The sequence below is a fragment of the Quercus suber genome, unplaced genomic scaffold (assembly GCF_002906115.3).
Source record: "Quercus suber isolate HL8 unplaced genomic scaffold, Cork oak 2.0 scaffold_11, whole genome shotgun sequence".
NCBI classification, from domain to species: Eukaryota; Viridiplantae; Streptophyta; class Magnoliopsida; order Fagales; family Fagaceae; genus Quercus; species Quercus suber.
This window is the reverse complement of record NW_027069477.1, coordinates 52,387-124,475: the sequence shown is the minus strand read 5'-3', so window position 1 is coordinate 124,475 and position 72,089 is coordinate 52,387. Positions and strand designations below refer to the sequence as shown.

General features: G+C 32.7%; 4 protein-coding genes and 1 pseudogene across 5 annotated transcripts in view; 1 reads left to right on the top strand and 4 right to left on the bottom strand.

The window, feature by feature from the left end:
• Positions 1-24,476: 24,476 nt before the first annotated feature.
• On the bottom strand, positions 24,477-28,444 carry LOC111994168 (oligopeptide transporter 1). Its single transcript, XM_065778473.1, is given in 10 exon segments — positions 24,477-25,251; positions 25,339-25,367; positions 25,370-25,459; positions 25,462-25,519; positions 25,650-25,837; positions 25,840-25,916; positions 26,020-26,592; positions 26,707-26,804; positions 27,050-27,492; positions 28,231-28,444. Coding segments are annotated over 10 exon segments (2,250 nt in total). The 5' UTR covers positions 28,307-28,444; the 3' UTR covers positions 24,477-24,633.
• Positions 28,445-29,336: 892 nt separating this feature from the next.
• LOC136069950 (oligopeptide transporter 1-like) lies at positions 29,337-33,756 on the bottom strand (annotated as a pseudogene).
• A 1,058-nt stretch (positions 33,757-34,814) lies between these two features.
• LOC111994217 (oligopeptide transporter 1) lies at positions 34,815-39,833 on the bottom strand. The gene is given in 8 exon segments (XM_024026095.2): positions 34,815-35,657; positions 35,747-35,929; positions 36,081-36,348; positions 36,451-37,023; positions 37,144-37,241; positions 38,538-38,743; positions 38,746-38,979; positions 39,621-39,833. Coding segments are annotated over 8 exon segments (2,259 nt in total). The 5' UTR covers positions 39,697-39,833; the 3' UTR covers positions 34,815-35,036.
• Positions 39,834-47,470: 7,637 nt separating this feature from the next.
• Positions 47,471-51,866, bottom strand: LOC111994198 (oligopeptide transporter 1). The gene is made up of 7 exons (XM_024026074.2): positions 51,389-51,866; positions 50,203-50,645; positions 49,775-49,872; positions 49,091-49,663; positions 48,721-48,988; positions 48,380-48,562; positions 47,471-48,299 (listed from the first exon to the last, which is right to left on the bottom strand). The coding sequence occupies exons 1-7, from the start codon at positions 51,426-51,428 to the stop codon at positions 47,679-47,681; spliced, it is 2,226 nt and encodes a 741-aa protein (XP_023881842.1). The 5' UTR covers positions 51,429-51,866; the 3' UTR covers positions 47,471-47,678.
• Positions 51,867-67,708: 15,842 nt separating this feature from the next.
• LOC111993841 (26S rRNA (cytosine-C(5))-methyltransferase NOP2B) overlaps positions 67,709-72,089 on the top strand; it is a 7,841-nt gene continuing 3,460 nt past the window's right edge. For both annotated transcript variants that reach the window (XM_024025670.2, XM_024025664.2), the window contains exons 1-10: positions 67,709-67,841; positions 68,776-69,195; positions 69,290-69,468; positions 69,579-69,642; positions 69,743-69,876; positions 70,002-70,085; positions 70,179-70,253; positions 70,344-70,415; positions 70,491-70,564; positions 71,097-71,149. In XM_024025670.2, the coding sequence (XP_023881438.2) occupies positions 68,781-69,195; positions 69,290-69,468; positions 69,579-69,642; positions 69,743-69,876; positions 70,002-70,085; positions 70,179-70,253; positions 70,344-70,415; positions 70,491-70,564; positions 71,097-71,149 (1,150 nt within the window). In that variant the 5' untranslated portion in view covers positions 67,709-67,841; positions 68,776-68,780. The remainder of the gene's footprint in view (positions 67,842-68,775; positions 69,196-69,289; positions 69,469-69,578; positions 69,643-69,742; positions 69,877-70,001; positions 70,086-70,178; positions 70,254-70,343; positions 70,416-70,490; positions 70,565-71,096; positions 71,150-72,089) is intronic.

The following is a 72,089-nucleotide window of genomic DNA, read 5'->3' as shown; positions in this document are numbered from 1 at the left end:
CTGTGACCACTCATTTGTGCAGAAATCACTAAATCATTGATGGCTAAATCGGGCAAATCATAAGCTAAACGCTTGATGAGAACAATTCGTCCTTCAAGAGAACCCTTGTACCAATAAGTTCCCAGACGCTGAGCAGGATAATTGTTGGTTGCTTGGCGGAGTTGTTGAGGGGAGAAGGTACGGATGGGAATAGGCTTGAGATTGCGAACAAAAGAACCCTTAATGAAAACAATTCGTCCTTCAAGAGAACCCTCGTACCAAACAGAGGACTCCATTACCAGCTTTTCAGAAGAAAAGTTGTTGGTTGCTTGGCGGAGTTGTTGAGGGGAGAAGGTACGGATGGGAATAGGCTTGGCATTGCAAGAGGCAATCAGCTTCTCAAGTAACAGGCTTCCATTCTCATAAAACGCTCTCTCTCTTTGCTTTCTTTCCTCTATTCTTTTAATAAAGAAATGATATGGCATGAACCAACTCCAGCGCATAATAGCTTGAAGGTGGAACGTCCTTCCTTTGCTCTCTTTTGTTTGTGCTCTACTTCTCTGCTAGCGAGGGATTGGAGGGTCAGCTGAATGACATGACAATGAAGGCATTTTTATTGTAAATTCATTTTAGGAGATTTCATCGAAAGTAAATTGCAAGTGCAGCTGAATTCCACTATTTGCTTTTTTTTTTTTTTTTGGAATTTCAAAAGTAAAGTGCAGCTTTTGCTTTTCACATTAGCCGTTCAATGCATTGCCGATTGTTGACTTGGGAGAGCGCCACCTGTTTCTATGAGATTTCAGATTTTCCTTCTTTTTTTTTTTCTTTTTTTTTCTTTTTTTGGGTTGAAAATACCTTTTTTTGCCTCTATTTTGGTCATGTTTTTAATTTGGTTCTCAATTTTTTTAATAATTTTATTATGGTTCTTATATTTTTAAACTTTACAATATTTTGAACCGGACAGCATTTCACTTAAAAAAAAAAAGTAATTTTAAACTAGTAGTAATTCTTTTATTATTTAGGCATTTTTTGTAAGTGAGATGATAATAAAGACCAAAATGACAACAAATTTAAAAAATATATAGACGAAAATGAAGTTAGAAAAACCTAAAAGACTAAATTTTAAATATGATCAAAATATTGAAATCAAAAAGGTATTGCCCTCACATTTTTTTTTTTTTTTGGTTTTTGTCTCAAATCCCATATATATATATATATATAAACATTTGTTGAATTAATACATTGCAAATTCCATAGTCTTCTGTTACATCAAATGAGTGTTTAACTTTTATTGCAAAGTATTAAATAGTAAAGTTTCTAAGCCATAGTCTCAATTACAACTCTCAATCATGTTGGACTTGGATGATACCTATCAACAACATATCTTTATGAGATGCAGAAAAAATTTGGAGTGTACACAACATTTAGTGTGGATGGGAAGAAATTTCATCTTATTCCAATTGGTTAGGTTAGTAAAGGACCTATTCCAATTTAATGATTTTGGAATTTTGTATACAAGTAATAATCAAGGAAACTTCCACCTAAAATAAGTCGGACCTTTGACAAGAGAGAAAATTGATGTCTAGACAAATCAAGCTAAGGCCAACCAAAATGGACCATATTCTTAATTTCTTATCTCTATTTGTTTCATGTACAAGACTTACAATCAATGCTTGGCGTATAAAAGTTGAACATTTTATCTAAAGTCCATCCTCTGAATGCTTGAGAAAAAAATTCATTTAAACCAACACAATATATAAATTATAAAGGAATCAAAGAAAAAATGTCAAAAATAATGAAAATTTAATCTATGCTTAAATTATTATAAGGATGAACACAATAGCAATATCCTTTAAAAAAAAAAAAAGATAAAAAATCTATTCTTATTTTGTACGTATGATAAAGTTCTATCACAAAGTTTTTTGAGACTCATGTTGATTAGTGATTAGGAGTTATAAAGGAATAATCATCAATATATATATATAAGCAGAGATCTCATGTGGCAGTGCATGAGGTCTTGCCAAATGATGCTCTAATTTTGCATTTAGGATTTTTTTACTGTTATCCAAAAGTTTACATTAACTTATTTTACTGTTATCTCATTAATTGCCTAAGCTTATATCACACATTTCTCTCTTTTTCATATCTTTTAGCATACCCACCATTTTAATATTTAAAAAGCAAAAAAATAATAATTAAGGACTAATAGTAATAACTAACCAGATAAGGCATAGAGAGACACAAAAATGTTGTGGATTGTTAAATAAAACGCATTATTTCACTACAAAATCCAATTGCATTGTTTTACTATAAAAGACCTGAGACTGACAAAACATTTAAAAGAGAGAGAAAGAGAAATCTAAGGGGCCGTTGCCTTCATCATATTGGCCTCTCATCACCATCAAAACGCCGAAACCCCTACGGGTATTTTTTTTTTCTTTTTAAATTAGGGGATTAAATATGATTTAGGTTTGGGTAATTTGGTTGGATAATTTTTTTTTTTTGGTATATAAGTAGAGAGAATATTTGGTACATAATGTAAAACCATATTCTATCATGATTTTAAATCGTCTATAAGACACGTGCATACACACTTGCCCACACCATGTTTTAATATCGCACTATCAATGAGTGGAAGACAATGAGAGAGTTTTTTTTTTTTTTTGGTTGAGAATACTAAGTATTTTTAACACACACACACGGGGAGAAAGGAGAAGGTTTTGTTTTAAAAAAACTTTCAGTGGTGTATATCCAAAATGGCCTAACTCTTGGATACACAGCACAGGCTTTAAACTTCTTTTAGTCACACTCATTTTCCAATGTAGGATTAACCCACTATTTTTTCTTTTGAGAATACTAAGTATTTTTAACACACACAAACACACACACGATGAGAGGAGAGAATGTTTTTTTAAAAAAAACTTACAATGATGTATATCCAAAAGGGCATACTTTTATTTCATAGTATTTAATATGTGCACACAACACAAATTATTTGATTTTCATGGTCATGTTAATCTTTTGCATTTATTTTTGGTTTTATGATTTTTTTTTTTTTAAATCTTACCTTGAGAAGGCTTTAAATATGTAGTGAAACAACAATTATAAATTGCACACATACATAACCATTATAATTATTCAGTTCAAGAAATGAGTAAAAAAAAAAAAAATTGGAGGAATATTGTAGAATAAAAGTTGTTACAAAATGTCTCTCTCTCAAAGACCTCATGCGAAAGTGCATGAGGTCCTACCAAGTGGCACTCAAATTTTGCATTTAGCCTTTTTTTACTTCTTCATTAAGCTTTTTTTTTTTTTTTTTTTTTATTGTTACCCAAAAGTTCACATTATCTTAAACTCAAATTTTGCATTTAGCCTTTTTTTACTTCTTCATTAAGCTTTTTTTTTTTTTTTTTTTTTATTGTTACCCAAAAGTTCACATTATCTTATTTTACTATTATCTCATTAATATCTCATTAATTGTCTAAGCTTACACCACACCTTCCACTATTCTTCATGTCTTTTAGTATACCCACTATTTTAATATATATATATATACATATTTTTTTTTAAAGTAAGGACTAATAGTAATAACTAACAAGATAAGGGAGCGTAACAAGTCTTACTGAACAGGGGAGGGGTCCTTGGCTCTCTGCCTCTTAAGCAGTAGAAGTGTCTGTCCCTTCCAGTAAGGGTGTGAGGTTCCCTAGGGTAACAAGTCTTACCTATAGGGCTAGTGGGTTGTTTTTTTTTTTGGGGTCTGGGAAACACTAGAGGAAAGATGGAGAATTTGACGAAACATTGGCGCAATTTATCTCTCAATGATAGGGAAGGAGGAAAACTGGCTGTGAATATAAGATGAGAAGAAAAAGAGTAAAAATAAAATATATAGAAATAAGCACCAAATTATCCAAGTCATGTTATGTAATAGAAAAACATTGAATTCTTATTTTATTTATTTATTTTTTATAATGCAATAGGATAACATTTAACAATCAAAGAAAAGAAAAAATGTAACAACTTAAAAACACAAAACTAAATCACATCAACCCAAAATAACATAAAAATTCATCATCCTAAAGTAGAGATTCAAGGAAAAAAAAAACCATGAAAAATTGAAAAAAAAAAATTTGAGAGAGAGAGAGAGAGATAACATTTTTTTTTGTTGGGAAAAAGTATGAATAGAATGGGAGAGATAACGGCAAATTTATAGTAAGAAGATGGGAATAAGAATAGCTAAAATAAAAGAGTGACATTAAGATAGAAAGTAGTGGGGAAATAAAAAGGTAAAAGGGAGGAGGAAATGTTAAAGATAGAAAGTAGTGAGGAAATGAAAAGGTAAAAGAGATGAGGAAATGTTAAAGAAAGTGAAACAAAAAGTTGGGAAAGTAATAATAAGAAGAAGAGTTAAAATATGAGAGAGGGTACGAAATAGGTGGATGATGTGGCACAATGAGAGAATAGCAACAATAAATGATATACTTTAGCTTTTAGATATACTAGTTGCAGACCCACGTGATACGTGGGAATAAATAATTATTTTGTATTATAATATAATGTATAATTTTTTCTCTAAACTTTGTTGAGGATAATTTGCTTTCCCCAAAAATGAAACAATTTCTATTTGGTTCAATTAGGTCTACTTCGATCCAATAAGGTCCACTTGGTCAATTTCGGTCCCCTTCAGTCAATTTTAGACTAATTGAGGTTTAAATTGATCCACTACAAGAAAATAGTCTACTGGCGAGGATAAAAATACCCTCGCAAAAATTCAAATTTCGTTGCAAAAGGGTATTAGCGAGGGCATATGGCCCTCGAAAGCCGTCGTATTTGCTCTCGTTCCTAAAAGAGATTTTGCGACCATACCTTCGTAAATAAATAATTTACGAGGGCAATCCATCGTCGGTACTGAACAAATTCGCCTTCACAAATATATTACCAAACGACAAGAAAAGTCGACGACTTATCTTTAGCGAGAAAAAATAGTTGTCATTAACAACTATTTGTGAGGACCTTTATGCCCTCGCAATTAGTTATTTGCAAATTCCAAATTAACAACATACATTTTAGTGACAAATAATGGCATCACTAAAATTTATTTGTGAGGGCTTTTAACCCCTCGCAACTTATCTTTAGCGAGAGAAAACAATCGTCATTAATAACTATTTGTGAAGACTTTTATACCCTCGCAATTAGTTATTTGCAAATTTCAAATTAACGACGCACTATTCTATTAATTGCGAGGGACTTTGTCATCACTATAAAGTTATTTATGACCAAATTTTTATATAATCAGTAGTAATATTTTATATAATTTTTGAAATATTTTATTATTTATTTATTTATAATTTATTTTATATCATTTTTGTTTAACTATCATGTGACAATAGTACAATAATTACTAAAAATTGATCCATCGAGAAATAAAAATTCATATAAGTTCAAACTTTAAAATATAAAATATACAAAGAAATCATGAAATTAAACCTTGTTTTAAACTTAAACAACTAGAATTATGACAAAATCTATATTAGTTTTCCTCTAAGTCCCTCCAAGTTGTTTTCAACCTCTGTGTCATTGTTTGAGTTCTCCTCTTCATCTCTGCTAGTACCATCCTAAAATACTAGCTCCAGGAACAAAGTTACCACCAACTGTTGATCAGGTGTGAGAGCCATGGCCATCATAGTCCCGTGCGGTGAAAAAGGAGGATTTGAGAGTGCCAGCATAGAAGGCATAACCTTTGTTAAAGTACCTTGCTCCAATTAGCTTCCTGCATGGCACAAAAATTCACAGCATAATGAATAAAGGTTATTTTCATTGGTTTGTTGGGCTTAACTACATTAGCTCGATAAAAGTACAAATGTATTTAGAAAAATTAAAGTTTTAAAATGATGTACATAAGCCAAATAAGCTCAATAAGCCTATTTTTTTTTTTTTTTTTGATAATTTGATAGTTAGAGGCAAGAGGGCGCCAATCAATTAAGCTTTTACTCAAGATTTAATTCAAAGCATAGTTGGCTTCAGCTTTGCTAACTGACTACATTTGGACATTACCACACATGGGCCACCTCATTCAAGGTTTTCAAGCCATAATCCTGGGGTTTTAAAGAACAAGCAAAATTCCGCTTGAGGTTATTATTAGGACTGTCCATAGGTCGGTTCGGGTCGGTTTTGACCTCAACCCAGACTTGACCTGCTCAAGTCAGGTGGAACGAAAACAGACCCGCAATCAACCGCTGACCACCACTGGTCGAGTCGACTGAGCTCAGGGAAGCGAACAGTTGGGTCAGTCAAGTCTGATGATGAGCGATGGCGAGTGGAGGAGAAGATCTCTCTTTGTCAATCTAAGTTAAAGGCCGACCGGATCTAACGGATTATTGCCGAATTTGAGTAGATCGGAGCCCAATCTAACCAAGAATAGTCGAATTTATGTAGATCTAACCCAATGCCGTTGGATTTGAGCAAATCTGAGCGAAAGATGAGAGTAGATCTTGGCTGGATTTGAGTGAATCTGAGTAAATAACACCGAATCTGAGCGAAGGAAGACCAAGGGTTGTTGGATTGGAGATGAGGAACACCAAAACGTCACTGGATCTCGAACGATCTCGTCGGATTTGGTCCAAAATTTGTTATATTTCGCTGGAGAGGATGATTGTTTTAGTTTGGGTCGGGTGTCACGGGTTTTGAAATGTAAAGCAACCAACCCACATGGGGTCGAGTTAGAGAGTTCGGTCCCGCGTCCGACTGCCGGAGACTTGATCGGGTGGTGGCAGGTTGAGCACTGGTAGGTGGTCGGGTGGGTTGATAGCCCTAGTTATTATCATCATTTTTTTTTTTTAAGATCCAACAGTGATCCAAACTTAAAGTGGAAGGAGCCCAAAATAAGAGAAGGGCTAAACACCAACTGTAGCAAATGCAACCTAAACATCGGAAATGCTACTGAAAGAATCTTTCACAACAAAAGCAAATCTTAAAGGCCTAGTTGAAAATTTATTGTCAAAATACATAACCTTTTATAAATTCAGTCTCCAAAGATAACCTTGTGTGCCAAGTATAAAAAGCTCTCAAATATTCCACTCATTGGGGATTTCACTTCTCAAACTGAGACACATGACAATGTGGGTCCAGCCAATCCCTGGTAGAGCCCTTTGCCACCATCCACAAGTTCTCTAAGACTCTCTAACTTATTCTCTTGACCTATCCCACTGGTCCTCTCATCTGCTTCCTTCAATTTTTGCTTGAACCGCTGCTTACGACCAGCAGAATTTGGCTTTTGCTGCTTTGACTGTGAAGGAGGTGCTCCATGTGGACCTAGGTAGATATTCTCTTCTTTTTTGCCTGCAAAAGTGAAGAAAACACAGATTTTAAAATACAGACTTAAATACATAATCTATAGACAATATTTTTTTTCCTTTTCTTTGGTAATGAATAGTGTAGGATTACCTTTGGAGACGGAGGTTTTGAGGCTTCTACTTTTGAAACATCAGTTTTTCTCCGTTCTAAGTCTCCTATTTTCAATCTTCGAATCACGAATCCATCAGTGTTTGATGCATATAAAGGCCATAGATTAATGTTAGCACAATAAGAGACACCTTAAAAAATTTAGAGATGTTAAAGCTGATGACATCCACACAGACCCATTTTTTTTTTTTTAATTGATCAATCACAAAAATAGGTCACTGAAAAGTGAAAGAACATATTCATCATGATCACAATTACCATCACATCTACTCACTATTACACTAACATATAAGGTTAAACTACCAAATCAATCTGTGAATACAAACTACAAGGGATATTATAACAAGATGAAAACACTCTCTGTTGGGAATATTACACAAAGTAATAATGGAAGAACAAGATTAACAGAAAAGACAAAAGGAAAGTAGATAACTTTGAGGCATTATATCGTTTTCCTTAGACAATATTTGCCCCCCACACTTTTATTGCTAAAGGATTATCGCAAATTTGTCTCTAGGATACAACCAAGATGTTGGGTTCTACAGATAGCAATTCTGGAGAATGATCACAAGATTTCTTGTGTTTCTCTCCAACTTTTGATTTTGTGAAATTAGTTTTTTGAAGAGAACATAAGTCTTTATTTATACCCATAGGGTTATGTTTCATGAAAAAGCACATATGAAGAGTTAGTTATTTCATGAAACCTCATTATGTTTCATGAAAAGACACGTATGGAGAGTTAGTTACTTTTTCATAAAACGGTTAACAAAGATTGAAACCTTGTTATGTTTCATGAAAAGACATATGTGGAGAGTTAGTTACTTTTTCATAAAGAGGTTAACAAAGATTGAAACCTCTTCAATCTTTCTCAATAGTCACCAGAAAATTCTAGAAAATTCCAGAAAATTCATATTTCAAATTTTCACTTAAAAAATTTTAGAACTTGAATTTTCACTTTATGAAACTATATTCTCCAAACTCAACCATCATTATTACAACCTATCTTTGTATATACCTATATATACAACAATCCCCCACTAGGTTGTAATAATATATGTCTCACTTGATTGATATCCTATCATGCATAATGGAAGGTATCTTTCAACTTAAACCTCCCTTTAGTGTAATTGCTCAAGAAATCAACAGAGTTAATGGTGGCTTGGTGCTTAAACCAAAACTCTTATGTGTTGAAATCGGAAATAACACACACATGAGAACATCCACAACACATCTAGAAATCCACTATTGTTAGCACTATTATGGCCTTGTGCTCTTCCCGGTTTTGTGAATATGTACAAGAGAAAACCCTTTTACTCTTGCTAGAAGCGACACCACTCTTATGTTCACAAATGTGAAGTTCCTTCTTATGTCCCTGTTACACAAACATTTATTCTTTATGAACTTCATTAATAGTGTAAAACTCATCCTCAATTACATTGTAACAGTCTGCACTAATCCATCCTGAATGAGACACAAAATTAGTGCTCTTACTAACCACGTATCAATAGCTTGTTGTTACCCTTTAAACCTCTTTAGATTAAATCAATTTGAGGTTGGGTTCCCACTATTGGTGATTCTTTTAAAAGAAGGGTTTTAGTCCCATTCCAATGGATGTTACCCCAACCATATCTCGAGACACTGCTTTGGTTAAAGGGTCTGCCAAATTATTATTTGACTTTACATAGACAATTGAAATGGTACCAAATTCGATTAATTGTCTTATGTAATCATGTATTAGACCTATACGTCTAGACTTACCATTATACATTTTAGGCGTAAATACACTTTTGGTCCCTACATTTTGGGTTGATTCTTGATTTGGCCCCTAAATTGATTTTGCTCCTAGGTCAATCCCTGATTTTAGAAAATCGATTCTATTTTGGTCCTTGCCGTCAACCTAGTAACAAAAAAATCAGACGTGGCAGACGGAGTACACGATTGGCATGTTATATGCTGACATGGCTAATAAAATAATAATAAAAAAGCCACATCAGCATGCCACGTCAACATCTAATTTTTTTAAAAAAAAAAATTATCAATTCTAACAAAATTAAAAATATAAAAATACATAGATTCATATTTGAAAATGAATACACAAAAATATAAACCCAAGTCACAAGAACTCAAGAACACAAAAAATATCTAGGCATTTAACATCTTTCCCAGAAATTTTTTTTCAAACCAAACATTGTTAAATTCACATCTAAAAAGACGATGCCTAAGATTTTCATCACAACATTTTCTTTCCATCCAAAACCAAAATTTTTTTATGAAACAAACGTACACACACAAATGCAGTCGATTCGGCTCACAATAACAACAAACCCAATCAACCTCATAAATTTTCCTTGAACAATCATCAACATCTTCCCCAAAAAATCAAGATTTTCTTTCAAACCAAACACTAAAATAACTCACATTTAACAAACAAACATAAACACAAACCCAGCCACCACTTCCACCGATCAAACCCATAAATTTTCACCAAAACCTAGAAATTCAAACTGAAACCTAGAAATTTTCTTTCCACCCAAACCCAAAAATTTTCTTATGAAACAAACGTAAACACAAAACCAATGAACGACCAACCCCCACGGAAACACAGAAAAATCCAACCACCACCTCCACTGATCAAACAATCAAACCCATCACCACACCACTTATCAAACAATTAAGAGAGAGAGTCGGATTTAGAGAGAGAGAAAGTCAGAGATTAAGAGAAAAACTACCCATCACCAGCGATTGAAGTCGAACCCATGAAACTCGCTGGAAGACTGGTCCGATCCCAAACGAGTTGCCTCATTTCGACTCAGTCTCCAAGCCCGTTGGCTTCAATGTTGTTTATGAGCCTGGGAAGGAGAGTCTTAATGTTGGACTGCCACTACTCCTTCATCTCCTCATCATGGGATGACTCTACCACCACTAGTAAGAGAGGAAAATAGAGAGAGAGAGAGAGAGAGAGAGAGATCTGAACTTGCTTTTGAAGAGAGAGAGAGAGAGCTTGAGAGAGTTATGAATCATTTGTGAGTCTAGATTTTGTTTTGGGTTTGTGAGGGGTTTTCAAATGTTTTTTTTTTTTTAACTTTAATTTTGTCTAAAAATTGATATCCAAGAAAGTTCAAGAATATTTGAGAAAGTTGCTATAAATTTTTTTCTCAATCTTTAAAATTGAAAAATAAATTATTTTTTGTTTTTTTTTTTGAATTAAATTAACATTGAAAAATAAAAATTATTTTTAATTTTTTAATTTAGAAAATACTGACGTGGCTTTTTTAAAAAAAAAATCAGATGCTGACATGGCATGCTAATGTGGCTTTTTATTATTATTTTATTAGCCACGTCAGCATATAACACGCCAACAGTGCACTCCGTCTCCCACATCTGATTTTTCTGTTACTGGGTTGACGGCGGGAACCAAAATAGAATCAATTTTCTAAAATCAAGGACTGATTTAAGAACAAAATCAATTTAGGGACCAAATCGAGAATCAGCCCAAAATGTATGGACCAAAAGTGTATTTACGCCTACATTTTACTAAATGCTCTGCCTAAGGTGGCTTCACTATCGCAGTACATCGAAATGACTGGTATTGGTTGTGACCAAAACTCTATGTCTAAAAACATATTTCTTAGCCATTCCGCTTCCTTGCCTGTTGCTGCCAAGGCTATAAATTCTAACTCCATGATGGAGTGAGAAATACACGTTTGTTTCTTTGATGCCGAAGAGATGGCACCCCCACCAAGAGTGAATATCCAACCAGACGTGGATTTGTTATCACTCACACTAGTAATCCAACTAGCATCTAAATAACCTTCAATACAGCTGGAAAGTCAAAATAAAAGAGTCCTAAACTTATGGTTTTCTTTAAATAACCAAGAACTCTACCAATTGCTTTCTATTGATCCACACTTGGATTACTTGTAAATCTAGAAAGTTTGCTCATTGAAAATGATATGTTTGGTCTTGTACAATGCATAGCATACATCATGCTACCAATAGCACTAGCATGCTCAAGCTGTGCTATTGCTCTTCCAATGTTTTCACCCAACTTTATGCTCCAATCAAAAGGTGTATTTGCTTCCTTTATATTAAGATGTTCAAATCTTTGAAGCACTTTCTCAACAAAATGAGATTGACATAGTGCAAAACCCTCACTATGTCTTTTAATTTTGATTCCCAATATAGTATCTACTTCATTTAAATTTTTCATTTGAAACATAGAAGAAAGATACTTTTTGGTTTCACATACACTTTTCATATTCGTGCCAAATATGAGCATATCATCTACATAAAGGCATACAATAACTCCATATTCTTTTGTAAATTTGGAATACATACATTTGTTGGAACTATTATGCACAAAGCCATTTGACAAAATTACTGAGTCAAACTTCTCATGCCATTGTTTTGGAGCTTGTTTCAAGCTATACAAAGACTTGACTAACTTACAAAATTTCTTTTCATTTCTAGGAAGTACAAAACCCTTAAGTTGTTCCATGTAAACTTTCTCATCAAGATCAATATTTAGGAAAGTTGTCTTAACATCCATTTGATGTACAATCAACTTATATATGGATGCAAGTGCTAACAACACACGAATAGACATGATCCTAGCCACTGGTGCATAGGTATCAAAATAGTCTACTCCTTCCCTTTGTTTAAAAGCTTTTGCCACTAACCTTGCTTTAAAGGTTTGTATTGATCCATTAGTATTATACTTTCTTCTAAATACCCATTTACAACTAATTGGTTTTGAACCAGTAGGTAGATCCACTAGGACCCAAGTATTATTAGATAATATTGAGTCTTTCTCATCATTTACAGCTTCTTTCCAAAAAGACAAATCTCTAGAAGTCATAGCTTCCTCAAATGTTTTAGGATCATCCTCTGTGTAAAACACTATGGGAATTTTATTTAGCACCATTTGTCTATTACCTTCAATTAGGTACAATTGAGCTTGATAAGAAATGAAATCTGGACCAAAGTTCTTTACTTTTCTTATCATTTGACTCTTTCTTTGTTCACTTGGTAAAGCACTTTCAATCCTTTTAGTACCACTCAAAATAGTATTAGGATTAAAGTCACCTTGATGTGTTTGAGTAGGTATCAAAACATCCATGGAATCTTTACTGAATTTATCCTCAATAAATTCAACATCTCTTGATTCCACCACTCTATTAGAGTTTAAGTTTAATAATCTATATGCCTTTGAATTTTCAGCATAACCTACAAACACACTTTTTTATAGCTCTTGGTCCTAACTTTGTTCTTTTTGGATCAACCACTCTATAAAAGGCTAAACACCTCCACACTTTGATATAATCAAGGTTTGGTTTCCTTTCATTCCATAACTCATATGGAGATACTTTTATCTTCTTGGAAGGTACTCTATTGTGCACATGACATGCTGTAAGCAATGCCTCTCCCCATAAAATAAATGGAAGCTCTGCACTTAAGATCATGACATTTACTATGTCTACAAGAGTCCTATTTTTCCTTTTAGCCAAACCATTTTGTTGGGATGTATAAGGGGCTGAATTTTGGTGTATTATACCATGTTCCTCACAAAACGTAGAAAATTCATTAGGAAAATATTTACCACCTCTATCACTTCGTAAGATTTTTATTTTTCTATCCTTTTGATTTTCTACTTCAGTTTTATGACGTTTGAACATGTCAAATGATTCATATTTATTCTCATTAAATACACATATGTAAATCTAGAGAAACCATCAATGAATGTAATGAAGTATCTTTTACCTCCTCTAGTTAATACACCATTCAATTCACATACATCAGAATGTATAAGTTCAAGCACAATAGAATTTCTATCTAACTTAGATAAAGGTTTCTTTGTCATCTTTGCTTGAATACAAATCTCACGTTTTTTTTTCATCATCATGCTTATATGAAATCATACCATGCTTTGACATAAACTTCAAGTATTTGAAATTTAAATGTCCTAATCTAGCATGCCACAAATATGAAGAATCAACAATATAAGCACAACCAGAAACTTTTTTATTAATAATATTTAGTTTGTACATATCATCAATAGCATAGCCCTTTCCTGTAAATATCCTATTCTTGGACAAGATTGACTTGTCCGATTCAAGTACAGCTTTTACACCACTCTTACATAACAAATTGGCAGACACAAGATTCTTCTTGATATTGGGTATATGAAAAACATCGGTCAAGATCATCATCTTGCCGGAACTTATCTTCACTTCAACGGTGCCCTTTTCAAGAACCTTTGTTTTATTATCGTTGCCCATTAGCAATTGTTGTTCTATGGAAGACTCATCATAAGTCTTGTATTGCTTCTTGTTGTTGCACACATGTATCGTTGCACCCGAATCGAACCACCAATCAAAAGGATTTGCAATCGTAGTCATATGAACTTCAGTGATCATATCAATATGTATGCCACTTACCATAGCAACGATGTCCTCAATGACATTAGTTTCAATGGCATTGCCTTCTTCATCTTTTTTCTTGTTCTTTAAAATTTACATTCGCAAACGTAATGGCCTTTCTTTCCACAATGGAAACATGCTCGATTCTTCTTGTCCCTGTTGGGATTCTTAGGGTTTTTCTTCTTGAAACCACTCCACTTTTGTTCACTTTCAAGTGCTTATTGGTCTTCCTCAAACTCCCACTTTGAACATTGCTCGCATTGTTCACATTCACTTTAGAATCGGTATTAGTCACGTCTCTAACCCGACTTTCCTCTTTAATTCGAAGATGCTGTCCAAATTGTTTTAAAGTGAGATCTTCTGACATATGCAGAAGCTTCTTCCTAAAATTATTCCAACTTGGTGGGAGTTTCGCAATGATTGCACCCACTTGGAATGATTTAGGAATATTGATTGACAAATCACGGAGTTTATTGACCAAAATCTATAACTCATGCACTTGATCTAAAACTGAGACATTATCAAGCATTTTATAATCAAAATACATTTGAATAATAAACTTATTCGTACCTATTTTCTCAATTTTGTACTTTGCTTCCAAAGCATTCCAAATCTCCTTTGGTGATTTCATTGATGTGTAGAGATCATAGAGATGATCCGAAAGAGTATTGAGAATGTGCCCTCTACATATCAATTCATCTTCCTCCCGTTTCTTTCTTTGTGCCTTAATCTCATCAGTATCTTCGTCACTCGCAGGAGGAAAAGGCATCAAATTCAGGTCCAAGACATAGAAAAGTTTTAGTGCAGTAAATAAGAATTTCATCTTGTCTTTCTATCGAGAGAAATTGGTTCCATCAAAGTGATCCAATTTCACCAACTCATAATTCAACATCTTTAATGCTGAAACATCACTTGCTCCTTCCATTGTAGGAAATATTGTCTAAGATTGTTAGGAATATTACACAAAGTAATAATGGAAGAACGAGATTAACAAAAAAGACAAAAGGAAAGTAGATAACTTTGAGACACTATATTGTTTTCCTTAGACAATATTTGCCCCCCACACTTTTGTTGCTAAAGGGTTATCTTAAATTTGTCTCCAGGATACAACCAAGATGTTGAGTTCTACAGATAACAATTCTAGAGAATGACCACAGGATTTCTTGTATTTCTCTCCAACTTTTGATTCTGTGAAATTAGTTTTTTCAAGAGAACATAAGCCTCTATTTATACCCATAGAGTTATGTTTCATGAAAATGCACTTATGGAGAGTTAGTTATTTCATGAAACCTCGTTATGTTTCATGAAAAGGCATGCATGGAGAGTTAGTTACTTTTTCATGAAACGGTTAACAAAGATTGAAACCTTGTTATGTTTCATGAAAAAGCACGTGTGAAGAGTTAGTTACTTTTTCACAAAGCGGTTAACAAAGATTGAAGCATCTTCAATTTTTCTCAATAGTCACTAGAAAATTCCAAAAAATTCAAATTTCAAATTTTCACTTAGAAAATTCCAGAACTTGAATTTTCACTTTATGAAACCATATTCTCCAAATTGACCATCATTATTACAACCTATCCTTGTATATACCTATATATACAACACTCTCTCTCTCTCTCTCCAATATGATAATTACTAATGATGTAACAAGTAATGACACTACTAAAGACATTGTTCCTTGAGACAGTGATAGATGTTATATGTTCCACTCTTGCAGACCACAAACGATCCACCTAATTAGTTACATGTCAATTCATCAGGTATGGCCTATGTGAAGGCTGCATATTACTCCCATCTAAATGAACAATACTTATGCCAAAGAAAGAAACTCAATATTTACTATACTTCAATTGGCAAACAAGATAAATGAGATTTTAACAATTAAGAAATATCAAACTCAACTACAAATTAGAGCAATTCAAAGATTACAAAGACTCCAAATTTATCAAGTGCCACATGAAAGGCATTATGTTCTATGCTGAATCCTCTACTCATAACATTCTCTACTGAAAAATTACTCATATTCTTACTATGTCTTCTAAAAGATGGAAAGACAGAGACTGCATAGCCATATCAACAAAAAAAGAAAAGAAAATGAGAAACAACATATACATATATAGTAAATAATGTACAATTCATTTAATTGCTTAGGAAAAAGTGAAAGCGAAAAAGCGCAGGAATGGATGAAACAAATTGTCCTTGTGAAAAGATTAGCCCGTCAATGATTAATCACATAATAATCATCATGTGTGACCCCAAGACACAACAAACAAATTCAGAAACATACATTAGAGTTATGAACATTAGGTAGCTATAAACCTCAAAGGACCAAGCTCATACACATGGAGTTCCAATCATCCTATGTAAGATGTATGTGCAAACAAAGCTTAAAGATCACTAAGTCTAATTTATGGTCAATCTACTAAACCCACTAAATGAACTACAGGACATGAGTTAGTAAAAATATGTGGAAATGGCCCATTGAAACAATAATAAACTCTTCCGAGGACATAACAGCCTCCACTTTAACAGGAAACTCAAGCATAATTGCATTGCAAAAAACCAAATATTAACAGATGATCTAACATTTATGTGTAATGTAGTGCCAACTATAGCTCAGCGCATGCATGTAAGCAAGAAACATTGCTTTTATGATGTTTCCCTCACACTGACAACTTAACCCTCAGCTAACTATATTCACCCATGTTCATTAGAATGGAAACTCATTTAACAGTATTATATTTATTCCCATCAAATAAACATAATAACATCAGGAATGAAAGATATCAAAAAAGTAGGCCACATATTCTCAATTTCTTTTTGGTGACAACAAATAAACAACTTTTTAGGCATATATTCATTCCCTTCATAAATTTAGGTAACATATAACTTCTGATTTCAGGTCCCTATTTCTTTCCCAGGTTCCATGATTTAGATATATCAATAAAATAAAATTATTTTATTGGCCAAAAGACATTTTTGACGCATTAGAGATGATTATCTTTCTAATACAACAATTTAATCTCTTCAACTCTAATGTCTAAAGAAAACCCCTTAAACTATTTCAGCTTCTCTACATTTCTTTTCAGAACAAAACTTTTCTGCAATTTGAAATGTGCAGACAGCTCCTGAGACAAAGTCAAATACTAAATACATTTTTTTTTAAACCTCTTATGCCCACACATACCCAATTTAACACTGATGGGTTAAAAAGAAAAATTTTAACACAATGCAATCTAAAACTGAGAAATCACACAATACAAGACATGCCCAATTCAAAATATTCATGCAACACCAAACTCATAAGTCATAACTCTGTGGACGACTAAATTTCTCGGTTCGAAATAAGTCAAACAAGTAAAATAGTGTCACAAATGCGAATTTGTATTGAATATATGTGTAGTACAATTCTCTGTAATTACAAAAGAGTGATCCTCTGATTCGATCTCCTTGAAAGATTTGTTAATTGGATTTGTGGTAATGTGATTTTCACTTGAACACAAAGTATCCTTCAATTTGGTTGAAGGATGGATCGAAGATTGTTGAAACGGAATTACAATGAATCTCTGGCTATGAGCTTGTTAGAAATCCTTTGTTCTTCACGTTCTTCGTGTTCTTCGTGTCCTTGGTGCGTTCTTCGTCTTCGAAGGTTTGTGGTGGAAGTTCTTCGGGGCTTTAGAGGCTTGATCCGTAGAGCTTCGCTGGTTTATGATTTGTTGAGGTTTCTGGAGGCTTTTGAGCTTGATTCCAGTGAACTTTGAGATTTAGAAATATGATTTAGATGATTCCTCTTTGAATGTTCTTCGTACTTGAAGGTTTGTGGTGGAAGTTCTTCGGGGCTTTAGAGGCTTGATCCGTAGAGCTTCGCTGATTTATGATTTGTTGAGGTTTCTGGAGGCTTTTGAGCTTGATTCCAGTGAACTTTGAGATTTAGGAATATGATTTAGATGATTCCTCTTTGAATGTTCTTCGTACTTGAAGGTTTGTGGTGGAAGTTCTTCGGGGCTTTAGAGGCTTAATCCGTAGAGCTTCACTGATTTGTGATTTGTTGATGTTTCTGGAGGCTTTTGAGCTTGATTCCAGTAAACTTTTGGATCTAGGCGGCTGATTTGGATGATTTTCCTTCGAATGTTCTTCGTATTCGAAGTTGAAGTTCTTGAAGTTCTTGGAGGCTTTAGAGCTTGATTCCGGCAGAGCTTCTGGACTTCTGAGTGCTTCCAATGGCCTGGTCCTCTCTCCAAATCTCTGGATCTCCTTGATCTAATCCCCTCAGCTCTCTTCAGATCCCCTCAAATGCCTTAGGAAGGCTTCTATTTATAGGAGTTTAGGGGTAGGTAAGCGACATGTGGCGGAGTCTGATTGGTGACACGTGGCGGAGTCTGATTGGTGACACGTGGCAGAGTTTGATTGGTCCGCTTATGTCATCGCCTGCACATGCTAGAATGATTGTGTCATCGCTTACACGTGCGAAGCGGATTATGTCATCGCTTACACGTGCGATGATGTGTGATTGGTTTTTGCATGACACTTGGCAAATTTCTGTTGGTTTCTGAGTAATGATAGCAAAACCTAGCAGCAATACGCGGCGCTATGTAATTGGCCGTATTTTGTGGACTTGGTAGTGTGACGCGTCAGCTTGTGATAGGTCGGAAATTTTCCCTGTCTACAAACTCCACCAATAAAAATCAACAAACCCACAAATCCAAATCCAAATCACAAGCCCTGCGCATCAACAACTATACACTAACACATCCAATTGCAATGCCATCACCAAAAACCATGCATAGTGAAATTAACTGTTGCATGCAGTTTTGATTGTAGCGTGTTAGTATAAACCCATTTTTAATTAAGAGGAATGAGAGAAAATGGAGTGTATATTAATGAATTTTTACTAAAGTCACTGTATTATCTTCTCTCTATCTGTTTTTTTTTTTTTTTTTTAATTTTATATAAGTAAATGCTTAAAATCAGAATTTTATTAAAGAGATGATTACTCTATGGAAGTTGGCCTTGAGCACTATTGGTCTCTAAAGCTTACATAATGAGCATTTTTAGTTCATGACATTTCAATATATCAAATAAGTGTTATCAGTCCCCATAATTTAAAAATGTTAAGACTACTTAAATTTTATTAGCTAATAATTGTAAATTTAGTACTCGATTTATGGCATAATAAATAAATTTTTATTTTTATTTATTCTTAGATTGGTGATGCATCAATTTGTAGGTGGTGGATATTACTCTTTCCAATACCTGTGAAGGTATAGTAAGAGAGAGATAGAGGTATGGGTTTAAATTGCATAAAAGAACCAAACTTATAAGAGTTTGTAAATGATACTTTGTAATCTTTTGTAAATGATACTTTGTAATCTTTGAAAAACACCACATTTTTATATCATTAAATAAATATCACCTTATTGTTCTGTTATATACATAAATAAGAAGACTGATAAAATAAACAGAGGATCAACGATGCTCATTTTTTAAATTATAGGGACTGATAACACTTATTTGATATATTGAAACGGTATGAACTAAAAATGCTCATTATGTAAGTTTTAGAGACCAATAGTGTTCAAGGCCAACTTCCATAGAGTAATCATCTCTTTAATAAAATTATGATTTTAAGCATTTACTTACATAGAATTTTAAAAAAAAAAATTAAAAAAAAAAAAACAGATAGAGAGAAGATAATACAGTGACTTTAGTAAAAATTCATTAATATACACTCCATTTTCAACAAGACAACGAACCAAATTGAGGTTAACCCACGTTGCAATCCCCCTTCATTTTTGTTCTTTTGAGAGTTTTATCCGAGCCAGTACATTGTTGTTGCTCTTTGATAGATTTAGTTTGTTGAAAAATAACAGTTTTGAATGACTTCTTTTATGGAATAAAAACTAAGATATTGGTGAAAATGATAATATTTGATCATGTACAACTGAGTTCATAACTGTCGTGTATATCAATATGTTACTATCTGGCTGTCATCAAGTTAATGTTTTTACATATGGAGGTGGATTACACTCTTATACATATGGATGCAAAACTAAATTAGTGAGGTGGATTATCACTTAAGAGTGTGCATTGGGTGTATTAGCATAGTATTAGTCATGCTAGGAACTGAGAATTTTCTAAAAGAAAAAGATAAAAACGAAAAAGAAAAACAGAGGACATGGTTATTGTACAGTATCAGTGAATCTGGTGAACCATGTTGAATCTTTCATGTACTAGCAGAAAATTTTCTTCTTCTCAAACAAGATAACAAAGAATTTGAAGCATAATTAGTAGTTGCTCCCTGAAGTGAAGGGGATGTCTATGTTAGTGACAAGCAGGTATTTTAGCATCAATTCTGGTGTTGGATGTAAAAGATTAACAAAACAGAAAAGTATTCAAGCGATTTGAAGAATTTTAATTTGTCCACTATGGGATTTTGGATTAACAAAACAAGATAACTCGTTTGACATAAATTCGATATGCAAGGATGCCAATGGCAGCAAATTCGTACGCTAAGATAGGACATGGAGACTCTAGACAACACACAATGGGCTTTAATACAGTACTGTGAGCACACATCTTTGCAGAGATCACTATATCATTGACGGCACAGTTTCAATGGCCATTTAGTAGTGAGGGAAGTAAGTTCCGGGAGGTTTCACCGAAAGCAAGTGGAGCTTTCCACAATAGCCAATCAACACAACCTGTGAGACTTGTCTCACAGGGGCGGCTGCACATGTATTTCTGGCCTGGTTCAAAATGAACCCCCTGCGGCTGCCTTGAAAAGAAAAGAAAATGTATATTTATAAAATATTTTTTATACTAATTTAATTTTAAATATCTTTATAATATTAATATCAATGGCAAATAGATAATGACAATAATATAAAAATAAAAATTTTAAATAAACTTAACAAAATAGAAAGATCAATTTCCTCAAAAAAAAAAAAAAAAAAAAAAAAAAAAAAAAATTGTAAAACTTCATGTATTTTCCTTTTTCTTTTTCTTTTTCTTTTTTTTGACAATAACTTAATATATTCAAGTTTTATTTTTATTAAATTTTATTTAATTTAAATTTAAATTTCTTAATAACACAGGCAGTTATGATATTCCTAATTTAATTTAAATATACTAAAACTACTTTAAAACTATTTAATCTATTTTAGCACCTTCCACCATTAAAATTATATTACACCGGTGGTTCTATATTTTAAAATAAAAATAATTAATTAATTTATATTCAGCTACAGTAATTAATTTGCCTGTTGCGAAGTTCTGGGAGTCACGCTGCACGTACAAGCCTTCTCAGCTCATAAGTGAATGCATAACATTACCTGCTTTTGATTTCCACCAAAACAAATGGTCTTCATGCATGAAAGACTTTTATGTTAAGATTAGTTAAATATATTGGCAGGCAAGTAAGGATTGCGATTCTACAAAGGAAAATGAACAGTTTGAATAAGTAGAAACAAATAGCCTAAAAGGAACAACTATAAGTTTGTTTTTAAATTTTAATTATTCTTCAGTTCATGCCTGGGCATGTGAATCCTAAAAGGAACAAATAGCCTAAAAGGAACAACTATAAATTTGTAATTACGTTCTTGTCAAACTTATCCAATTGTTGAAAAAAAAAAAAAAGTATCCAATTGTACTTTTAATATCAATTTTTGGGAGTGGGGCCTGAGTAGAGAATTGAAAGTGGGCTATGAAATTTATGGATCTTAATGCCAAAATTTAGAAATTCTTATGGGTTGTTCCAACTTCCAAGAGTGTCACACACTAAAGGTCTATTTGGGATTTGTTTAATTGACCAAAATTGGAAACATTTTACTAAAAATATTATAGATAAAAATAAAAGTTAGCTGAAATAGTAAAGTGAAACTATGAATAGTACCAAAAAGTGCAATAAGACCTATTAATAATAGCAAAAATAATTTTTGCCAAGTGGACACTAAGAAATTTTGTGAATTTATGAAATGCTTTGCAATTTTGTTGAATGTGCAATAAGGTTTAGTAGGGAGTTTGGTTTTATTGTTTGAAAAGAAAGAAAAGAGATAGAAAAATGTTATGAACTCTTACACTAACATGGGCGCGGAGTCGTGTACTTGCGTTCTTCAGGGATGTGACTTGGTCTATGTCATTATTTGCAAGCACTAGAGCTAGCTAAGAAGAGAGGCAATTGACTTTATGTATGGCTTCCTGCCTGCTTTGCCTTTCATACATGCACGTAAATTTTTGAATGTCATATGCATAAAGAATGCTGAAACTAGGAAACACAGAACCCAGCTGCACGTGATGAAGTGGGATCTAAATGCCTAAGTGAGTTTCTTAAAGGAATCAATGAAACCTACATGCAGACCATCGAACCACCTCATCACCATAGGCCCCAAGCTGAATGAGAATACCTTGCACATCAAGGCTTCGTTCTTAGAGTGCACAGTCATTCTCTTATTGAAATGGCTAACATGCTCCATAGGGTCTGTTCAACCATTGTACATGGTGAACGTGGGCTGAGTGAACTGCCAAGGAAGTCTTCCTGCCTCAATCTTGCGTGTGAAAGGTGATTTGAAAATTTGGTTGAGTACTCTACTCATAGCGTCATTTCCTAGGCCTCTCGAAGATGAATTATTGTTTCTTCGCTCATGATGGTAGTCTTCATCATACAAGAAAGACTCACTAGGAGGAGTCCTTAATCTGCGCCTGTAATTATCGTCCTCTTCACCGTTAGAAGAGAAGTCAGAAATGGAAGGAGCTCTCCTCCGTTGTTCATGGCGTAAGCTTCTCTTCAAGTGATCAATCTCCAACTGCATGGCTTTAGTATTTTTCTCTTCAGAAAGGTGGCTACCACCCCTAAAATGACTCCTACTTGTAAGGGTAGTGTGCATGCTCCCCTTCTAGTCTCTCTTTTGCTCAAGATCATGGAAGTGATCTCAACATTGAGATTCCATGGATTTTACCTGGTTTGAACCTTAACTTACCATCGTTGAACGTTAGACTCACTATGACACCAGTAATTCCCATAGACGACGCCAATTATAAGGACCAGATTTGAGTTCCTAGCCCAAAGGTTGATGGACTCAGGCCCAAAAAGCCTAAAACAATGAATTTGTAGAAAGTGAGTTGGAAAAACTGGGCTAAAATGAATTGGACAACAAGTAAAGTGGATTTAGATGACAAGAGCAAAAAGCCAGAATGATTTAAATTGAAGAAAATTGTCCTCAGAAAAGTCCAAGGAGATTGGTTCTTATGTATTTATCTCAAGTTTAATTACAAAGTCAGTTCTTGATGCTACAATGTTTTCTCTTCATTTCTCGATCCCCCTTTTCTCACTGCCCTTTTCTTCCTTTATACTACCTTCCTCTTTCATCTCTACCCTCCACGTGCAGTCCAAATGGTTAGTGTTGATACTTGTCCCATCAGCACCTTCTTGAAGTCTTGGTGTAGTAGCTGTAATGTAGAAAACCACTGTTCAAATATCACTTTCACATTAATGTGACCAGAGAGTTAGCTGCAGAGCATTTAATGCGATTGTAGCAGCTTTTTCCTTTGATACTTTAGGATTCCACTCTGTCCTATATTTCTGCAATGCTTATCTGTACCAATAGAACTCCCTGGATGGCAAACCACCTATTTGGACCTCGGCTCTGGTTAGCCGAGGTGACATTGGTCCTCGGCTTACCCTTTTGTGCCATTATGACCAAAATTGACATCTTCATCCACTAACATGGACTCCCTTGATAATGTTTACTCCTCCTCGAACAACCTCTGATCCTCAACTTGGGCTTCAAGCCCAACATAAATATAGATAATGAGCTCCTGCGCCTAATACCACTACAGTATCGTTTTAGGGGGGAAAAAATTATGAATTATTTTTATGAAGTAGAATGAACAAGTTAAGAATTTGAATGATTAGGGTTTTTTTTAATGGGTTTTTTTATTTAAATATTTTATTTATTTATTGTTATTTGGCCTAATCTTGTTGTTTGGGTTGATTTTTATTGTTGTTAGTTGGGTTTCTTCTTTTTTTTCTTTTTCTTTTTTTTATAGGTTTAAGGGGTTAAGGATTGCATTGGGAGGAGGGGGTAAGATTATTTTTAAAGTAATGCTATGGACAAAACAAAAGGCCACAATAATTTCACAACATTTCAAAATTAGTACGCCACATCATTTTCAGGACAAGGTATTGAGAAATCTATGTGCATTATTTTCAGACAATGTTGTCATGCTAATTTGCTACTTTTAAAATATTTTTTGATGAGTTTACTTCAGATGTGCTATAAGTGGTTCTGGAATGGTTGCAATGCACGATCTGAGGGAGCTTATTGCATATGGTGCTCTTCCTATCTGGTAATATGGGTTGAATGCATGAAATCGTCAGTTTGCAAGAAATTTGGTAGTGCAGTGATGCAATACAATCATGTCTAAATTTATTTTGCATTTCTAGACATTATCTTATTGGCTTCTTTTTTAAAGATGGTTTTTTTGCATAGAGAGATTACTGATGATAGTGGTTCCATCCTTCCACTTGTAGAACAATAAACAAATTCAATAATTTATATATTAAAAATAATTATTCTTTCTTATAACAAGCCGCTTCAGATTAATGCAAACCAATCTTGGAAATTGAAAAAATAAATATTTAATTACCAAAAAGGCTTGCATCTTTACAATGACTTATCCCAACATGTAGAAATATATATCAAAGTGGTGAACTAGGACTTCAACAGGCATCGGAGGACATTGAATGTCACATGAGCTCAAGACATAAACCTTAATCATCTCAAAAAACAGGGCACCCCTTTTTCACAATCCCAGGAGCTGTGGGGCATGAAGCCAATGGACAATGATCCATGTCCAGCCCCCACCACTCTGGACCAATTACATTCTTGGATTGAAGAGTGAAGAAAAGCACGATACCCAAAAAGGCAACCCCAGCATCTAAAGCAGCAGATAAGACATAGGTATGTCTAGCCCACCATGCCTTAAATTTTCTGTAAATATAGAAATTGAAGAAAATTCCAACAGCTCCCCAAGCCCAATAGTTCACTGCTTTAGTTGGTGGCATGCTACTTGTAGCTCCAATGATGATAGGCATGTTTATAAGTCTAAGCCACTTGATGTTGGGGTACTTGCGTGAGAGAAACCAGCCAGGAATAGGAGCTAAGAAGCCAAGGAGGAAGAACCAGTTCATCTCTTTGTAGATACCATATTTTGTGAACATTCTGAGTGGACCTATGACTCCCCAAATAATGGAAGCATTGTAGAAGACATCATCCCCAGGGCATGTCCAAGGACTCCCCTCAGGCAATAATAACGGATCACATATGTCCTTTATGCTTGAGAGAAGCCACCATGCCGTGGCAAAGTAGGTACTTGAAGCAACAAGTGTTCCAACTAACTGAGAATGTAAATTAACAACTAGTGTCATTATATCGAAATAGTAAACAAAATTTCATATAATTGTTACTGGTATTAATTCACTTGCCTGCACAATGAACATGGACCTTGGGGGATTTTCATATAGTGGCCTAATTTGAAGTCATTAACAAAGTAGAGTGCTTGTGACATGCTAATGTAGCCATAGGTCTTGAAAGCCACATTAGCGAGGGCTTCCCTGGATAAATATACCCAATCACCAATTCTGTGATCACGTTTAGACCTGGTTGCTACAATTAACAATAATACATCATATTGAGAATTGTAGTCTGTACAAATTGGATGCAAAATAATGTAGAATGTAATTAACTCATTCGAATGAATGTTTGTTGTTTTTTATCAATGTAGGCTTATTCATACCGTATTCGTTGTAGCTTGAATTATTCCAATGGGTAAAGTAAAAAACAGCGCAATGCCACAAGCCATTAATAGTCCCCACCATGGGAGTTGCAGTTGTTTGTCAAAACCTTCACAAGCAAACATGGCAAGAGCCACCATTAAAACTAAAATGGTACAAAACCACCACTGAGGGACTTGTTTATAGTTTTCTTCATTAACCTCGCGTGCACATCGGTATAATTATCTTTTGTTGCACTTGTTGTCTGTTTCCAGAGTGTCCAGATTGTTCTGCTCAATGTTTTTACCCAAATGGAGAAAATCACGAAAAGGCTTTTAACTAAAAAAAACTTTTGCAAGAGAATAGAATAGAAGATTTTAAGAAGAAGCTTACTTTCCATTAAAGAGGGCAACATGAGTAAGAGTAGCTGTTAGAGTAGCAAAGCTCAAACCATAAGTAAAAGCAAAGAACACACTTAGATAAAGTTTGCTGTAACTGTCATAAGCTGCATGATTAATATCAAATGCTTTCTCATTCAGAATTCTGGATATGTTGTAGGGTTGTCCAGTGTGATCAAAAGTGTGGGAAGAAAAGATAGGAAACTTCTTGGCATCATATGCATTACTCCAATAAGCAATCGGGATAACGACATAGACAAACAACATAAACCCCACTAAAATATTGATGATGGCAAACCCTGGTGTGGCTAAGGGGGTGCCCAAAAAGCTAGCTATAGTGGACCAGTCAAGGCCAAATGAGCCTAGTCCAAGGCCACTGATCCCTCCACCAATTTGTTGGGCTGTGACTGAGTCCTTCCAAATCAAACAAGCAAGGGAGATAGCTGATATTGAGGGGAAAAAATAGCTTGGAACAATGTAATAAGCAAAGCTTGCTGCGAAAATCATGAAGAAGAATTGTATCCTTGTAAGTCCTCCTTTAGGTCTGTTTTCTTTTTCATGCAATGCCCTGCATTTCAAATATTACTTGGTTCATTACAAGGAAGACCAATCTGTCAATTAAACATTGAACTAGTTCTTCTTCTAAAATAAGCAATCTCAGTATAAAGAAAGGATGGTGTACCTGAAAAGAGAGACTTGGACCAGGTTTGCAGGCCACCACATATAAGGTGAGTCAACAAGATATTTTCTGAACAGTCCAGCCCATCCATAACCAAGCATCTGAAAAGTTCATGTGAAAAACGGTTATGTAGTAGGAATAACACTCTAAGAAGCATTTTGTGTAATAAATTGATGTCAGGACACTTTTTTTATTCACATTAGAGCAGCGGGTACAACCTTTTACTAGCGGCTTAATTCCTAACGTGAACAAATGAGTTCTTGTATCATACATTCTTTATGTGAGAAACAGGATCAGTTGGCTATAGCCATAATTCCATTAGAATGAAACCAGAATCCAAATATACCTGAGTAGTTAGTGATAGTATATAGGCTGCTACACCAGAGATACTCCTGTGGTAGAAAGCCTTGACTCCAGTAACAATATGAAGTGCATACACCCCACCAGCCCCAGAATTAGCAAAAATGGTGATCAAAACATGTTCCTTCAAATTGAATGGCCCTGGATTCAAGGAGAAGGACCAGTTTGTGAGTGGGACTCGAATTGGCTTTGATGGAAGATATGCAGCCATTAGCTTCCCTAGTGGGAGCACAAGGATTTGTATTATGACCGGTGTAATTGACAGCTGATTTTGGCGGTACGCAAAAAATTGGTTTACAAAAGAAAGAACAACACGTGATATCAATCCAAGAACCCATGTTCGAAATGTCAATGTTGGCTGTGTTGGGTCATCTGTTGGAGGAACTGTAAGTCTAACTTGTTCAATTGGGCTATCATTGTCTTCATCCCCTGCTTATATAGAATGACCACATTATTAAAAGTCAAATGCAAAAAATTTGAAAGAAAAAATAAAATTATTTCTTTAAAAATTTATTTCTGAAATTATTAAGATGAAAAAAAAAATCAATTAAGTGCCTCTGTTATCATGGATTTAAACAAAATTTTGTGTCAACTTTAATAATATTTCAGAGCTATGTTTCTCGTTGAATGTTGAGAAACAATACCCGATTAAATAATGAGCTATTGTGATGAAGAACGTAATTCTTCTCACAATATTTTCTGTATAGTAGACGAATGACAAACAAAACATGTAGTAGACAAGGTTACACAACAAATAATAATAATAATAATAATATTTTTATTTTTTTTGAGTGGATAATAATAATAATAATAATAATACTCACTAATTATAAGAAAAACATGTTCTGTGCTAAAGCTGTTGTCATGCATACCCAACATACATGCAATTTTCATCGATCATAGCAAAAAATAAAAAGGGTGGTGAATTATGAAACCAGGGTAAACTATGATTCCCATGAAGTAGAACTACACAACAAATCCAAGAGAAACGTAATTTACATCAATTGAAACAAAACATGTTCTGTAATGAGGTTGATTTCATGCATGCATACCCAGCCATCCATGTAGCATTCATGAATCATGACATAAAATGCGACGAATCATGAATTATGAAACTCTATTTTCTGTGTGTTTGTGTTAGAGACAGAGAGAGAGAGAGGGAGTTACCAGTCATGTTAGTATTGGATTGAGTCTTCTCAAGTGACATTGCTTTAGGGTCTCCATTTTCATCGTAACTTGTCATGGCTCTCACAAAGCTTCTCCTTGGACACACTTTCAAACTCACACAGCACTTTATATATATATATATACACACACCACCCTTGTGTTCTTAAAGTCTCACACAATCTTGGAATGTTATTACACACTGTAAACAGGATATTAAAACAGAATAAAAGTTGTTCTTAAAATTTTTGAGTGAATAAGAAGATTTTAAAGCCAAAAGTTTGCATTTATGATGTAAAAACAAACAAACAAACTTTATGTTTGAAAGGCGGTCTTTTGGAGAAACAAGGAAGAAACTACATTACCACACAGTTCATAACTAAGCTGGCTTGCTAAAGAAAGACCATTTATTTCATTAAGAATCATTCATTAATCTTGCATGCATTTCAATATATGTTCATGCTTAACAGAATCCAGAATATAGTTACCATACCAAGAAGGAAAAAAGTAAGTAATCTTTATTGGTACATTGAGTGGAGATTATAACAAGAATAGTAATTTTTATTACTAAAATTAAAAGATATTGTAATGGAATAACTAAACCTTATTTTTTTTCTTTGATAGTTATGAAATAGCTAAACCTATTCATAGGTTTAGTTGTAATTTGTAATATTAGAGTAAAACTAATGATCTATATTTAGTTAGTATCTTACTTATATAATTAGAATTCCTCAAAAAAAAAAAAATTTGAGAGAGAGGGAGGTTATTTTTTTATGATTTTTTATTTTTATAATTGTTAACTTCAAATATTAAAAAACTTATTAATTTTAGAAATTATTACATCCATTAAGGAATAACTATTACAAGTTTACAACTCTTTTAAAAAGAAATAGTTACACCACCGTGCACCCTTGGTGTAGTGATCATTCTACAAGTATAAGTATTTGTGGGTTGTGAGGGGTAAAGGCTAAGGGTTCAAGTCTCCAGAAGGAAGCTTCACATATATATACACTTAGATTAGGCAAGAGTAGAATTTATATCTTGTATATATAAAAATAAAATAAAAAATAAAAAATAAAAAAGAAAAAAGAAAAAAAAAGAAAACTTATTCATACTGCATTCGTTGTGGCTTGAATTATTCCAATGGGTAAAGTAAAAAACAGTGCAATGCCACAAGCAGTAATATCCCCACCATGGGAGTTGCAGCTGTTTGTCAAAACCTTCACAGGCAAACATGGCAAGAGCAACCATTAAAACTAAGATTGTATAAAACCACCACTGAGGGACTTGTTTATAGTTCTTCTTCATCAACCTTGTGTGCACATCCAAATAATGATCTTTTGTTGCTCTAGCTGTCTGTTTCCAGAGTGTCCAGATTGTTCTGCTCAATGTTTTTACCAAATAAAGAAAATCATGAAAAGGCTTTTAACTAAAAAGAACTTTTGCAAAACAATAGAATAGAAGATGTTAAGAAGCAGCTTACTTTCCATTAAAGAGGGCAACATGAGTAATGGTTGCTGTTAGAGTAGCAAAGCTCAAACCATAAGTTAAGGCAAAGAACACACTAAGATAAAGTTTGCTGTAACTGTCATAAGCTGCAAGATTAATATCAAATGCTTTCTCATTCAGAATTCTGGATATGTTATAGCGCTGTCCAGTGTGATCAAAAGTGTGGGAAGAAAAGATAGGAAACTTCTTGGCATCATATGCATTACTCCAATAAGCAATCGGGATAACGACATAGACAATTAACATAAATCCCACTAAAATATTGATGATAGCAAACCCAGGTGTGGCTAAGGGGGTGCCCAAAAAGCCGGCTACAGTGGACCAGTCAAGGCCAAATGAGCCTAGTCCAAGGCCCTTGATCCCTCCACCAATCTGTTGGGCTGTGACTGAGTCCTTCCAAATCCAACAAACAAAGGAGAGAGCTGATATTGAAGGGAAAAGATAGCTTGGGACAATGTAATAAGAAAAGCTTGCTACAAAAACCATGAAGAAGAATTGTAGCCTTGTATGTCCTCCTTTAGGTCTCTTTTCTTTTTCATGCAATGCCCTGCATTTTACATATTACTTGGATTATTACAAGGAAGACCAACTTGTCAATTAAACATTGCACTAATTCTTCTTCAAACAGAAGCAATCTCTGTATAAAAAATAAAAAAGATGGGTGTACCTGAATAGAGAGACCTGGACCAGGTTTGCAGGCCACCACATATAAGGTGAGTCAACAAGATATTTTCTGAATAGTCCAGCCCATCCATATCCAAGCATCTGAAATGTTCATATACAAAACAGTGATGTAGTAGGAGTAAAATTCTAGAAAGCAATTTATTTAATAAATTGATGGCATGGGATTTTTTTTCACACTTGAGTAGCTTATATTCTCCAAAACAGATGGGATAAGGCTGTCTATCAATTTTCTATCCTAGACCACAAAAAATTGGAACTTTGTGCACCGAGTACTAGTAGCGAAGCTAGGATTTCGGTTTATGGGGGCAAGATTAAAAGTCAACATTAAAAGCACAATTAATCTATAAAATAATCAATTCATATTACTAATAATCAAAGGGAGAAATTAATCTAAATACATAAAATTTAGATTTTTAATTTGATTTCTTAAAATAAATTGAGAAAATAAATCAATCTAAAAGTATTAAGAGTAAACTTACAAAGTTTCTAGGAATCTTGTAACTCTTGTAACTCAATTGGCACCTCTTAGTGTTTCTAACAAAGAGATTCAAAGTTCAAAATTTCAAATCTTCTTACCCCTAACCATCTAATTATCAAAAATATAAAAATAAAAATACCACAAAGTAGTATACATGTCTAACCACCATGATAGCTTTTAAAAATATGTAAAAATCAACATTCCTTTTTCTATTCTTCTAAAAAAGTAGATTTGGGGTTTATAATTTTTGTACTATACATGGAGATATATATATATATATATGTATATGTATGAATGCATGTATTTTTAATTTTTTTTTTGGTTAAATATGTAACCCAGTGATTGAATTGCCCTAAATAAATTTAAAAAAGAATACAAGAACTTACTCTTTTCTTTTTTGTGGATAGGAAACTCATTAAATTCATTCCAGCATAAATATAGCAGGTACAGAGTACTAAGTCTGCACTTATCTTCGAGCACATTTACTATTTGAGTTACAGCACAACAAAGATCTTCTTCCAGTATAAGAGCTACTTAAGATTTTAGAATAGTGAATTCGGCAAAAAAGTGATATGGTTTGGTGTGAGGAAATTTCTTTTCCTTTTTCTTCCATGTCAGGGTCTGTTTCTATAAGTTGGGAGTGCTTTTTCTGTTTTTTGCTAAGTCAGGGGGGTCAAACTAGTTATTAGGTTCAGAGAGTAGAGTATCTATAGGGATTTTTTTAGAGGAGTCAGGGGGAGCAGTTGGTGAGTTTGATTAGGTACAACCTTTGACTAGAGTGGCCTATATTCTTAATGTGAACAAAGAAGTTCTTGCATGATACATTCTTCATGTGAAAAGCAGGATCAGTTGGCTATAGCCATAAATCCATTAAAATGAAAACAAGAATCCAAATATACCTGAGTAGTTAGTGATAATATAAAGGCTGCTACACCAGAGATATTCCTGTGGTAGAAAGCCTTGACACCAGTAACAATATGAAGTGCATACACTCCCCCAGCCCCAGAACTAGCAAAAATGGTGATCAAAACATGTTCCTTCATATTGAATGGCCCTGGATTCAAGGAGAAAGACCAGTTTGTGAGCGGGACTCGAATTGGCTTTGATGGAAGATATGCAGCCATTAGCTTCCCTAGTGGGAGTACAAGGATTTGTGCTGAGACTGACGATATTGACAGCTGATTTTGGCGGTATGCGAAAAATTGGTTCACAAAAGCAAGAAAAACACATGATATCAATCCAAGAACCCATGTTCTAAATGTCAATGCTGGCTGTGTTGGGTCATCAGTTGGAGGAACTGTAAGCCTAACTTGTTCAATTGGGCTATCATTGTCTTCATCCCCTGCTTATATAAAATGACCACATTATTAAAAAAAAGTAAAAGAAAAAGATTTAGAAGAAGAAAAAAAAATCTTTCACAAGAAACTTCTTTCTGAAATTATTAAGATGGATTGAATAAGTGCCTCTATCATCATGGATTTAAACGATATTTTGTGTAAACTTAATAGTAATATTTTAGTGCTATGTTTCTCATTGAATATTGAATAAACGAGAACCAGATTAGATACTGAGCTATCGTGACAAACAAAGTAATTCTTCTGAATATATTATGTATAGCACACGAATGAGTAAATGCATCATAAAAACAAACAAAATATGTAGTAGATAAGATTACAAAACAAAACTAAAAAATAAATAAATTACTAAAATTAATAAATGTAGGTGATGAATCATGAAACCAGGGTAAACTATGATTCCCATGAGTAGAATTACACAATAAATCCAAAAGAAAAGATTTTACATCTATTGCAACAAAACATGATCTGTAATGAGGTCAATTTCATGCATGCATACCCAGCATACATGTAGCATTCATGAAACACAACATAAAATTTGTTGAATCATGAACTATGAAACTCTATTTTCTGTGTGTGTGTGTGTGTGTGTGTGTGTGTGTGAGAGAGAGAGAGAGAGAGAGTTACCAGTCTTGTCAGTATTGGATTCAAGCTTCTCAAGTGACAATGCTTGAGGGTCTCCATGTTCATAGTAACCTGTCATTGGCTCTCACTCAGCTTCTCCTTTTACACAACGCTTTATATATATATATATAACACACTGCCCTTGTCTTCTTTTAGTCTCTCACAATCTTGTAATGTTATTACAGTGTAAACAAGATATTAAAACAAAATAAAATTCTTCTTTAAATTATTAAGTGAATAATGCAATTTGAAAGCCTGAAATTTGCATTTGTGGTGGAAAAAAATAAAAATAAAAAGATATAGATACGTATATTTGGAAAGGCAGTCTGTTGTAGAAACAAGGAAACTACATTTATACACAGTAGCATTTATTTCATTGAGAATCATTCATGAATCTGGATATACTTTCTGAGCCATCGTGAACATTGCATGCATTTCAATACATGTTCATGCTTGACAAAGTCCTGATACATTTACCATACCAAGAAGGAAAAAAAAAAAGGCAAGGAAAACTAAGATAACATTATGCGTGGAGGAAGAATTGCATTTTCAAAGGGTGGTTGAAATTTGACCTCTTGAGTTGAGAATTGGATTCTGGGCTAACTACTTGACAGCTAATTAAGCTTAAAGCCTTAAATGGAGATAGTTAGAGATTGAATTTGGGGGACTAATGAAGTGGTTATGACTTATGACTTATGACATCCAAGTAAAGTGTTGCCGGCGGTCCATTTAGTCAATCTTTATGGAAGCTGGCACTGCTGAAGACGTGATCCCTTAGTTTCTTTTTAGTGAGCTGTTACTGATTTAGTGATAAAAAATTCAACAATGGCTAAACGTGACCTATTGTAATTCAACATAGGCAAGTGTGAAAGTGGGGAAAGGATCCCCTCTCATTGAATAGACCAATTTCCTCTCATTTCTAGGTGGATATGAGAAAAGTGACATTTATTTGATTTTTAAGTATAATGTGTCTTATAAAATAATAATAATTAGAGGAAACTGAGGGAGAGAATCTTATCATGTGAAGATGATGTTTTTTCAATTACAATTAATAACTTGCTACCTTAGCGAGTTATGAAAAAATTGGTGTCTCCTGCATTGCTCATTGAAATTGGGTGCATTCTTGGCATGAGATATAGTAAGAGCAATAATGTAATCAATTGCCTCTTGAAATGTCAATTCCATATGGCACATGGATAATAATTTAATGATATCATCTGAGAAAAGAAATCAAGAACAAGTCAGATTTCTTTTCTTCATTATATTAATAGCCTTAAAGGGGGTGGTTAACGGGTGCTATCAAGACATTTATTAATGAACTATTTTATGAAAGTTTTGATACCAATTTTATCAAATATATAAAAATGTAGTAAAAAAATCAGTTTTTTTTTTCCTCATAAAAAATTTCTAAAAATACTTCTGAAACTAATGTCCTTAGGGCATTAGTTAACTTTTTCCTTAAATGTTTGGCATTTTTTGCATGATTGCATTCCTTAATGTCCTCCATCTTGTCAATTGGTGTTCTTGTATTGTTGATTCTTTATTGTAAATTGATGGAGGATTGGTTGGTTTTTATTCTTAATAGTAAATTCCACAACAAAAACTAAAGAAATTAATCCAAATTTGAAAATTGTTATTGACTCAGTGAGTATTACCCCAATTAACACATTTAATAAGAGCTTAATGTATTACTCTCCTCTAACTCTACTATAGCACATCATATCATATCATATCATATACTATATAATAAAGTTGCAACATTTTTTAAATAAAAATACAACACCTTAATTGTTCTTAAGGTGCCAAGGGCCAAGGTGCTTGTAGGTGAATTGGCACAAGAGTTCAAACTACGAAATTAGCAGTATATTGTAATTATCTCAAAAAAAAAAAAAAAAAAAAAAAAANATAGTTATTATTTCGTATAAAAGCCCCTCGGATTATGCAAAATTGCAAACCAATCTTATAAAAAAAATTTTAAAAATAAAAATAAAAAACCTTTTTAATTACAAAAAGAATTGCATCTTTTTACAATGCCTTATTGGCCCAACATGAAGAAACATATATCAAATTAATGAATTCTACAACTTCATCTCCCAACTTCATCAGGCATTGGAGGACCTTGAATGTCACATGTGCCCAAGACATAAACCTTAAGCATCTCAAAAGGCAGGGCACCCCTCAATTTTAACCCCAGGAGCTGTGGGGCATGAAGCCAATGGACAATGGTCATCACTGGCCAGACCCCACCACTCTGGACCAATTATATTCTTGGATTGAAGTGTGAAGAAAAGTAGAACACCCAAAAAGGCAACCCCAGCGTCTAAAGCAGCAGATAGGACATAGGTATGTCTAGCCCACCATGCCTTAAACTTTCTGTAAACGTAGAAGTTGAAGAAAATTCCAACAGCTCCCCAAGCCCAATAGTTCACTGCTCTAGTTGGTGGCATGTTACTTGTAGCTCCAATGATAATAGGCATGTGTATAAGTCTAAGCCACTTGATGTTGGGGTACTTGCGTGAGAGAAACCAGCCAGGGATAGGAGCTAAGAAGCCAAGAAGGAAGAACCAGTTCATCTCTTTGTAGACACCATATTTTGTGAACATTCTGAGTGGACCTATGACTCCCCAAATAATGGAAGCATTGTAGAAGACATCATCCCCAGGGCATGTCCAAGGACTCCCCTCGGGCAACAATGAAGTATCACATATGTCCTTTATATTTGTGAGAAGCCACCATGCCGTGGCAAAGTAGGTACTTGAAGCAACTATTGTTCCAAATAACTGAGAATATAAATTAACAACACGTGTATCATAATATGAAAATATTCAACAAAAATTCATATAAATTTTACTGGTACTAATTCACTTGCCTGCACAATGAACATGGATCTTGGTGGGATTTTCATATAGTGGCCTAATTTGAAGTCATTAACAAAGGAGAGTGCTTGTACCATACTAATGTAGCCATAGGTCTTGAAAGCCACATTAGCGAGGGGCTTTCCTGGATAAATATAACCAATAACCAATTCTGTGATCACGTTTAGACCTGGTTGCTGCAATTAACATTAACACATATTATTGAGAATTGCAGTCTTCATAAAATTGATGCAAACTAATGCATAATGTAATTAACTCTTTCAAATGAATGTGTGGTGTCCTTCCAACAATTAAATACTACAAGGATGGTTATAGGCTTATTCATACTGCATTCGTTGTGGCTTGAATTATTCCAATGGGTAAAGTAAAAAACAGTGCAATGCCACAAGCCAGTAATAATCCCCACCATGGGAGTTGCAGCTGTTTGTCAAAACCTTCACAGGCAAACATGGCAAGAGCAACCATTAAAACTAAGATTGTATAAAACCACCACTGAGGGACTTGTTTATAGTTCTTCTTCATCAACCTTGTGTGCACATCCAAATAATGATCTTTTGTTGCTCTAGCTGTCTGTTTCCAGAGTGTCCAGATTGTTCTGCTCAATGTTTTTACCAAATAAAGAAAATCATGAAAAGGCTTTTAACTAAAAAGAACTTTTGCAAAACAATAGAATAGAAGATGTTAAGAAGCAGCTTACTTTCCATTAAAGAGGGCAACATGAGTAATGGTTGCTGTTAGAGTAGCAAAGCTCAAACCATAAGTTAAGGCAAAGAACACACTAAGATAAAGTTTGCTGTAACTGTCATAAGCTGCAAGATTAATATCAAATGCTTTCTCATTCAGAATTCTGGATATGTTATAGCGCTGTCCAGTGTGATCAAAAGTGTGGGAAGAAAAGATAGGAAACTTCTTGGCATCATATGCATTACTCCAATAAGCAATCGGGATAACGACATAGACAATTAACATAAATCCCACTAAAATATTGATGATAGCAAACCCAGGTGTGGCTAAGGGGGTGCCCAAAAAGCCGGCTACAGTGGACCAGTCAAGGCCAAATGAGCCTAGTCCAAGGCCCTTGATCCCTCCACCAATCTGTTGGGCTGTGACTGAGTCCTTCCAAATCCAACAAACAAAGGAGAGAGCTGATATTGAAGGGAAAAGATAGCTTGGGACAATGTAATAAGAAAAGCTTGCTACAAAAACCATGAAGAAGAATTGTAGCCTTGTATGTCCTCCTTTAGGTCTCTTTTCTTTTTCATGCAATGCCCTGCATTTTACATATTACTTGGATTATTACAAGGAAGACCAACTTGTCAATTAAACATTGCACTAATTCTTCTTCAAACAGAAGCAATCTCTGTATAAAAAATAAAAAAGATGGGTGTACCTGAATAGAGAGACCTGGACCAGGTTTGCAGGCCACCACATATAAGGTGAGTCAACAAGATATTTTCTGAATAGTCCAGCCCATCCATATCCAAGCATCTGAAATGTTCATATACAAAACAGTGATGTAGTAGGAGTAAAATTCTAGAAAGCAATTTATTTAATAAATTGATGGCATGGGTTTTTTTTCACACTTGAGTAGCTTATATTCTCCAAAACAGATGGGATAAGGCTGTCTATCAATTTTCTATCCTAGACCACAAAAAATTGGAACTTTGTGCACCGAGTACTAGTAGCGAAGCTAGGATTTCGGTTTATGGGGGCAAGATTAAAAGTCAACATTAAAAGCACAATTAATCTATAAAATAATCAATTCATATTACTAATAATCAAAGGGAGAAATTAATCTAAATACATAAAATTTAGATTTTTAATTTGATTTCTTAAAATAAATTGAGAAAATAAATCAATCTAAAAGTATTAAGAGTAAACTTACAAAGTTTCTAGGAATCTTGTAACTCTTGTAACTCAATTGGCACCTCTTAGTGTTTCTAACAAAGAGATTCAAAGTTCAAAATTTCAAATCTTCTTACCCCTAACCATCTAATTATCAAAAATATAAAAATAAAAATACCACAAAGTAGTATACATGTCTAACCACCATGATAGCTTTTTAAAAATATGTAAAAATCAACATTCCTTTTTCTATTCTTCTAAAAAAGTAGATTTGGGGTTTATAATTTTTGTACTATACATGGAGATATATATATATATATATGTATATGTATGAATGCATGTATTTTTAATTTTTTTTTTGGTTAAATATGTAACCCAGTGATTGAATTGCCCTAAATAAATTTAAAAAAGAATACAAGAACTTACTCTTTTCTTTTTTGTGGATAGGAAACTCATTAAATTCATTCCAGCATAAATATAGCAGGTACAGAGTACTAAGTCTGCACTTATCTTCGAGCACATTTACTATTTGAGTTACAGCACAACAAAGATCTTCTTCCAGTATAAGAGCTACTTAAGATTTTAGAATAGTGAATTCGGCAAAAAAGTGATATGGTTTGGTGTGAGGAAATTTCTTTTCCTTTTTCTTCCATGTCAGGGTCTGTTTCTATAAGTTGGGAGTGCTTTTTCTGTTTTTTGCTAAGTCAGGGGGGTCAAACTAGTTATTAGGTTCAGAGAGTAGAGTATCTATAGGGATTTTTTTAGAGGAGTCAGGGGGAGCAGTTGGTGAGTTTGATTAGGTACAACCTTTGACTAGAGTGGCCTATATTCTTAATGTGAACAAAGAAGTTCTTGCATGATACATTCTTCATGTGAAAAGCAGGATCAGTTGGCTATAGCCATAAATCCATTAAAATGAAAACAAGAATCCAAATATACCTGAGTAGTTAGTGATAATATAAAGGCTGCTACACCAGAGATATTCCTGTGGTAGAAAGCCTTGACACCAGTAACAATATGAAGTGCATACACTCCCCCAGCCCCAGAACTAGCAAAAATGGTGATCAAAACATGTTCCTTCATATTGAATGGCCCTGGATTCAAGGAGAAAGACCAGTTTGTGAGCGGGACTCGAATGGCTTTGATGGAAGATATGCAGCCATTAGCTTCCCTAGTGGGAGTACAAGGATTTGTGCTGAGACTGACGATATTGACAGCTGATTTTGGCGGTATGCGAAAAATTGGTTCACAAAAGCAAGAAAAACACATGATATCAATCCAAGAACCCATGTTCTAAATGTCAATGCTGGCTGTGTTGGGTCATCAGTTGGAGGAACTGTAAGCCTAACTTGTTCAATTGGGCTATCATTGTCTTCATCCCCTGCTTATATAAAATGACCACATTATTAAAAAAAAGTAAAAGAAAAAGATTTAGAAGAAGAAAAAAAAAATCTTTCACAAGAAACTTCTTTCTGAAATTATTAAGATGGATTGAATAAGTGCCTCTATCATCATGGATTTAAACGATATTTTGTGTAAACTTAATAGTAATATTTTAGTGCTATGTTTCTCATTGAATATTGAATAAACGAGAACCAGATTAGATACTGAGCTATCGTGACAAACAAAGTAATTCTTCTGAATATATTATGTATAGCACACGAATGAGTAAATGCATCATAAAAACAAACAAAATATGTAGTAGATAAGATTACAAAACAAAACTAAAAAATAAATAAATTACTAAAATTAATAAATGTAGGTGATGAATCATGAAACCAGGGTAAACTATGATTCCCATGAGTAGAATTACACAATAAATCCAAAAGAAAAGATTTTACATCTATTGCAACAAAACATGATCTGTAATGAGGTCAATTTCATGCATGCATACCCAGCATACATGTAGCATTCATGAAACACAACATAAAATTTGTTGAATCATGAACTATGAAACTCTATTTTCTGTGTGTGTGTGTGTGTGTGTGTGTGTGTGTGAGAGAGAGAGAGAGAGAGAGTTACCAGTCTTGTCAGTATTGGATTCAAGCTTCTCAAGTGACAATGCTTGAGGGTCTCCATGTTCATAGTAACCTGTCATTGGCTCTCACTCAGCTTCTCCTTTTACACAACGCTTTATATATATATATATACACACACTGCCCTTGTCTTCTTTTAGTCTCTCACAATCTTGTAATGTTATTACAGTGTAAACAAGATATTAAAACAAATAAAATTCTTCTTTAAATTATTAAGTGAATAATGCAATTTGAAAGCCTGAAATTTGCATTTGTGGTGGAAAAAATAAAAATAAAAAGATATAGATACGTATATTCTGGAAAAAAAAAAAAAAAAAAAAACCTTTCCTCTACGGCTTTATTAGTTTTTTAAAATAGAAATAAATGCTAACAGTTGTTATCAACTTTTCTTATTTTCTTTTTTCCTCAAAAAAAAAAAAACAAAAACAAAAACTTTTCTTGATTTCTTTTCTTTTCTTTTCTTTTCTTACAGTGATCCAAAAATAAATAATAAAAAAATCAAGTAAATCATTGAACGTTATCGTGAATATGGCTGTTTTTTTTAATACACCACTTTTTCTTAAAAGTTACCATAATTTTTTAATGAAATTTATGATATGCCTTTATGTTAGAACCATTTTTCTCTTTCGTGTGTGTATGTTTCTCAATAAAATAAAAATAAAAAACACACTTCTTCTTTGTATCCTTTTAGCACTAAAAGCCCTTTAAAAAAAAAATCTGAAATCCATTTATAGAGGGAAAAAAAATGCAATAAAGTATGAGAATTGCTATGGTGTATAAGACGGAAAAGGAACCGTTTGGATTTAACACTTTTTTCACTTTTTTTGAATTTTACTTTTTTATCTACCATACATAAGTTTTTGACAAGTAAAATTACGATTTATTTTTAATCATACGTTCAAATCACTCCTATATCCCTCAACTTTTGTAAGATTTCAAATAAAATAGTTTCTCAAAAAAAAAAAAAAAAAAAAAAAGAGGAAGATTTCAAATGAAAATGTCTTGCGGCCTTAAGCTTTTCTATACTCTATAGTAGAGTGGAGCTGCTCCATGGCACCAATTTTCACGCCCACTTTCTGGAGCTTTTCACTTTCCTGTTCCATGGGAAATGTAAGTGGCTCAAATCTTGGAATTTGGTTTCTAAAATGACTAGCTATTTTGATATGTCAAAATTTATCCTTAATGACAAAAAGAATGTGCTGAGAGATGGGCAAGATATGATGGTTTTCATCACTGTCAATCTTTGTGCATAGAATATTTGGTGAAGATCATGATTGTGATAAGATATGATGTCAATCATGACAATGATTTTTGTCTCTGTTGTTGGTAGTGATGTTACCATTTTGGTGAGGATTCATGATGGAGTACTCATGTTCCTTCAAATGTTTACAAAGAATGATATTTTCTCACTGTTTTTCCTATCTTTTGCACTATCATGTCTAATAATATGGTGTGAAAGAAAAGGAAATACGTGTGATAATAATGTGATCTTCATTATTTACTATATGTGTATTTAGAGGGGGTGTTAAGCAGCCAAAACTTCATCATTTGTTAGAGATTGTACATCTTTTTTTCTTTTTTCCTTTTCTCACTTTTGGTTGTGTGGGTTAGATCAAAAAGATAGTTGGAACTTTTTGAATTTAAGCAAAGGGCACATATAAACTACGATGATGGTGACCAAGAGAAGTTTCTGCAAAATTGGTGCTATGATTACTAGGATGGAGATTTTGGGTCCATGACCTATTTGATAAGTTACATATAGATAGATGTATAGATAGATACAATAGGATTTGAATCAAAGACGTTTTCTATATTAATTGCTCTTTACATCAAGCCAATACATCCAATATTATTTTTAATTAAAAATAAGATTTGATCATAGATTTGACATTAAGGATCTTTATCAATTAAGTTAACTAAAACCCGATACTACTACTACTACTAAATTTCTTACATGTTCTTAAAAAATAAAATAAAAAGGAACCCACTGCTAGGTTATATTCTAAATGCATTAGGAATATACAAATTCTTCTTCTTTTCCATTTTCTTTTTTAGAATAAAATAATATGATCTAATAAAAATTGAGGGGATCTCATTATCCTTTTGAATAACCTCATCTCGAACGGAAGATCAAGTTTTACATCAAAATTCATAACAATTTTACAATATTTCCAAAATAGCCTATCACCTCACACATGGATTCAACGAAATCTATATATAATTATTTTTAATGGCTTATGTCTAATCGTTTAGAGAAATGCTATATCTATAACATTTTCACAATACTTTCACAACAAATCTTAAGTGTCAGGCTATTATTGGCTATTACAAGTTGGCAAAAAAAAAAAAAAAACAATTTAAGTTATTGATTCAAAGTAGAATCAATAATAATTTACCACTTATGATTTGTTATGAAAATATTGTAGATGAAACATTTCTTAATTTTTTAAGGTTGTAGACCTTTTTTTTTTTTTTTTTTTTAAAAAAAAAAAAAAAAACAATTTAAGTTATTGATTCAAAGTAGAATCAATAATAATTTACCACTTATGATTTGTTATGAAAATATTGTAGATGAAACATTTCTTAATTTTTTAAGGTTGTAGACCTTTTTTTTTTTTTTTTTGATACATTGATAGTTGGGAGTGGACAATACGAACCTTGAAATCTCTATTAGAAATAACAAGAGGTGCCAACTAGATAAGCAACTAGGTTCTTGGCAGATGATAGGCTAATTTGAGAATGCTATATATTGTTCTGAATTTTTGTTACGTCCCTTTCCAAGTAAGGATGATTTCATATATATTGTATTCATTACTATAAATGTCTTAAAAAGAGCCCAAGACATCCATGAAAATATTTACACGAATTGATTGTTAGCAATTGATTACTGGATTTTATATAATATTAAACCTAAACAACAACAAAAAAGAGGGTAATTGTCCTGCATTGCTCAAAAGAATGTGTTGTATGTAATATAACTTATTTTGCCATTTCTTAAAATTTACTTTGGCCTTTGAGTGGAGTTTGTAGCGTGTTTTTGTGTTAAAATATCATTCTATCTCCCTTGTATGTGTTTGTTTCTATAATTTTTATAAATTAAAAAAAAAAAAAAATGAAGAAGAAGAAGAAGAAGAAAAAGTGTGAGGACTCCATGCCACATACCGGGGGAAAATATTCAACCCTTACAAGGGACGAATCAAAACCACAAAACAAGGGAAAAGATTAAGCCTTTGACTGCACTAATGCAATAATGCTTGTTATGCCAACTTAAATCAATGCATGAACTATGGAGATCTCCTACCAACAATGGAAAATGAATAGTGAACCCATTCTAAATTTAAAATGTAAGCATGATCTGTTATTCAACAAAAATAGATCATGACAAAAATATATATAAAAAGAAAACGTTTGTTTAATGATTAAAAAAAAAAAGGTAAAAGAAAAGAAAATGTTTGACTTTTGATTGACCTCATTTTTTTTTCCACATAAACTTTTAAGACTCCATAATTTTACACATCATTATTCTATTATATATTATTAATTGATTTTAAATTTTTATATTATATATATATATATATATTAATGTTCCAATAAAATCTTACATATACAAAATAAATGAGAAAGAAAATCATTTTATGTGGATAAAATCATATTTTATTGAACTTTTCCTTGTATCGCACAAATTCACAAGGTAGAATAAGGCTCTATACTTAAGATCACAATCATTTTTTTGTCAAGCCCCTACATAAAAAATAAATAAATAAATAAAATAAAATAAAATAAAAAACTATGCAAAGATTTTATACTAATACATCTAGGGATTTTTGGAAAGAGCAAGACTTAAGTATAATACTTAGGTGTTGTTCTTTAGATTCCCTTTTTAAGATTCTGCCATTTGAATTTTTTATCATGGGATAGAAGTGTATTTTTTAGTTAAATAGCCACATGGCTAAATCTTAAGAGATGAATTAAAAGAACAACACCTAAGGTACTGTATCTAAGTGTTTTCCTTTTGGAAAAATAATCTCATTTTATTCACTTAAAATTTTGTTGATGTGGCAAGAGCTGATAAGGCAAATCTCAATGTGGAACTCATGTTTCCGAAATTTTGAATGCAAATTATTTTGCATTAAAATCGTAGAAAATTGATATGTCCACAATATTTTCACAACATTTTTACAACAAATTCTAAGTAGTAAGCCGTTACTAGTTGTTATTATTGGTGTAAAAAAGTAATCTTAGTGTTAGGTTCAAATTTGAATCATTAACAACTAACTACTTATGATTTGTTGTGAAAATATTGTGAACATAACATCTCTCAAAATCGTGTCAGGTTAACTAAAGTCATTTTTTGGAAACACAACTTTTGGGTGGACACTTACCCCATTAGCTCCTGCCACATCAGCAGAATTTTAGGCAAAATATTGTTTTCAAAACACAATTTTATGGGGAGACTATTCTATAAAATATTTTTCCCATAGTGATATTTTTAATAATTGTTAATTTTTTTTTTTTTAAATCTCAATACCTTTACCGATGCATTTTATTAGCTATCGACTATGTATTTCTTCAATTTCTTGTATTTGAAAAACTTTCCAATTAAACTTAATTTTGTACAAATATCTATACATGTTTGTCCTCTCTATGAATTAAAGAGAGAAGCATAAAAAACATAATCAGTGTTATTTTATATGGTATTAGAGCCAACACCGCCATCAATATTACATAAAATAAATAAATAAATAAATAAATAAAACCACCTCCTTTATTAGTGATTGTCTGTTTTTCGTTCCTTCATTTCTCATTTCTCATGGTGTCAACATCTTACTCCTCGTAAGGAGTAAGGAAACAATTTAAACGCATCTAATATTATACATTATTTGTGTTGTCAAAAAAAATTATATTATTTGATTTTTAATTTAATTAACAAAATAATGCTAATTAAAGTGTGTATTATAGTTTATAATTGAACTTTTTAAGTTTAATAGTGCCTTCTTTGAATATCCATTTAAAAATAAATAAATAAAAACTCTAAATTAATACTGTAACGATCCAAGCACGGATCCACCACGGTTGAAACTCGTTGATCCATAAGCACCGATCCACAGAGATTTGTTCCAGTCGACCCAAACATTCCAATCTCCTCCACAAGCACCAAGACTCATTTTAGTCGATTTCCAAGCACCAACTCACAGCCACAAGTTCACAAAAATGCTCTCTTTGTCTCTATTGGTGTGTCCGTGTGTAGGTGTGTTTGATTTTTGGCTGATTTTGTGGTGTGTCTGTGGTTGATTTTGTAGTGTATTTGATTTTGTGGTTGACTTTTGGTTGATTTTGCAATGCTGGGTCTGTGTGAATGGTAGGTCTGTGTTGATTTTGCGGTGTTGGGTCTATTGGTGTGTCCATGTGTGTGGGTGTGTTTGTGCGTATCAGAGGAAGAAGAAGATGATGAGGGAGAGAAGATGCCTGAGTTGGTTTTGCAAATGGAGAAGACAGAGAAAAGAAAGGAGCGAAATATGAAATTAATAAAATATTAGTATGCAAAGTTACAGTAACCATACATATACTATAGCACTTTTGTATGTATGCGTCATTTTACAAGCACTAATGTAAGTGTTTTTTTGGTTAAAATGTGTAAAATTAACCACTTTTTGTATTTTGCACAATTTTATAACCTCCGATGCGGTTGCTCTAAGCGTTAACATATAACAGCTATGCAATTATATTGATAGTGGTACTGGTAGGTACCTTGGCCTACAAAGGAGAGATCCCTCGTTTTATGGGTGGCTATGGTTTATCAATATATAAATAGCATGTTGTTTCATGCAGGAATTAATTATTAAAAGTAAATTATTGCATTTACAAGTATAACCCACTTTTGAATGAATGGAATATTTACAAGTTTCATGAACAACTTTGACCACGATTTGATCAGGCTTAAGTAATTTGTACCCAAATACATTTTAGCCGAGAAAAATACATTAAAGTGAGAGAAGAAATACACAAAACTTTGCTATTGAATTAAACCAATAAAAAAAACAAAGACTTAATAGGTGGTTATGGTTTATCAATATATAAATATCATGTTGTTTCATACACGAATTAATTATTAAAAGAAAATTATTGCTTTTACAAGTATAACCCACTTTTGAATGAATGCAATATTTTATTTGAAAACATTTTTTTCTAACAAGATCTCACCATCCATGCTTCAGCCTTCTAATCATGTCCGATTGACCAAGCCATACATGTTCTCAAGCCAGAATGAGCCTCTATACTTAGGTGATCGCACTCATTTTTTAGTCAGGCCTCCCCTTGAAAAAACTGTGTACAGATTTAACAATTAACACTAATACCTTTTTACTAATGCATTTCATTAGCTATCAGAACTAGAGCATGTTCTTATTCTTATAATGTCCATATGGTTTTTTATAATTGGTTCTTTACACATTCTACAAAATGATGCATAAGTATTGTAATGGAAACATGAAATATAAGATACTATAATTAGGATAAGAAATTGTGTGATATTATCAAATTATTCACCAGATATAGTCCTTGAGCATTAATGAAATAATATGATTAGGGTTTTGAGCCCATTCCATGAAGTGAAGAAAAAATAGTAGGTTGTGAGTCTAATTTGTGATGTAAAGAAAATACAAACTTCATGCTCAATCCGTGAAGTCAAGAAATAATGAGGGCTTTGAGGGCATTATATGATGTTAGAGAAATTGTTGTCTATGAGCCCAAACTATGAAGTGAAGAAGTTTAGGGGCCATAAACCCAATCCAAAAATATGTGGATTCTTGGTAAGATATGATCCTATTTAAATAAAATAAATTTGGTGATAAAAAAAAAATTCCACAACCACGACCTATTATAATTAGTGCATAATAAAAATAGTGTCAATAATAGGCCTATGCGAAAGTGGGGGAAGGATCCCCTCCCATTGAATCCACCAATATCCTCCCATTTTTAGGTGGATGTGAGACAAATGGTATTTATTTGATTTTTAAACACCACATGTCTTATTGTTAAGTCCCTTGTACAGCTGTACTTCAATTGAATGGCTCCTCTTGATGTTTCAAAGGGAGACATCCACAGTTCAAACCCCCCTCCCCCAACTATCTAATAATAATAATAATGAACTACATGTCTTACTAAAAAAAATCTAAATAAAAATGAGAAGAAATTGAAGAAGGCAATTTTATCATGTAAAGGTGATGTTTTTCCAATCACAATTTACAACAAAAAAGCATATGTTGCATTGGCTGTATGCAGCATATACTTTCTCATTCACTACTTGCTACCTTAGTGAGTTGTAAAAAAATTGAGAGCCTTCTTGGCCTGAGATGTAGGAAAGGCACTAATGTAATCAAGGGCCTCTTGAAACGTCAATTCCATATCGCACTTGAAAAATCATTTAATGATATCATCCGAGGAATGAAATCAGAAACGAGCCAGCTCTCTTTTTCTCCATAATATATTGGCTTTAAATGTTTTACCATTTTCTGCTTGACTGAATTCCTTGATGCCCTCCATCTTGCCAATTGGTTTTTATATTGATGGTTCTTTATTAGAAATTGATGAAGGATTGGTTGGTTTGTATTCTAAACAGTAAATTCCACAACAAAAACTAAAGAAATTAATCCAAATCTAAAAATTTTCATTGATTCAATGAGTATTACCCCAATTAACACATTTAATAAGTTTAATAAGAGCTTAACGTAGGACTCTCTTCATATAGCATTTAATAGGACTGCAAACGGGCAACCTAGACACACCACACTTGCCAATTCAATTTATTTTATGGTTTTCACATCCAAAAAAAAAATATTTAAAATCAATTTTTTTTTCATTATGACCTCAAGATTTATTTCATGAAATTATGATTTACAGAATTTTAAAATATTTCAATTTTAAGGTACAGATGTAATTTTATACAATAAAAATCTAAAGAATTTGGAGATTAATTCTACAAGTTCATAAGGCATTGGAGGACATTGAAATGTGATGTATGCCCAAGACATAAACCTTAAGGATCTCAAAAAACAGGGCACCCTTCAATCTCAACCCCAGGAGCTGTAGGGCATGAAGCCAATGGACAATGATCATCACTGTCCAGACCCCACCACTCTGGACCAATTATACTCCTGGATTGAAGAGTGAAGAAAATTACAACACCCAAAAAAGCAACCCCAGCATCTAAAGCAGCAGATAAGACATAGGTGTGTCTAGCCCACCATGCCTTAAACTTTCTGTAAACATAGAAATTGAAGAAAATTCCAACAGCTCCCCAAGCCCAATAGTTCACTGCTTTAGTTGGTGGCATGCTACTTGTAGCTCCAATGATAATAGGCATGTGTATAAGTTTAAGCCACTTGATGTTGGGGTATTTGCGTGAGAGATACCAGCCAGGAATAGGGGCTAAGAACCCAATGAGAAAGAAATAGTTCATCTCTTTGTAGACACCATATTTTGTGAACATTCTGAGTGGACCTATGACTCCCCATATAATGGAAGCATTGTAGAAAACATCATCTCCAGGGCATGTCCAAGGACTCCCGTCCGGCAACAACGATGTATCACATATGTTCTTTATACTTGTGAGAAGCCACCATGCTGTGGCAAAGTAGGTACTTGAAGCAATTACTGTTCCAAATAACTGAGAACAACACAACGTGTCATTATATGAAGATAGTAAGCAAAAATTCATCTAAATTTTACTGGTACTAATTCACTTGCCTGCGCAACGAACATATCCCTTGGAGGGATTTTCATATAGTGGCCTAATTTGAAGTCATTAACAAAGGAGAGTGCTTGTGACATGCTAATGTAGCCGTAGGTCTTGAAAGCCACATTAGCGAGGGGCTTTCCTGGATAAATATACCCAATCACCAATTCTGTGATCACGTTTAGCCCTGGTTGCTGCAATTAACAGTAACAGTAACATATTCTATTGAGAATAGTAGTCTGTATAAAATTGATGCATAATAATGTAGTGTGTAATTAACTCTTTCAATTTCAAATGCATGTTTGGTGTTCTTTTTCATCAATTAAAGACAAAGATAGATAGGCTTATATACCGAATTCGTTGTGGCTTGAATTATGCCAACGGGTAAAGTAAAAAACAGCGCAATGCCACAAGCCAGTAATAGTCCCCACCATGGGAGTTGCAGCTGTTTGCCGAAACCTTCACAAGTAACCATGGCAAGAGCCAACATTAAAAATAAGATGATATAAAACCACCACTGAGGGACTTGTTCATAGTTCTTCTTCATCAACCTTGTGTGCACATCGGTATAATTATCTTTTGCTGCACTTGCTGTCTGTTTCCAGAGTGTCCAGATTGTTCTGCTCAATGTTTTACCCAAATAAAGAAAATCGTGAAAAGGCTTTTAACTAAAAAGAACTCTTGCAACAGGATAGAATAGAAGATGTTAAGAAGCAGCTTACTTTCCATTAAAGAGGGCAACATGAGTAATAGTAGCTGTTAGGGTAGCAAAGCTCAAACCATAAGTAAAAGCAAAGAACACACTTAGATAAAGTTTGCTGTAACTGTCATAAGCTGCATGATCAATATCAAATGCTTTCTCATTCAGAATTCTGGATATATTGTAGGGTTGTCCAGTGTGATCAAAAGTGTGGGAAGAAAATATAGGAAACTTCTTGGCATCATATGCATTACTCCAATAAGCAATCGGAATAACAACATAGACAAACCCAATAAACCCCACTAAAATATTGATGATGGCAAACAAAGGTGTGGCTAAGGGGGTGCCCAAAAAGCCAGCTACAGTGGACCAGTCAAGGCCAATTGAGCCTACGCCAAGGCCCTTGGTCCCTCCACCAATCTGTTGGGCTGTGACTGAATCCTTCCAAATCCAACAAACAAAGGAGAGAGCTGATATTGAAGGGAAAAGATAGCTTGGAACAATGTAATAAGCAAAGCTTGCTACAAAAACCATGAAGAAGAATTGCAGCCTTGTATGTCCTCCTTTAGGTCTCTTTTCTTTTTCATGCAATGCCCTGCATTTCACATATTACTTGGTTCATTACAAGGATCAGGCTCGTCAATTAAGCATTGTACTAATTATTTTTCTAACACAAGTAATCTCCGTATAAAAGAGGATTGTGTACCTGAATAGAGAGACTTGAACCAAGTTTGCAGGCCACCACATATAAGGTGAGTCAACAAGGTATTTTCTGAATAGTCCAGCCCATCCATAACCAAGCATCTGAAAAGTTCGTATACAAACAGTGACGTCGTAAGAATAAAATTCTAAGAAGCAATTGATGCAATACATTGATGTCATGGGCTCATGGCATTTTTTTATTCACACTAGAGTAGCTTATATTCTCCAAAACAAATGGGGGCAAGGCTGTCTATCAATTATCTATACTAAACCACGAAAAATTGAAACTTTGTGTGCCGGTACAACCTTTTACTAGAGTGGCCTATATTCTTAATGTGGACAAAGAAGTATCAAACGGTCTTCATGTGAGAAGCAGGATCAGTTGGCTATAGCCATAATGCCATTAAAATGAAAACCAGAATCCAAATATACCTGAGTGCTTTGAGATAAGAAAAAGGCTGCAACTGGAGAGAGTTGCCTGTGGTAGAAAGCCTTGACAATATCAACAATATAAACTGCATACACTCCACCAGCTCCAGAACTAGCAAAAATGGTGATCAAAACATGTTCCTTTAAATTAAAGGGCCCTGGATTCAAGGAGAATGACCAGTTTGTGAGTGGGACTCGAATTGGCTTTGATGGAAGATATGCAGCCATTAGCTTCCCTATTGGAAGCACAAGGATTTGTGCTGAGACCGACGAAATTGACAGCTGATTTTGGCGGTACGCGAAAAATTGATTCACAAAAGCAAGAAAAACACATGATATCAATCCAAGAACCCATGTTCGAAATGTCAATGCTGGCAGTGTTGGATCATCAGTTGGAGGAACTGTAAGCCTAACTTGTTCAATTGGGCTATCATTGTCTTCATCCCCTGCTTATATAGAATGACCAAATTATTAAAAGTAAAGGCAAAAGATTTAAACAATGAAATAAAATTTTTCATGAAAAGGATCATTATGAAATTATTAAGATGGATAGAACTGAATGATAATATAAACAATGAATAAGTTGCTCTGTTATCATGGTTTAAAACAACATTTTGTGTCAACTTTAATAATATTTCAGAGCTATGTTTCTCATTGAATGTTGAATATACCAGTACCAGATTAAATAATGAGCTACTGTGATGAAGAAAGTAACTTTTTTCAATAATATTATCTATAGTACACGAATGAGTAAATACATCAAAAAAAAAAAAAAAAAAACATTCAGTAGATAGATTACACAACAAAACTAAAATAAATAAATAATAATAATCCTCATCGTCATCAATTAAAAGGAAAACATGTTTTGTACTAAAGTTAATGTACATGCAATTTTCATCAATCATAGCAAAAAAGAAAAAGGATGATGAATCATGAAACCAGAGTAAACTACGATTCTCATGTAATAGAATTACATGGCAAATCCAAAAGAAATGAATTTTACATGAATTGCAGCAAAACATTTTCTCTGTAATATGTTTGAATTCATGCATGCATACCCAGCATACATTTAGCATTCATGAATCATAACATAAAATGATGATGAATCATGAACTATGAAACTCTATTTTCTGTTTTTGGGTGTGTGTGTGTGTGTGTGAGAGAGAGAGAGAGAGAGAGAGAGAGTTACCAGTCACGTCAGTAATGGATTCAAGCTTCTCAAGTGACATTGCTCTCACACAGATTCTCCTTGGACACACTTTCAAACTCACACAGCACTTTATATATATACCAGTATACCACCCTTGTGATCTTTAAGTCTCACACAATCTTGTAATGTTATTATAAAGTGTAAATGAGATATTAAAACAAAATAAAAATTCTTCTTCAAATTTTAAGTGAATAATGCGATTTTAAGGCCTCAAATTTGTATTTGTGTTGTAAAAAAAAAATATATATATATATATATACAATTTGGAAAGGTGTTCTTTTAGAGAAACAAGGAAACTACATAGTAGTATATGACTAAGCTGGCTCGAAAAAGGAGCATTTATTTCATTCAGAATCATTTTTGAATCTGGATATACTTTCTGAGTCTTCATGAATCTTGAATGCATTTCAATATATATTCATGCTCAACAGAATCCAGAATATAATTACTTAGTTAGCATACCAAGAAGGAAAAAAGAAAGTAAGGAAAACTAAGAAATATTATCTGTGCCATTTATATGTGGAGCAATAATTGCATTTTCAAAGGGTGGTTGATATTTGACCTCTTGAGTTGAGAATTGGATTCTGAGATAGCTACTTGACAGCTAATTAAGCTTAAATGGAGATTGTTGGAGATTGAATTTGGAGGACTAATGAAGTGATTATGACTTGTGAGTTATGACATCCAAGTGTTGCTGTGGTCCATTTAGTCAATCTTTATGGAATTAGAAGCTGGCACAGCTAAAGATGTGACCCTTTAGTTTATTTCACAACACTAATGTGATCTAATGTGATTAGTGTATAGTAAAAGTAGAGTCAATGATCAGCCCATATGAAAGTGAAGAAAAGATTCCCTCCTATTGAATCATCAAATTCCCTTTCATTTTTAGTTAGACGTGAGACGATAGGTATTTATTTGATTTTTTATTGCTACATGTCTTATAATCATTTAAATAAAAATGTGTCTCTTGCCTTGCTCATTCTCTTCTTCTTTTTTTGAGATTAAAGATAGAATTGCTCATTCAAATTAGGAGCTTTCTTGGCATGAGATTAGGCAGGACAAAAATGTAACAAGACCATCTTGAAATGTCAATTCCATATGCACATGAAAAATAATTTAGCGATACAATAATGCTTACTAGATACTCACACGTTTTGTCATTACTATCCTACATGACAAACTATGAGTAATAAAAAAAAAATTAAAAAAAAATAAAAAATTGTGGGTTCATATGATACTAAAAGCCAAATGATTTTAATGTTTTTTAATGCAATGGTGTAAAAATATGTTAAAAATATCAATTTCTTATACTGACAAACAGTTAAATGTTTTTAATACTTTAAATATTGGGTCTTGTCAACAGGTACCTTTAAGACATTTGTTAATTAACCATTTAAAAAAAGTTTTAATACCACTTTTATATAAATAAATAAAAACGGTCAAATAATTCAATTATTTGTTTCCCCTATAAAACATTTCTAAAAATATTTCCTAAATAAATACTTTTGGAGCATCCATTAACTTTTCCCCAAAATGCTTTTCCATTTTTTGCTTGGCTGCATTCCTTAATGCCCTCCATCTTGTCAATTGGTTTCCTTATATTGTTGATTCTTTACTAGAGATTGATAAGGATTGGTTGGTTCATATTCTAAGCAGTAAATTCCACAACAAAAACTAAAGAAATTAATCCAAATCTAAAAAATTACCCCAAACACATTTAATATGAGCTTAACGTGTGACTCTCCTCTAACTTCTGATCTCGACCACCGCGCTTCCTTGGCGCAATGGTCACTCCATAAGTATAAGTGCTTGTGATGTGTGGGGAGATAATGGCCGAGGTTCTAGTCTCCAGGAGGGAGTTTCACACACATATACATTTAAATTAGATTAGAGTAGAATTTCTATCTTGTATAAAAAAATAAAAAATAAAAAAATTCTACTCTCGCACATAGTATTTAATAGGACTGCTAAACTAGACAACACCTCACACACCAATTCAATATTATCTTATTGTTTTCATCTCAAAAAAAAAAAAAAAATTCAATTTTATCTTAATGGTGTAAAAATATGTTAAAAATATCAATTTCTTATACTGACAAACAGTTAAATGTTTTTAATACTTTAAATATTGGGTCTTGTCAACAGGTACCTTTAAGACATTTGTTAATTAACCATTTAAAAAAAGTTTTAATACCACTTTTATATAAATAAATAAAAACGGTCAAATAATTCAATTATTTGTTTCCCCTATAAAACATTTCTAAAAATATTTCCTAAATAAATACTTTTGGAGCATCCATTAACTTTTCCCCAAAATGCTTTTCCATTTTTTGCTTGGCTGCATTCCTTAATGCCCTCCATCTTGTCAATTGGTTTCCTTATATTGTTGATTCTTTACTAGAGATTGATAAGGATTGGTTGGTTCATATTCTAAGCAGTAAATTCCACAACAAAAACTAAAGAAATTAATCCAAATCTAAAAAATTACCCCAAACACATTTAATATGAGCTTAACGTGTGACTCTCCTCTAACTTTTGCTCTCGACCACCGCGCTCCCTTGGCGCAATGGTCACTCCATAAGTTTAAGTGCTTGTGATGTGTGGGGAGATAAGGGCCGAGGTTTTAGTCTCCAGGAGGAAGTTTCACACACATATACATTTAAATTAGATTATACTAGAATTTCTATCTTGTATAAAACAATAAAAACTAAAAAAATTCTACTCTCGCACATAGTATTTAATAGGACTACTAAACTAGACAACACCTCACACGCCAATTCAATATTATCTTATTGTTTTCATCTCAAAAAAAAAAAAATCAATTTTATCTTATGTTATATGATCTTGTTCTAAGATAATGCAGTGATGTAAAAATATGAGAAACTCTACAGTTGCACGTACAAGAAAAACAAATTTGACTTACCTTTAGTACTTTTTTAATTGGAGGTCTTCTTTTATTTTAAATACACAATGGCAAGTGATAATGAGTTTTAATATCTATCTTTTATTTAATTAGTAGGTGATGTGGCAGTTTTTTATTAAAACAAATTGGTAAATATAAAATTCAAGTTGAAATAAGGCAAACTCAAAATGGCAAATATATAATTCAAGTTTCTCAATAACCATATGCTATGTCTTAATTTCAACTTTCAACCTGGGTCTTCTCATTTTATTAGGTTCATAAATGTTTGGTTAAGTTTTTTTGTCATCCTTAAAAGAGGGTGTGCAACTTTTCAAAATACAGTATTATATTTTATTATATTTTATTATTTAAGGTACTTGTAAATTGTAATTCTATACTATAAACTGGGGGTGTTTACCAAACCACATCAAAACCACCTGCAAAATAGCATAATCGCGTCGCACCGCAAGTAACAGTGCACCGCACCACATGGTGCAATGCAATTTGCGGTTTTATAGTAAGAAAACTACACAAACCACACCATACTGCACCATCTTTGTATATTAATATATTTATTTTTTTAATATTAAATATATTATTAATAGTTTAATAATCCTAGCAAGTATTGATTAGGAAAGCCAGCCCAAAATAAAGAAAAACTAGCTCAATAGTTTACAACTTAGCCCAAAACAAAAGGAAAAATCAGTTTTGGGCTAGGTAGGAAAAGTCCAAAATTTGAAAAATATACTAACTTCAAACCGTATCTTATACCCTACACCGCTCATGTGACCGCAAAAATGAAGTACGGTATGGTTATAGTTTTGGCTAAACTCTAAACAATAGTACACCGCACTGCACATGTGATTGCAAAATTAAGGTGTAGTACAGTTATAATTTTGGCTAAACCGCACCACAAAGTGCGGTGCTAAAAATGGCCTAAAACCACACCACACCACATAACAAACACCCATACTAGTATAAACCAAATAATTTGGAAATTAATTTACTTTTTCTTTTAAAGGCAAATAATGGAGGGATGAGAGGTAGGGATTAAACATAATCATGAGATACCATAAAAGATACCATTATTATTTATTACTAGGCTATCACTTGAATCTCAAAAATTGGTTTTATTAAAATAAAACCAAACCCAAAAGCAAGGCTACTGATAATTCCTTTTCTTTTTTTTTTCGATCTGAGATTGAATTCTGCTCTAATCTTATCTAATAGATTTATTTATTACTAGGCTATCACTTGAATCTCAAAAATTGAATTACTTAAAATAGAGCCAAACCCTAAAGGAGGGCTTTTTTAATATATTGATTAATCCACCAAAGAATTATTGCTAATAATCTTTCTTCTTTTCTTTTCTTTTTATTTTTTATTTGAGATTGAATTATACTCTAACTTAATCTAAGTATATGTGTGTGAAGCTCCTTCCTAGAGACTTGAACTCCTCCCTTGTCCTCCATACCTCACAAGCACTTACTTTGGAATAACCATCGCACTAGAAGTGCATGGTGTGTGGTAATTATAATTCATTTTAAGAAATTCTCAAACAACCTACATTCTCTATTGCCTATTCAATTAAAACACAACACTAGCCAATTCTATCAAACTCATGGATTTTGCATGAGATAGTTTGTTATAAAAAAATTAAAAATTAAAAATTAAAAAAAGCAAGGTTAAGGGAATTTATATTAAGAATCCGAATTTTGATAAGGATGAGGTATAAAAATCATATTTTACACCATCTTATTTGTCACGTCAGCTTTTTACTTAAAATTCAATATATCTTATTATTCCTAATAACATCTCAATGAACACTCAATTTGGTTGGTTTTTCAAAATAGGCATTAGAATTAATTTGGTATAATTGTACTTATTCTTTAATATGTGATAAAATGATGCGACATGTTGAGATTGGAGAATGTAAAATTTGGATTTTACATTACAGCCTTATAAAATTTAATTTCTTATATTAATCAATAGAAAGAATTGTCCCTCACGCGGGAAATGAGACAATGAACAAAACTATTTGATACATACGAACATGGACAAAATTGGGAAATGCCCCGTTTGGGTAAAAATAGCAGCATAATGCCCTTTTCTCCAAACTATATAGGGAAATGCCCTTCTTTTGTAACTCGATTTTCTCAAAATCGAGTTAGGCCCTATAGCGGCGTTTTTTAGGAGCCTATAGTGACGTTTTTAGGACCTATAATGGCGTTTTTTAACTCAATTTATAAGAAATCGAGTTATAGGTAAAAAAAATTAAAAAAATTGCCTATAACTCGATTTTATGGAAATCGAGTTACAAAACGTCACTATAGATCCTGAAAATGTCACTATAGGTCCTTAAAAACGCCGCTATAAGGCTCCAGAATTTTTTTTTTTTTATAACTCGATTTTGAGAAAATCGAGTTACAAAAGAAGGGCATTTCCCTATATAGTTTGGAGAAAAGGGCATTATGCTGCTATTTTTACCCAAATGGGGCATTTCCCAATTTTGTCCATACAAACATACGCTCAAGTCAACCCTATATCCCTCATCTTTATACAACTTTTGTAAGATTTCAAATAAAATGGTTTCTCAAAAAACATAAGAAGAAAAAGAGGAAGATTTCAAATAAAATGTCTTGCGGCCTTTGCAGCTTATTTATATGAGAGTGGACAAATGCCGCATGCCACCCATTTTCACGCTCATTTTCCTGTGTCCGTGGGAAATGGAAATGGCTCAAATCTTGGAATGAGTAGCTAGTTGATATGTCAAACTTTTATCTTTAATGACAAAAGGAATGTGCTAAGAGATGGGCAAGATATGATGGTTTTCGTCAACGTCAATCTTTGTCCATAGAATTATTGGTGAAGATCATGATTGTGATAAGATACGATGTCAATCATGACAGTGCTTTTTGTCTCTTTATACTAGTATAAACCAAATAATTTGGAAATTAATTTACTTTTTCTTTTAAAGGCAAATAATGGAGGGATGAGAGGTAGGGATTAAACATAATCATGAGATACCATAAAAGATACCATTATTATTTATTACTAGGCTATCACTTGAATCTCAAAAATTGGTTTTATTAAAATAAAACCAAACCCAAAAGCAAGGCTACTGATAATTCCTTTTCTTTTTTTTTTCGATCTGAGATTGAATTCTGCTCTAATCTTATCTAATAGATTTATTTATTACTAGGCTATCACTTGAATCTCAAAAATTGAATTACTTAAAATAGAGCCAAACCCTAAAGAAGGGCTTTTTTAATATATTGATTAATCCACCAAAGAATTATTGCTAATAATCTTTCTTCCTTTCTTTATTTTTTATTTTTTATTTGAGATTGAATTATACTCTAACTTAATCTAAGTATATGTGTGTGAAGCTTCTTCCTAGAGACTTGAACCTCTCCCTTGTCCTCCATACCTCACAAGCACTTACTGTGGAATAACCATCGCACTAGGAGTGCATGGTGTGTGGTAATTATAATTCATTTTAAGAAATTCTCAAACAACCTACATTCTCTATTGCCTATTCAATTAAAACACAACACTAGCCAATTCTATCAAACTCATGGATTTTGCATGAGATAGTTTGTTATAAAAAAAAATTAAAAATTAAAAATTAAAAAAAGCAAGGTTAAGGGAATTTATATTAAGAATCTGAATTTTGATAAGGATGAGGTATAAAAATCATATTTTACACCATCTTATTTGTCACGTCAGCTTTTTACTTAAAATTCAATATATCTTATTATTCCTAATAACATCTCAATGAACACTCAATTTGGTTGGTTTTTCAAATAGGCATTAGAATTAATTTGGTATAATTGTACTTATTCTTTAATATGTGATAAAATGATGCGACATGTTGAGATTGGAGAATGTAAAATTTGGATTTTACATTACATCCTTATAAAATTTAATCTCTTATATTAATCAATAGAAAGAATTGTCCCTCATGCGGGAAATGAGACAATGAACAAAACTATTTGATACATACAAACATACGCTCAAGTCAACCCTATATCCCTCATCTTTATACAACTTTTGTAAGATTTCAAATAAAATGGTTTCTCAAAAAACATAAGAAGAAAAAGAGGAAGATTTCAAATAAAATGTCTTGCGGCCTTTGCAGCTTATTTATATGAGAGTGGACAAATGCCCCATGCCACCCATTTTCACGCTCATTTTCCTGTGTCCGTGGGAAATGGAAATGGCTCAAATCTTGGAATGAGTAGCTAGTTGATATGTCAAACTTTTATCTTTAATGACAAAAGGAATGTGCTAAGAGATGGGCAAGATATGATGGTTTTTGTCAACGTCAATCTTTGTCCATAGAATTATTGGTGAAGATCATGATTGTGATAAGATACGATGTCAATCATGACAGTGCTTTTTGTCTCTTTTGTTGTTGGTGATGGTACCATTTTGGTGAAGAGTGTGATGAAAACACTCATGTTTCTTTCATAGAATGTTTTCTTTCACACTGTTTTTCCTTTCTTTTACACTATCATGTCTCATAAATCTTAATATGGTGTGAAAGAAAACGAAATACATGTGATAATAATGTGATCTTCATTATATATATGTGTGTTTAGAGGGGGTGTTAAGCAGCCAAAACTTCATAATTGTTAGAGATTGTACCTAAATGTAGGTGATAGCCAAGACATCTTTAGTCTAATGGCACCTACAGTGCCTAGGGAGGGGCATAGATTAGGATATTTCTAATTATGATAATAAAAAAATGTCTAAGGTGGTAGCGGAAGAATTTGAATCTAAATTAAGTGAAAAACTATTAGGGGTGTGCAGAAAACTCACCGACCCGTCAAACAAACCCGACCCGACCCAACCCAACTCGTCAGGTTGGGTCGGTTTTTAAGGCTTGGTGGATTGGGTTGGGTTGGGTTACAAAATTTTTTTTTAATAGCGGGTCGGGTTGGGTTTGGGTCATAAAATTACAAACCCGCCAAACCCGACCCGACTTACCCATATTTAATATATATTTAAAATATATTATATATTTAATAAAGTTTTTTTAAAATTAGCTATAGGGCACTTATATATATTTATTTAAATATATTTTTATATATATTTAATAATTTAAAAAAAAAAAAAACCAATTGTAGAGCAACACTTCCTCGATTCCTCCTCCTAATACTAATTTATATATATATATATATATATATTATATAAATTAATAACTTTTTTAAAATAACTAGTTCTTCCTATCCTATATAAAAGTCAATTAGTTCACACTAACCCTAATAAATTACTATTGTTGTTTAGTCATTAGTGTTGTTTGCCTTTAAAGAGTTACATTGATACTAATCTTTAGGTTTTTTAATATATTAATATTTATATTTTTTTCTACTCAATTTAATAATAATAATAATAATAAATTTGTCAAACCCATGGATTCAATCCGACCCATGTGGGTTGGGTTGGACTTATGTGATGAGTTGGGTTGGGTTGAATTTTTTTGACCCACCATGGTAGGTTTGGTCAAAAAATTCCTCTCAACCCGACCCAATCCGACCCATACATACCCCTAGAAACTATTACATATTTTAAAAATTCATAACTTAAAAAATATGTAAGTTATAACTTTAACATCATGTATATTTAAACTTATATACGTGCATAATTGTCATTGTATTTAAATGTATTTGTGTATATACACAGAGTTATATATTAATTGCTAGTAAAACTGAACAACAAATTACTAAAAGGATTTAAAACCACAAACCAAGGTTCTCTCAAAAAAATAAAAAATAAAAAGAACCACAAACCGAGGAAAAATATTTCGACAGTTACAAGGGAGGAATCAAAAACACACATCAATGGAGAAGATTCAGCCTTTGACTGTGCACTAATGCTTGTTTTGCCAACTTAGACCAATGCATGAACTTATGGAGAGCTCCTACCAACAATGGAAAATTATTAAATATTCCATACTCATGTGAATAGTAAATTCATTATTTTTTTTTTAATTTAAGGACACGTTTGGTACATTGTAATAATTAATACATGGGAATAGGAACAAGTATTACAATGAATACATTAAGTTGGAATGTAATAAGTATTACTTTTCATTAGGAATAGAATCCTGAATATGTATTCATAATTTGGTAGAGTATGAAAAGAAGGTTGAATGAAATCATTTTTAAGTCAAATTTCCTAAAATACTCTTATTTTATAAAATTATATTTACACTTTTTGAGGATCTAGCTTAACTTGTTTTTTCTTTTAAAAAATAAAGCTTAACATTTTTTTTAAACAAAAAATGGGAGAAGGATCTAGCTTATTATGTATAAATTTAATAATTAATATATATATATATATATGTTTTGTTTAAAAAATTAATAACTATAAAAGTTATATAAGAGAAAATAAAATGATACATTTAAAATAATATATATATATATGAAAGAAAAAGGAAAATTTTTCACATACTCGCCAACTTCATCAAATTAATTCCAATTTCATAGATTAATATTGATCACAAAACAGCCACCCATATATCAATCAATGTTGAAATTTTTTTTTTTTTTTTTTGAGAGAGCTTGAAAAATTAATTTTGATGAACCTTTTTTGTTTTGAGAATTGATGAAATGGACTTTCAAAATAAAGCAATGCAAATTTATTTTATTTCCCTTTGAAAATGCGGCAACTAATAGCTTTTTAGGATTTTTTTTTTTAAAAAAAAAAAGGTTATTATACAAAGTAAAGGAATAAACATTCAGTGCTTTTGATAAAGAATAATTATTCTCTATTCTAAAGAATAGTTATTCATATATAATAAATAATATTTGAATTTTGGTTGATTTCAAAATATTTTACGGCATAGACTTTGAAAATCTGTTTCTCAAAAAAAAAAAGACTTTTAAAATCTAGTAATTTTACACGTTATTATTCTAATATAAATTTTTTACTTTTTTAAATTCTGTTAAATATTTAAAGGCTCCAATAAAATTTTACCAAATAATACTTTCTTTAAATAGTAGAGTATATGATTTCATATATAAATGTGACTTAATATATAATAATTGTTATTATTAAATTTCATAATTAGACACAAAATAAAGGAGTGAAAAAAATTATATTTTATTACCATAATTATATGTTAATAAATATCATAATAAATACATATTAATTATTATGATAAATATCCATTAATTATAATCATTATAATAAGTATCTTTTAAAACTTATCATAATTATCAAATTTCATATTTATATAAAAAATAAATGAGAAATCAAATCTTTTTTCTCACACACACATACACATTAGTCAGCAAAAATTCAAGCCATCAACTCATGTCCAATCAACCAAGTTAGCCATCGACTATATAAAGACCGTTTGGATACATCTTATTTTGCTGAAAACTGAAAATTGAAAAAACTATAGCAAAATAAATTTTAAACATATAAATAGTACCATATGGCCCATTTTTAATAAAAAATTTGTTGAAAAGCAAGTTTGTAAGTCTCGTGAATAATGCACTGGACTCACTATTGTTGTTGAAAAGTTAAATATTAAGGCTAAAAAAAAAATAAAAAAAAAAAAGAGGAAACGTCGATGCTGGACGTGCAAACACGCAATCCAAATACCTATAAATTCAAGAAAGAAGCACCAAAAACATAATGAGAGTTATTCCGTATGGTATAATAGCCAACACCACCATCACAGTGATTGTCTGTTTTTCATTCTTTCCTCTCTTCTCATTTCTCATGGCTTCAACATCTTATTTGCCATAAGGACACAATTTAAAAACTTTTTTTTTTTTTTGGAGAACCATTTTAAAAACATTTAATGTTAGATTATTTGATTTTTAATTTAATTATTTTTACAAAATAAAGTTAAATGGTATACATACATACATATATATATATATATATATATTAGGAGAAAATTGTTTACAAATACAAAGAAAAGCGTTGTGCACAGACATCACTGTGACTAATATATCTTTCACAACTATATTTTTTTTTTATTTTCTTAAAGTGTGTAATATAATCTAAGTGTCTAACAATATCTAATTGGTTCTCAAAAAAAAAAAAAAAAAAAAAAAAGATCTAATTAACCATCCATGCTCCATCTTTCAGCTCATGTCCAATTGTGTAATTTGAATAAAATTTTAACCACTCGTGACCTGTTATACCAAGTTAACTAGAGTAATCTTACTGTCATAACAATTTCCACAATTTGTCTACGTGGCGAATTGTAAGTAGTGCAAAAAAAATTGTAGATCCACAATTTCATCACTCACAAGTCAACACATGTACAAGTTGTGGCAAAGTTGTGGAAATGATTGCAGTACCAGACTTACTTGGTTAAATATTAAAGGTACCAACACACACAAAAGTGATGATATAGTATAATTTATTGTCATTTAGACAAGTGTTTAGACGAGTGTCATTTCAATAAATCCCAAACATAATTAGTGAAATTTGCTCCTGTGTGTCTATATCTTATAGTAAATAATTTTAATGAAAAAGTTATAGGAAATAAACTCCAATTACTCATTTATTTTATTTGTTTTCAATTTTTACATCAATTTTTCTTTAGTTGTTTATATCACACAAAAGGAAAATGCTAGAGTTATTATTATTATTTTTTACAAACTACTAATTCAGTGAATAGTTATTAGTAAATTAAAAAAATGATATATGTGGTGAGCTCAGATAAAAGCTAATAAAAATTTGTCACCTTAATAGTTTGTAAAATGTTTTAAAAAAATTTGAGGCTATAGGATTACTCTATTCGCAATATATATATATATATATAAATTCACTATTTATATAAAAAAAATTAATCAAATTTAATTTTAAAATAAAATAAAATTTTGTAGTATCTTTTCAGTCTTAAATTTTCATTGATTTTGTAGCAAAGTTAAAATAGTAGAGATTAGCAACAAAAAAAAAAAAAAAAGAAGTTAAAATAGTAGAAACTGATAAAGTTTGAAACGAGAGCCCCAAAAAATATTTGAAACAGACAAAAGCCTAATCACAAAATACACTCATTTTAAAATGGGCCAGCCCAACCTGCAGTTTTAATGGGCCAATGCTAAAAACTCAAACCCATACCCATGCGGGTTCGGGTCAAATAATACCTTCAATATCACTTCCGCAAATCAGTTGTAGAGTATATGATTTCATATATAAATGTGACTTAATAAATTATTATTATTATTATTAAATTTCATAATTAGACACAAAATAAAGGAGTGAAAAAAATTATTTTTATTACCATAATTATATGTTAATAAATATCATAATAAATACATATTAATTATTATGATAAATATCTATTAATTATAATCATCATAATAAGTATCTTTTAAAAATTATCATAATTATCAAATTTCATATTTATATAAAAAAAATAAAAGAGAAATCAAAAACTTTTTTCTCACACACACATTAGTCAGCAAAAATTCAAGCCGTCAACTCATGTCCAATCAACCAAGTTAGCTATCAACTATATAGGAACCGTTTGGATACAGTTTATTTGGTTGAAAACTGAAAACTAAAAATACTGTAACAAAATAATTTTTAAATATGTAAATAGCGTGAGACCCATTTTTAATAAAAAAAAGTTGCTGAAAAGTGAGGTTTGTAAGTCCCGTGAATGGTGCATGGGGCCCACTGGTATTACTAAAAAGTTAAATATTACGGCTAAAAAAAAAAAAAAAGGAAATGTATACGCTAGACGCGCAAACGCGCAATCCAAATATCTATAAATTCAAGAAAGAAGCACTAAAAACAGGATTTTATTAAAAAAAGCCGGGCTTTGATAAAATCCGAACCTAACCCGGATCCGCTTCGGGTTTTTTTTTAAAAACCCATACCCAATCCTATTCTTTATCAGGCCGGGTAAAATCTGGCCCATTAGGGTTGGACTGGACCGGGTATCCGCGAGTTGAATTTAAATTGCCATCCCTAATTAAAGGTACCAACACACACAAAAGTGATGATATAGTATAATTTATTGTCATTTATACAAGTGTTGGGACGAGTGTCATTTTACTAAATCCTAAACATAATTAGTGAAATTTGCTCTTGTGTGTCTATATCTTATAGTAAATAATTTTAATGAAAAAATTATAGGAAATAAACTTCAATTACTCATTTATTTTATTTTTGTTAGGGTACTTTTCGATTTACACCTAACTTTATTTGAGTACCATCTATTTATACCACTATAAGTTATTGGGTTTTCCCAAACATTTTTTTGGCTTTACTGTCATGTTAATCACAATATTTCATATCTTATTATCTAAATTGGGTCATGATATAAACTATCACAAAAAGCTCAAAAACTTCTATTTTATCTAATTTTATTATCATTATTAAGCTAAACCCAAAACCGGCCCTATGAGCCCAATACACAGATCTTATTATATTTAAAGTTCAAGAATACTTATACTTGATAATATTTGAAGAGCCCATGATTCAAATCCATGGCAAAACAATTTTATCAATGGAATTCAAATCCATGATCAAAACCCATGGTTTGAACCCATTGCGATTTATTTATCCAAAACCCAATTCACATTGGCAACATCAAACCCCAATTCTCGTTGACAACATCAAAACTTAATTCTCATTGGCAACATCAAAGCCCAATTCCAATTGGCAACATCAAAATTCAATTCTCATTGGCAACATCAAAAGCCCAACTTACATTGGCACTATTAAAAGCCCAAGCTAACTACTTGACACTATTTATCGAAAGTCCAAGGTTATCAATACTTGGCAAAATACTATATCATAATTATTTTACTTAAAAGTCCAATAATGAACAATACTTTAGAATCCTTAAACCTATTACTATAATATTACAAGCTCATGGAATTTATGAATTATCTACTCTCAAAACCCATGGCGATCATCTCATAAAAGCCCATGGAAAGACATGATTATTAGACCCATGACATTTATTTATTTCATATTATAAACTCATGTTCACTATCTATCTTACACCACAACATTCATAATATTTATTACCAAAACTCATGGTAATTATTCATCATACATATTCATTATGATTATTTATAGAGAAACTCATGAGAACATCACATTATTCCATTATAGTAGTTGTTACCATATTTATCTAAAACTCATGGTAAATATTATTCTCAAGAAAAATATTAGAAGTTATTATTTAAAAAGCCCCCCAAAAAAATATATCATTTACAAAGCAATCCATGGCAAAAATTATGAGAAACTATAAAAGTTGTTATTAAAAGCCTATGAAAATTAATACCCAAAATCTATCATAAATATTTATTAAAACTCATGGATTCATTTTATTTCTACTAACAACTAAAGCCCATAAAAAGTAAAAACTCATGGCAAAATATGTCTTTAATACTAATTTTGTAGACCCAAGAATCTCATGGAGTAGGGAACAAGCCCAAGCAAAGAAAGGGCTATGTGGCCCAACTAAAAGTATTGAAATGGAGTAAAGTTCCAGCCCAAAAAGGTCCTAGTAAGAGGCTTGAAAGTGGGCAATCAGCCCTTGTTCGTCTCTAACCAAAGAAACAACTAGAGGCCTCTATAAGAGAACCAAGCCTTTGAGGATGAACTAGGGGTTGTCCCATCTGTTTTTTGCCACCCTCTGCCTAACATGAATAGTGCCCAAGGGCTGTCATATCAACTGAAGTCTAAAGGATGATGGGACTCCATCATCTTCCTCAAGACTACACCTCTAGCGGAAGGGGAGTTGAAACCAAATCATCCAAACTTCAACAAATTGATGCTATAAATGTTAAAAACGTTCAAGACATGATTCATGTCCCAAGTCCATGAATCCTAAATGGGAAAAATTGGGAACATGTGGTTTGGAGGGCAAAAAGGGATCTCTAACAGAACCCTCTGAAGTGGGCTTAAACTTTGACACCTTGCTTAGGGTGTTGAATCCTACTTCCTAGGGTCCAAATCTTAGTTGCAGCACTAGGATTCTTCCTTAATACTTGCCTTAATCCCATTGGCTGAACACAATCTCAACAATCTTAGCATTTAATGCAAGATTACTCCAAATACTACCCATGTGTGACATCCAAAGAAGCAAACAGCCCCAAAAGCAAATCTCCCGTTTTGGATTCTTGTTAATTAATACTTCTCTAAACTCCATTATAAAAGTATAAGCATCTCAGCCTACAAACCCACAACAACTCCCTCTGAAACTTTCTGATTGATTGATCATTTTGCTTGCAATTCAACTTTCCTTAAGCTTACAATCCATTCCTCTTTAGCCCACTACTCACAAAAGCCTTAACCTCAGCATTAATCCCATCCCACTCACTCAGAACAGCCCACATTACCTCATTCATGCCTTATGCACACATACTCATCAAACTCTTAGTTTAATACTTGCTGCACTGAGCTAAGATCTCTCTCTCATTTCATTCCATCATATTTTTCCTCTTTTATTTGTAACTATGAAGCCTTTAATCCTTGTTTAGTATTATTATGATTAAGGCCATAATGTTTTGGAAATTATGGAAGTTTTCCCTTATGTTGACTTAATAATAATAAGAAAAAAAATATATGATTTTTACTATGTAAACATACTTACTAACCTAAAATTACCGTACCACTAGAGGAATGATTTGAACTATCAGACCAAGACCATTAATATACTAATTAAGTATTGTAACATGTTTTTCATTGGGCTTTTGTTGCTGTTTTGTCATGTGCAACTTTTGTTTATTACTTGGATAGACATTGTCATCACACCAAAAGTTTTTGGGTACCATCTCAAGAGCCCATAGTCGAGTTTTGACTTGGCTTCTCAACAGAGGCATCAATTTCCCCCTCAACAATTTGTTTTCAATTTTTACATCAATTTTTCTCTAGTTGTTTATATCACGCAAAAGGAAAATGCTAGAGTTATTATTATTATTTTTACAAATTGCTAATTCGGTGAATAGTTATTAGTAAATAAAAAAAATGATGTATGCGGTGAGTTCAGATAAAAGCTAATAAAAATTTGTCACCCTAATAGTCTGTAAAATGTTTTAAAAATATTTGAGGTTATAGGATTACTCTATGTGCAAAAAAAACCCAAAAAAATTATTATATAAATTCACTATTTATATAAAAAATTAATCAAATTTAATTTTAAAATAAAATAAAATTGTGTAGTATCTTTTCAGTCTTAAATTTTCATTGATTTTGTAGCAAAGTTAAAATAGTAGAGATTAGCAACCAAAAAAAAAGTTGAAATTGTAGAAACTGATAAAGTTTGAAACGAGAGCCCCAAAAAAAAATTGAAACAGACAAAAGCCTACTCAACTCATTTTAAAATGGGCCAGCCCAACCTGTAGTTTTAATGGGCCAATGCTAAAAACTCAAACCCATACCCATGCTGGTTCGGGTCAAATAATGCCTTCAATATCACTTCCCCCAAATCAGTCGTAGAGACAAAGAAAGAGAGAGAAAACGAAACCTACAAAAACCCTAAACCCTAATTCTCTCTTTGCCGCCGGAATTCCTTTGTTCTTAAAATCCATCAAGGTAGCGTCTTTTTCTCTCATATCAGCTTGTGCTCACAGTTTCTGCTTATGTTGGGTTCTACTTCTATTCTATGTGTGTGTTTTTGTTGATTTTTTGTTCTTGATGATAATCACGAAATAAGCATTATAATCATGAAATAGAATTGGTTTATTAAGTTGTTTTGAATTTTTTAGTTTTAAAAAGAGAAACCCATTTGGCATTTAGCATTTACCTTAACAAATTTTGTATGAGTTTGTGTATGTGCTACCCATGTGCTTTAGATAGTAGTATTATGTTTAGTTATGCGGGTCTTTTTTGTTGATGATAGAAAGAGAAACCCATTAGCCTGAGCTTGTCAATTGTTGCTCAAGCTTGTGTGTGTGTGTTGGGAAGGGGGGGGGGGGAGGGGGGGGGGGTGATATGGTGTTAGTTGTGGGGTTTTTGTGAATTTGTTAGTCATAGAGTGAAAAACCCATTTAGCTTGTGCTTAACAAATTTTGCTCGAGCTTGTGTGTGCATGTGTGTGTGTGTGTCTGCATGTGCTCTTGAGATGATACTAGTTATGATGTTTTTCGAATTTGTTAGTCATATAAAGAGAAATCCGCTTAGCTTGAGCATAAAATTTTTTGCTCAAGCTAACCGGGTTCTAGGTAGCTCAAGTAGGATTGAATTCTGCCTACACATAAAAGAAACCCATTGGTGTGTTCAATACTGTATCTTTTAAGGAAATATATATATTTGCTCAAGCCAAGCTTGAGTGGAGGCTGAACATGAATAACTGGAATATCTGTCTTGCCTTGGCTTATTCTGAACCTGTTTATATTAATTCAGTTGGCAGTATTATGATTTGTATAAAACTGGTTGATAGGTTGTTGGAAAGTCATTGTTTTAATATTTTTCATTGATCTTTACGTTTTCAACTCTATTTTCAACTTATGCTTCTTTGTTTTAACAGCTGTAATGGGTGCAAGTAAGAAAAAGGGTGGTGCTAAGTCACAAAAATCTGCACCTAAAAAGAAACAGAAGAATGAGCTTTTTGTTGTTAAAGACGCAGTTGCAAAGGAAGATGACCTTTCAGACCATTCTGATAGTCTGAATGAAGAAGTATTGGAATGTGCAAGTAAGAAAAAGGGTGGTGCTAAGTCACAAAAATCTCCACCTAAAAAGAAACAGAAGAATGAGATTTTTGTTGTTAAAGATGCAATTGCAAAGGAAGATGACCTTTCAGACCATTCTGATAGTATGAGTGAAGAAGAATTATCGGAACATGAGGAGTTTGATGGAGATGAGCAAGATTTTGGTTCTGGTTCAGACATTTTTTCCGATGGGGATGATCCATTAGCTAATGATTTCCTCCAAGGAAGTGATGACGAAGGTATCATGTTTCTTGATGTTTATGGTTTGCGTTCTATTTATTTTTTAATTCTAATTATTTGATTATTGGATTTTATTTTATTATATTGGTGCAGAGGAAGGGTTGGGCTCAGATTTGGATTCAGATGCAGATTCAGATTCAGAAGGATCTGATATTGAAAAGAAGTCAATAGCTATTGATGCAGAAAAGGCGAGGGAAGAAGAAGAAGCTGAGGAGGAAATGCAGCTCAACATTAAGGAGGAATCTGACGAATTCAGACTGCCTACTAAGGAGGTTTATTTGTCGTTTAGTTATTTGGTTTCTGAATTTCAATAAAATCTCTGTCTTGCTCAGTTGAAATATTCTATTATGATGCTGATTTCTCATTTCTTCAAATAACTTAGGAACTTGAAGAGGAGGCACATCAGCCACCTGATCTTTCAAATCTCCAAAGAAGGATAAGAGAGAGTAAGTAATATTCCCTTTTTTTTTTAATAATTCTTTTACTAACTTCAAAGTCCACCTGCTCTGTTGATCTTCAAACTTAACATTACTTTTTTATCTTTAGTCATTCGAGTACTTTCAAATTTTAAGGCTTTGAGGCAAGAGGGGACAGCAAGGAAGGATTACGTCGAGCAGCTTAAGAAAGATTTAAGTTCATACTATGGCTACAATGACTTTCTAATTGGGGCCTTAGTGGAGGTGGATGATCACTCTATCTTATATATTCACTGTATTATGTTTCCTCTCACCCCCTATAAAAGGGGAAAAGACCTTTGAGGTGTATCTGGGGACTTCTCTATAACATTTTTTGTTTTCCTTTATAGATGTTCCCAGTTGTTGAACTTCTGGAACTTATTGAAGCGTTTGAGAAGCCACGGCCCATATGTCTGCGAACTAACACTTTGAAGGTGACATAACAGTTGTACACTACTAGATCTTGTTTTACATTTTTCTACTCAATATCTTATGGCCTATTAAAATATTGTTTTGTCTGTATTTAGACACGGAGGCGGGATTTGGCAGATATTCTGATAAACAGAGGAGTAAACCTGGATCCCTTAAGCAAGTGGTCAAAAGTAAGGAGTGCCTTTGGAAAAGTTCTTCCATTCTCACTCAATTTTGTTTTATACTCAACAATACAAGACATACTCATATTACCATTGCAGGTTGGACTGGTTGTATATGATTCGCAAGTGCCCATTGGTGCAACTCCTGAATATATGGCTGGTTTCTACATGGTAGGTGGCTTATTTAGTTTGCATTCTGCATATTTTATGTGGTATACTGAGGGCTCACATTTTGGTTGTTCACAGCTCCAAAGTGCAAGCTCCTTTTTACCTGTCATGGCTCTTGCTCCTCAAGAGAAAGAACGGATCGTAGATGTAGCGTAAGTGTCACTTGCAGATTGTTAGCTATTATTTTGCATTGATTTTCCCACAAAGTATGTGGTATCTTGACTTATAGTCTAGCCATGTGAAACTGTGTTCTCATATTTTTGCAAATGCCTTGGGCAACTTGTAGCTCCACTGAAAAGTTCTTGTATTGAAACTCTGTAATAGTGTAGCTGCACTTTTGACATTATCTCATGAAAACAGAGTGGAACATATGCATATGGGTTATTGTAACATCTTTTGCTTATGTTGAAACTATTTACTTTGCTCAAGCCTTAATAAAAATAACAATGAAGTAGAAATTCTGATGGAAATGTGGGAGATATAATCTCAACACACTTACAACTTGCTCTCTCTCTCTCTCTCTCTCTCTCATTATGAAATGAAAAGATAATGCCTATAATTTCTATTCAAATCAATAAAGCTGGCTGACTTATTAACAAAAGAGATAATGCCCATAACATTATACAACTCTTGCAATTACAAACAGTATTTGTCTCTTTGTATAACAGTTTGTTCCTGTTGCAGGGCTGCACCTGGTGGCAAAACAACTTACATTGCTGCTCTTATGAAAAATAGTGGTATGTGGTGATATCTACGTAATTTAACTGATTCAGATGTGGTTGTGTATTCATTTATGTTTCGATTTCAGTTGTTTCTCCTTGCCTATTATAGTCATGTGTACACCAGATTTAGAAGTAATCCCAGCATGGTAAAGCCTCTCAAAAAGTTGTAACTGAATTATCGTCATCCTGATTCCATTTATTTTATGCATGAAGCAACTTATCTTGTTAAACAGATTTCTGTTAAGACACTTTTCAAGTGTAACTTACCTGTTATGAAAGAGAAATATAATACAATGTATATGATGTAAGTCATAAAAAATTTCTTATATTCTTCTATACTAGAAGTGACTGATCTTTGTTCTTATTCATGCCTCAATTTCCATTGTAACTTGCACAAGTAAACAAGAAAGTCATAGGGTGGAATTTTTAGTACTCCCCGTCCTTTTTTTTATGGCATGGAACCTCACCAAGGTTGGGCCCTTTGGATCCACCCTTGGGAAGTAAATCACGGATACACGACCTCACAAACTAGAACTGTGTATCAGATAATTTAGAGAAACTCTTAGTGGGGATTGAACCCAAGATGTCTGGGTCTTCAGCTCAACCCAAGCATCCAACCACTAGGCCTCACCCTGACGGGTGTCCTTTTTGTTGGTCTTGTTTAGAAAATTCAACTTTTTTTTTTTTTTTTTCAAAAGTAACAATTTTATTAAAAAGCACAAAAAGGGGTGCAACCCTAGTGCTCAGCATGTAGACAAAGGAAAGGCCAAAAGTTAAGAAAGCATACAATGAATTATCTAAAATTCATATCATCCAAAAGTCAATTATTATTACTTATGATAATTAATATGCATAATTTTTTTTTTGGCTAATTATTAAGTAATAGAAATGTTTATTATCAACATGTGACAAATTGATTCCTTCAGAAATTATTGGTTAATTTAGATTATTGAAT

What these genes read in the sequence shown, in the direction of transcription:
- LOC111994198 (XM_024026074.2), bottom strand. Translation starts at nt 51,428, where the DNA reads ATGTCACTTGAGAAGCTTGAATCCATTACTGACGTGACTG. An exon ending in TTCAAGCCACAACGAATTCG is followed by an intron (nt 48,563 to 48,720) that starts GTATATAAGCCT and finishes TGTTAATTGCAG; the next exon opens with CAACCAGGGCTAAACGTGAT. An exon ending in GGGATATGTTCGTTGCGCAG is followed by an intron (nt 48,300 to 48,379) that starts GCAAGTGAATTA and finishes TGTTGTTCTCAG; the next exon opens with TTATTTGGAACAGTAATTGC.